The sequence below is a fragment of the Typopeltis vanoorti genome, chromosome 1 (genome assembly GCF_054136105.1).
Source record: "Typopeltis vanoorti isolate ZY-2024b chromosome 1, IOZ_Tvanoo_1.0, whole genome shotgun sequence".
Lineage (NCBI taxonomy): Eukaryota > Metazoa > Arthropoda > Arachnida > Uropygi > Thelyphonidae > Typopeltis > Typopeltis vanoorti.
Window position 1 is genome coordinate 10,015,489 of NC_143549.1, and position 57,892 is coordinate 10,073,380.

Genomic DNA, 57,892 nt, shown 5'->3' on the forward strand with positions numbered 1-57,892 from the left:
TGATGGCTTCATGGTAGCTTAGTGCAATCAATCCGATTGCTTCGCGTTAGCCTAGCCTATACGTTAATCAATGACTCGTTATATAAATTTGTATTTTTTGCTAATTAAGTTTAACTAATTAATTCATTAATAACTGTTAATTTTATGCAGTTATGATTTAATACTGCATCTTTAAGCTTGTTTACATTTCCCTTAACTGCCAATAGCCATGTACGGTCTGTAAATGTTTGTGTGCTTAAGATTTGATAAAAGTTTAACGTTTCATAAATAGACTTGTGTATATTTTATGGCAATAAATGATAAAATAGACTAGAATCTACATTTATTTTCTGCATTCATGACATACCTAACTTTGTATTAATTTTTCCGATATTTCTAAGCTATGAGAGTTTTTTCAAATCATCGAAATTTCTAAAAGTTTTTCCAATATATTTATTCGAAAAAACAAAATTCGCATATAAGTGAATCCGAGCAGTTCAAACCTGCATTCTTCAAAGGTCAACTGCATATCAGTGCAGGTCGAAATGGTCATGATATTTTATTTTTAATAGTGCAATATCGCTCTGTGTAATATGAAGTTACAGAGAGATCTCTCTCTTGTGAGTAGGCTGTAAATTTTTATCTAATATTATACTAAAGGGAATTCGTACCTTATGCTGCAGAATAGATGAATATATATATATATATATATATTCATCTATTCTTTATATAGATGAATATCAAGCATGATTCCAAAGAAATAGGTCTGCAGCTGACTAAGAGTTTTACATAAAGATATACTAGATAAAAATGAGAACATAATCAGCAGGTCCGTATTTTATTTATAGATTTTAGAAACGCCTTTGAAGAAGATTAAATGAATTGAGAATACCTTATAAGATAACACGTTTAATCAACTTGAACTGACATCGCACTGGCGAATGGACTCAGTTGTGAACCTTTGATATTAAGAGAAGATTGAAGTAAGAAGATAAACGACTGCAAGACATTGAGAGAACAATATATCTTAAAATGATTCCGACTTCGAGGGACACGTTTTCTTAAATATGACAAAAATACCACAAATTTCATATAATTTTAATTCTGGCTATTGTATCTTCTGAGGAAATAATATACTTGATAAATTTGAATATAGTCATTATATATTTCGTATTCATTCACATAATAACATTTATCGCAACCTCTAAGATGGATGGCTAGGATGATTGTAAAATGCAAAAGCGTCATCTTCATTGATTAGTTGCAAAATAATGCGAAATTCTGAGATATAAGAGCAGCATTTCGATTTTTGTTGTTGGTATATCCGTGAATATGCGCTTCATGTGAATGAGTGAACCCCGTTCATCATACGACAGTTGCAGTTATGTGCCTCAGCAGGTGTGAATGCCACTGTGAAATGCTTCTCTGCAATGGAGAGAGCCATAAAATAAAAAAGAAAAAAAAGGAAAAAAAAGAAGTTTCTTTTTATGCGTTTCCCTAACAGCTCAGACAGTGGTTTTAAGTCTGCGCGGTTAGCCTAGTGGCTGTGCGCTTCGCAACCATATGACTGGGGAAGGAGTGTCCCAGATTCGATTCCCGTCGAAGACGTGAGGAATTTGAGGATCTTCCTCAGCCATAGGCAAGTTAGCCTGTCTTGGGCGCGGGCCCCGCAAGTAGGCAAATAGGCCCTGTGAACACACACGGGTCTACAGCCATAAATACCTAATTCCCCCATGAGGGCGCTCAACTCGTCCCAATAGGGACGGAGAAGAAAAGGGAGGAAACTCCACACGAATAAATAAATAAATAAATAAGTGGTTGTAAAATTCAAAGGCAAAGACAACTAAAATTTTCATTACAACTATATTTGTGAACAAAATTACTGCTTGTATAAAAAGTATATTAAAACAATCAAACTATTTCTTATTGTTTGTATCGTCTCTACAAACATTAACATGGAACGAAGACCTATATTTGCTCTTAGAAAATTAGTGTTTTATAGAAGACTGGTGTAGAGTTTAATGTTTTTGGTGTTTTACAACATATTTTTATTAAGTTATTTCAACAATAAGAATAATTTAAAATGACGCTAAATGAAAGCCCCGGTAACGAGGTTATTAGAGATATGGAGGAGGTTACTGAAAGTGAATTAACCTCCAGAATAGCAAAATTGAAGCAGATCATCAGAGAGTTGACGCAGTAATTTGAAAAAGTCGAGAGGTGTTCAAATGGGCGAAGGGAGAAAATAAAAATGAAGCAGCAAAATAAGAAACAACAAAGCAAGGAAACAGGTATGGCAGGAAGTAACGGAAAACAGGTAAGTGACGTTGTTTGTAAAAAGAAAGAAGTTATTTGGTATGATGACTCTATCATAAAACATGCTATATTGATGAGCGAGTTATAACTTCTGGAGAGAAGATTAAGAATATAAAAGAAGCAGTTCAAAACTGAAAAGAAAAGTACCCCCCCCCCACTTTCGCACGGACGATCGGTCTCTGCAATGTGTGTCTTCTACAAATATTTACATGGAAAACATTCATCTGAAATAGTATCAATAATTCCCCCACTTAGTACTCATCTCGTTGGAACACGTGCAGCTGCTGCTCAACATCCCTACACAGTGCACACTGACCAAAGAGCAAGTTTCTTCAACTCCTCCTCCTCCTCCTTGATCTCTGCAATTGCTAATTATGGAACAGTCTTCCCTTTGATGTGTTCCCTAAGGAATAGAATATACGGTCATTCAAATCCAATGTGAACAAGTACCTTCTTTTCTAACCCATGCACGGTATTAATGTACTACAGGTTGATCTACCAACCTCTCGTGTATGGGCTCAACATTAAAAAGAAGATGAAGAAGGGCGGTGATAGCAAACGATTCGATGCGTAGGCTCGTAGAAGGAATAGATGCGAGTTTTTAAATGTGTGGAGTGTGTTTGAGGGAAGACTGGATTTGTATAAGAGGGACGGCCTACACCCGAATGTGTTTGGTATCAGGAGTCTTGAAAGACGAAAAACTGGTATGAGTCAGGAAAACTAAATTATAAAGGGAGGAATGGTGAGAATGTGAGTATAAGAGCGACAATGTTCTATGACTGTGTTAATGACGGGGATAATAATAAGAAATAAATGGAAAGCATCTGTCCAGAATGTCAAAGCCCTAAAAAAGGCCGATTTCGACTCTGACCATGATGTCCTCTCACCAAAGATTCAATTAAAATTCAAAACTAACATTTTAAAACGCAACTGTAATCTAACAGACGTAAGCAAAATAAACGAAGAACATGTGAATAAATTATATGAGAATACATAGAAACAGAACTGCAAAGTATACCCTTCACTAACGTAGAAACTACAGGAAACCAGGGAAGAACAATAGTCAAAAACACAGCTATCAAGATTCTAGGCACAACTAAATAACAATTTGATCACCCCTGAAATCTTAAAACTCGTATAAAAAAAAGAGAGGCTAAAACTCATTAAATCAGAATAATTCCGAAGAAATCAGACAACACTATAAAAGGCTAAAAAATAAAATCGATAGAAATGCAAAGCTGCAAAGGAATCATGATTAGAAGAAAAAGATAAAACAATGTGACGAAGCAAATAAAAAGCATGACACTAAAACTGTTTACAAAATAATAAAAGATCTAACTAAATAAAATAATATCATCACCTTAAATAATGAAGGATTATAATGATATAGAAACGGCGCGATTCAAGATATGCAAAAAATACAAAATACAAAAAAAAAAAAAACACAAAAAGTAAAAAAAAAAAAAATACTACGAAACACTGTTCCAAAGCAGCCAAACGTGGGATTCATCAGATAGCGGGGAAAAAAAAGAAAAAAAAAGAGTACTTGCTAGCCTAAAAGATGAGCTACATAAAAGCCAAATGAAAACATCCACCACTACTGGAATTGACCAAATTCCTACTGAACTGGAAACACGGAGGCCAGGGAACCACAAAATATCTATTGAAAACCTTTAAACCAAATTTTATTCTAAAGAGAATAAAATTTGGATTGGAAATACCTAAGGATTGGAAAACTTGGATCATAATACCCATCCATAAAAAAGGTGATAAAAAAAATATCAAAACTATCGCCCTTTTTAAATCACAGCTACAAGATATTCGTTCGAATTATACAATACCGTATGCACAAATTAATGGAAGAAATCGTCGAGGAGGAACAAACTGGTTTCAGACCCAAAGGATCTACAATTGTTGAAATCTTCACACGTCATTCTATAGCAAGAATGCGCTGGAAACACAATCTACAACTGTACTGCAACTTCACTGACTTTAAATAAGCCTTTAATTCCATAGACAGAGACAAATCGATCAACATCCTAAACTCTAAATCAATAGACTCCGAATTGTTGACCTTCCTCTCAAACTTTTACAAAGACACAAAAGCATTCATCAAATTTCATAATATGAAGAGAGAAGAATTTAAGATAATAAAAAGGCGTCATTCAAGTCTACCCACTTTCACAGCACTTATTCAACATATACCTAGAGGAAATATGCGATGAAATCACCAATGAACTAGCGATAAATATAAATGGAAGAAACATCAACCACATCAAATACGTAGATTATATATAGTAATCCTGTATATAGTAATCATGGCAGTATACAAGCTACATTTAGACAAATCTTTTAAGTGACGCATGTAAAAACTTAGGAATCAGGATCAAAAGCAGTAATATCGACATAGGAAATAGGAAGAGAAGTCGAAAACATCTGAATAAATCTGGAGAACCAAACCTTGGAACAAGTAAAATCCTTTGTTTATATAGCAAGTACCATTACACATAATTTAGACAGCACTGAAACAGTGAAACACAGAATTAACATTGGATGGTCAAACATGAATAAATTAAACCAAATATGGAACAATAAGAAACTCCCGAAACATCTTAAAATAAAACTATTCAAAGCCATGATCATCACTACAGCAACTGATGGAAGTGAGGCATGGCGACTCCTTAAGAAGGAACTAATCAAAATAAGTGCATTCCAGGGTACGTGCCATAGAAAAATAAACACAACACACTACACTGAACATAAAACCACAGAACAAGTAAAGTAGGATCTCAACTACCAGGAAAATCTCACAAACTTTACTCTTCAACAATAGCTTTGATTGTTTGCCATATCCAGAGAATGCCTCCTCACAGACTTTCAAACATTATGCTAAATGGAAAAACAGGAAAACAGCGTCCACCCAGAAGACCGAGGAAAAGTTGGCTCAGATGATTCTTAAAAGAAAGAGGCGAATTCCAACTTCATTACTATGTTCGAGAAATAGAACCATTTGGAGAGATTACTGCCCATCGATTAATGCCATAGAACTAAATGAACAAGGCGGATTCAGTGATTCTCGCAGCTGCTTCGATCAAGTACTTGCCCTTACTACACATATAGACGCTGATTTTCAAAAAGGCTTTAAAACTTCAGTAGCATTCATAGATCTGCCCATTGCAGTTTTAAAGCCTTGTTGAAAATCAGCTTCTATATGTGTAGGAAGGGCAAGTACTTGGATTCACCCAAACACAGTTTGGGTGAATCGACTAACATTGACATTTGCAACTGAAATATACACGAGCCAAAGATGATTAACAACCTAAAGCTCATGATCTCAAAGCGAAAATTCAAGGTACAACTAAATGGTAAAAATAGTCCCTTTAAAGTATTAAAAAATGCATTACTACCATAGGGTTCCGTGCTAGCTCCGCTCCTTCTTAATTTATACATTAGTGACATGCCACAAACTTCCTCCCGAAAGCTTGCGTACGCAGATGATCTGGAGTTGGCGACTCAGACTAAACATCTGAATGAGGTCGAGAATGTGCTGAGTTCTAACCTTGAAGTTCTGTATAACTATTACACCGAATTGCGTCTCTACCCAATTCAATCTAAAACTGAAGTTTGCATATTTCACTTGAACAATCATCAAGCTGATAAACGACTGAAGATCTCATTCAAAGGAGAAACTTTGAAGCACAACCCCAACCCAAAATACCTCGGAATCACCATAGATGGCTCTTTAATCTTCAGAAAACCACATGGAAAATATCTGACAAAAGCTAAAACTTAGGAATAATACCATCAGGAAGCTTGTGTGTTCGGGATAGAGGGACAGGAGCTAACACTTTAAAATCAGTTGTGTTATACAGAGTGCAGACAAGAATATAAGTATAAAAAAGAACATGCAGGTAGATTATTATATTTGAACACGAATGCTAGGAGTATAAGAAACAAAGAGGTAGAGTTTGTTGCCTCAGCGAATGTGTAGGCCATGTGGCCTGTTCCGGTCTCATGCCATCTCTTTCTTGGTCTTCCGATTCTTCTTTTTCCACTTATTTTGTATCTGTTATAATATTTTTGGTAGTCTGCTGTTGTCCATTCGATTTAAATGTTCTAGCCATTTTTGTTTATACTGTCTTATGTAGTAATTAATTGGTTTTAGTTTTAGGGATTGTAAGATTTCTTCATTTGTTTTGTGGTCCTACTTGTTATATCCAGCTGTTTTTCTGATGAACTTCATTTCTGCTGTTTGAAATACTAAAATAAAATTTAGTATTTTATCATCTATCATTATTTTACTTCTTATTGGGTTTTCTCCTTTGAATGCCATTATTTTTGTTTTTTCTTTGGATATTGTCATATTATATTGCTTTGAGATATCATTTAATGATTTTAATGATCTTTGTAAGTCATCTTCTGATGTAGCTAATACTATTTGATCATCTGCAAATAGTAGCGTATCTATCTTCATTTGCGGGGTCATTTACCAAATGGGTTATGCTGTTTCCAGATTGTTAATATTTCATTTATATATATATTGAAAAGCAGAGGTGAGAGGGTACATCCTTGTCGTACTCCTCTTGATATATCTTTCCATTCTGAGGTGTGGTCTAATTTAACTTCTATTTTATTTCCTGTATATATTTCTTGAATAGATTGTAAAAGTTGGTTTGGTATGTTTAAATCGGTTAATATTTTAAACAATTTTTGTCTACTAATTTTGTCAAACGCTTTTTCATAATCAATAAACACCACGTGTGTTTCTTTTTGAAATTCTCTTCTCTTTTCTATTAATAATTTTAACGTAAAAATTGGATCTATGCAGGATCGACCTTTTCGGAAGCCATTTTGTTCTTCTAGTAATTTGTTTTCTACAATGATGCTTAGTTTCTCTTTTAATATTCCTGCATATATTTTCTATCCTGTATTCAGCAGGCTAATTCCCCTGTAATTATTGCAATTGTCTTTATTTTCTTTTTTATAGATTGGGATGACCAGTGCTTTTTTCCAAGGGTTAGGGGTTTCATCCAAAGCATATTAAAAAATTTCAAAAGTCTTTCATTAAATTTTTCACCTGCATTTTTGTATAGTTCTATATTTATATTGTCTTCACCTGGCGTTTTCCTATTTTTCATCTTCTTTATTATATTTTTCAGTTCTAACATTGTGATATTTTCTATTAGGTCATTCTTTGTCTTATAAAATTTTAATTCATTGTTCTCATCTGTCCAGAGATTTTGGAAATAGGTCACCCATTTTTCTAAATCTATTGTTTGTGTTTTTATCTTTTCTTTTATTTCTTTATTCATGTATTTTATTATTTTATGGGTTTTGGGTTGTGGCTTAACTAAATCCGTTTCTAGTTCTGTTACGAAATTGTTCCATCTTTCTCTATGTTTTTTCCTTACTTCTAGTTTTGCAATTGCACTATTTCTTTTATACTCTATTTCTGCTTCTATTGTTTTGGAATTTAGCCATTTCTGGTAACTGTCCTTTTTGGTTTTTATTATATTTTCTATTTCTTTGTTCTTGTCTCGTATTCCTCATTTTCTAATCCATTTGTGCTTTATTCCTAAGGTTTCTGTTGCTGCTTTTGTGAGAATTTGTTTCACATTTTCCCATTCATCTTCTATGTCGCTTGATTCACGTGTGGTTTCTGATTTTAAGTGTGTGCATTTTTGATATCGTTGTCTAACTTGAGGATCCTGTAATGAAGAAATTTTGCAGCTTGGCTAGTAAGAATTTTCAATTCTATGTGTTTTTAGCTACTTTGGTTTAAAACGAATTTTTGCTGATACCATATAACGATCAGAGTTTAGTTCAAAGCCTCGATATGCTCTTACGTCTAAAATTAACTCCGCTAATTTAAAATCTGTGATAACGTAGTCAATTACTGATTTGTATCCTCTGGCTGACCAAGTATATTTATGTATTTCCTTGTGTTTAAACATTGAATTCATTATTCTCATATTATTATAAATGACAAAATCGCGCAATCTGCGACCATTTTGATTACATGTATCTTCGCCAAATTTACCTATGTTTGTTTTGTATTTTTTGTTTCCTATTCTGGCATTTAAATCTCCTGCTAGCCGTAAATAGTCAGTTTTGTTTGTTTTATCTATGGCATTCTGTAATTCTTTATAAAATATATTACTGTCTTCTTCTTTTCCCTCTTCTGGTGCATATGCACGAATTATTGTTATGTAGCCTCTTAATGTCTTGAGTCTAATTTCTATTAGTCTTTCATTCAAATAGTTGTAATATACAATATTGTTCTTTAGGGATTTATGTACCATAATCATTATAGCCTGCTTTTGCTCTTTCTTCTTTTTTTTTAACCCACTGTAGATTTGTAAATAGTTGTTTGTTTCTTTTGTACCTTTTTGTTTTTTCTTTGTTTCTGTTACCATACATATCTTTATGTTAGCTTGGTTTAGTTGTTTATCAAGTTCTTCTTCTTTGTGTGCAATGCTTCTCACATTGCATGTTGCAATCTTCATTATGTGTTCCTTTTTCCAATTTCGTTTACCATTTCCTGGGTTGTAGTCTTTTCCCTGACAATGTCCGTCAGGCTTTTCTTTGCATGAAACTTGAAAGTATTTTGAATTTCTCCAGGGCAGGTTACTAACCTGTCGCTGGGTAAGTCCAGTGGTAGGGCTGCTACCTAACGCCTCTGGACAGGCAGATCTAACAGCATTTACTCTGTTAGGGTGTTAAGGTTATACCGCCCATACTCGGTCGCCAGTGCCTCGTTTGTACTTTTAGAACAGGATGGACCATGGGAAGGTGAGGTTGACATTTGAATGGGAGAGGCTATGTATTGCGCTTCACCACCCCTTCCACCCCAAAAACGAACAAAAAAAAACCGAATTCATAATTTCAAATTATTTTTATAAACATAATCTACATTAAGAGGTTCTTAAGGGAGATTATATCCCTTTAATGGTTCTTATTAAGATCAGCAAAATACCCCTCTACAGCTGCAATCACCTCTTGAATCGAAGAAAAACGCTGACCAGAGAGGAAGAGTTTTTAGTTTGGGGAACAGATAGAAGTCAGAGGGAGCCAAATCTTCGGAATATTGTGGATGTTCCAACAATTCACAGTGCAGATCCCTTAATTTTCCAATTTGCATAGTGTAGATCCCTTTATGTTGCCAAATACCTTTGTGGGCAGGTGCATTGTCGTTATGAAAGATAATTTTTTCTTCTGCAAAGCGGGTCTTTTCTCACGAATTTGTTCGTCTAGTCAGGTTAAAAGATCGGAATAATTTTCCGATCTTTCTGTTATCTGGTTATTAAAGATGTAACTATTTTGGCTCCGGTTGTTTGAAAGTGATTATGCGGTATTCACTTGAGAAGTTACTCAGTTTATGAATGTTCCATTCAGAACAGGTTACTGATGGAACCCACTTCGTGTCTTCTTTGGCGCTGAAAAACCCGCGTCTGTCCACTGTTTTGACTGCTATTTGGATTCTGGTGTGTAATAGCGAATCCAAGTCTCATCCATAGTAATAAATCGACGCAGAAAATCAGTTTTATTCTTTACTTTTATTCTGTACTACCCAAGTGATGACTTAGGTTTGGACTCGCTGATAACTCTTCGGCATGAAACTCTTAGATTTCGATGGATTTCGATCTCCGCGCTTCGTACCCCGCTATAAAATAATACAGGATTTTCTATCCCCCCTTCACGTAATTTATGTCGCCGGAAAAATAGCCTCTTGGCTCTTTATCGTAGTAATAATAATATATGGGTACACCGGTCTGGCAATTAGTAGGGGTACATGTAAGTTCGGTTCACTTAAACCTTGATATTCCCGGTATACCTACTCTCTGATGAGACCTCAATAAGGGTCGAAACCGGTCTGGGTATTGACCTCTCCTCATAATGTAAAACAGTAATACATCTCCTAGGAGCTGCGTTTTACATTATGAGAAAATATTAAGGAGGGTGGCGGAGCTTGCTCCACCTTTGCTCCGAGTTGCCCTAGTGTTGTACTACCCAAGGGATGACTTACCCTTGGACTCGCCGATAGCTCTTCGGCATGAAACTCTTAGATTTCGATGGATTTCGATCTCCGAGTTTCGTACCCGGCTCTAAAATAATACGGGATTTACTAGTTTTATTCTTGTTAAAACACTCCAAGCACTGTTCAGAGGGTTTTATGCGAGTGCGTTTTTGATTGAATTCCGCTAAGAAGCGGAATTCATTCTCAGGTGAGGATGTGGTGAGGCTAGATTTTTCTCTCATAGTGGGGTGGTGCGTGATTGGAATAAATTGCCATTGGATGTTGTGAGTACAAACAGTGTGAATGAATTCAAGAATAAGTATGCTAGCTTGTGTGTGTATTATGTGGCCTCTCTCGATGGGTCCCTGACTCCCTGGAGGTCTCTCTTAATAATAATAATAATATTTAAAAGATTAGCGTGTCGGAAAGTTTGAAAACGAATGAAATTTGGGCAATTTTCTTGGGTCGGTGGGTGGGTGGGCTTATGAACTGTAGACTAAACAGGTACAAACATTATTTAAGAAAAAAGAAATAAATGGAAGATAAGAACTATACCTTGAAAATTCAGTGGCCGAGTTTTAAGAAAACATTAACAGATTGAGCAAAATGTATATGGTGAGGATATCTGCAAGAATCAAACAATGAAAATCCATGCGTAACTTAAGAAGTTAAAGATGCAGTGGTGAAACTAAGGAAAACGTATCGAAAATTCCGAAAAAGTCAATCGGGCAAATATGAGAGAATAAGAATACAGAAAATATTAAACCGCTATGCCTGCTTAATATTTTTAAGCAGGCATAGCGGTTGTATTCTTATTCTCTCATATTCGCCCGATGGACTTCTTCGGAATTTTCGATACGTTTTCTTTAACAATACATTTTCTTCGATAAGCATAAAGAAGTAATCAGGAAGGCGACATTGTGTAATTAATCTAATGAAGAAATTTTGAAATGGAAGAAGGCGTACTATAAAAGGAAACAGAGAGGACAAAAGTGAAACCGAAGATAAATATATTTTAGATGCCTGCTGTAATAACTTTGAAAGATTGTTTGTTAAAAGAAACTAGAAATGACGGAATAGTAGCAGAAAAATCCTAGAAGAATGCGATCAGGAATACACGTCTTCAGCTTTCGTTTCACCTTTGTCCTCTTTGATTCCTTTTACTGTACTCTTAAAAACAAATTTTAATGGAATAAGTGCAAATTAGTCAGAACAATGAACCAGCTGTAGACGAGACAATGTTCAAATAAATGAACTTATAGATCTGAGAGCTGGGCTACAAATAACACACTTCATCAAAGACCGGAGCCCTCAGATATAAGAGATGTGAGAAAGATTAGTGGAGTGAACAGATTGCATCAGTGGCAATACCATATTAAAAATGAAGATATTCGAAAGGAACGTGACATTGTGTCAGCATCCAAGAATGACTTAACAGAATTAATGTTAATTAGTTAATAGTCACTTAAACTGATTGCAAGCTGAAAGATTAGTAAAGCTGGCGTTTGTAGTGAAGATAGTTTAAAATGATCCAGGGAAAGACAAAGATCTCAGTGAATTGATATACTAAGAAGTGCTTTAGAAGTCATTATATAAAGACCTGATAAAATTGCAGTTTTAGCAAATAACAGACTAATTTGGAGGACAGTTGTTATATTAATAGGTTGCAATGCTATTTTATAAACCAAGTCCACAGTTGAAAACTCATGACGCCAGCATCCGAGAAAGGCTTGCGTTGGCATTTCTGACACGATGAAGGTGAACGAGGATTGGCCTTAGAATATCCTATGGACTGATGATTTTCATTTTCATACTTGTGGTCAGTAAAAACTCAAAACTACCACACCTGGGACTACAGAGAATCTCCGTGCCTTTCAACAAGTTCCCTTGCATTCGCTCAAAATTAGAGTATGAAGAGCATTTACATACAAGTTCTTTATCGGGTCGTTTCTCTCGAAGAAATTGAACTGGACCCGTGATCTGCACAGTCAAGGCTGCTCATTATCGGGACATGTTGAGCAGTTTCGATCATCCTGCAAGTGTAGCAAAGAGAGTGTCTGAACACAAGTGTTGATGCAAGATGGAGATGCACAGGACGTGAAGTCCAATAATAATACGTCAACATTACACGGAGGATAGAGTAATCAGTCGCTATTTTTTTTTTATGAAATGACTTCCGTGTTCATCAGTCCTTAGTCTCTGTAACGTTTGGGTCTGGAGTTACATAAAAGAATGGTGTACCGGGGCAAAGATTTTCACATGGCAGATTTGAAAGACATACTCGCGCATCACGTGCGAAACCTTTCGACAGTTCAGTTGCGTCCCGCTGTACACAATGCTGTAAGGCGATATCAGCTACAACTCGTAGTACTATATAACGCATTGAACGCCACCTCCACTGATCATAGGAATCCTCTTGGCGGTCTTTGCAGCATTCCAGCTGTGTGTGATGGGGTTTTCGTATCACATTATTTTATGAAATGAACATCATCGAATCACTTCGTTTGTCTTTGACTCTGAATCATTTCGGAATCACATATCATCAAGCTCTCATTAATGTAATATTTTTCCACTCACAGCGCCATTTCTGAAGATGTTTTTGTTAAAATCTCTTCCCACGATGAGGTTAGGGTATCCAAGAGGCTTCACTGTATTTCTACTACTGATTCTTCCCCTCCACTCTCTCTCTCTCTCTCTCTCTCTCTCTTACACACACACACACACACACACACACACACACACACACACACACACACACACACACACACACACACACACACACACACACACACACACACACACACACACACACACACACACACACACACACACACACACACACACACACACACACAAAAGTCTTAGTCAAGTCCAGCAGTATCACTGTAAATCCACTACCCTTATCCAGTTCAGCCGTCACTGTATTAGAAAACTTGAGCATCTGAGGCATGATCTACCTTTCACAAAACCATGTTGTCCCACATACAGACTACATACAGTAACCCATTTTCATCTATCGATTCCTGTATTTTGTTCTTGACTAATATCTCCAAAACTTAGACAACGATTCCTGATATGCTGATCGGTCGGTAATCTGTTATAGCAGACTTGGAACTTCCTTTAGGCAGTGGAACTATTTTCACCACTTTCCAACCCCTCGGGACTAACGCAGAGCTGAAACTTGAATTAAACAATATGGTCAATGGAACTGACAATTCCTTTGCCGCTTCACATAAGGATCGAGCTGGTATTCCATCCAATTCCACAGATGTATTTACATTAAGGTTATGTAATATACTGTTCACCTCCATTTCATTCACTTTAATTCGTGTATCAGCCATTCGTCCTCTCATTCCTGCAATATCACATCCTGGATGATATACTATTGCAAAGTGTTCGCTTAGTAATTCTACTATTTCAGCTGATTCAGTTACCTCCATGCCATCGGCATTCCTTAGAATCATTTTGCCGTATACATTTCTTCTTTTACTTGCAGCATATCGAAAGAACTGTTTGGGATTCTCTTTAGCTTGCATTGCTTATTTCCTTTCATAATCTGCTTTTGCTTTTCTTATCACACTGTTTATCCTTCTGGTCTGTGATTTGTACTGTTCATGTGCCTGCAGGTCATTTTCTCCTTAAATTTCATCCACATTTTTTTATTTTTTCCCAGCACAAGCTTGGTGGCGTTACTCATTCATTTAAATCCCAATGGTTTACTCTCCGGACTCTAGGTATGCAGTCAACTATTACCTCCGTCAAACGCTCCTTAACCACTTCCCATGCACCATCAACCTCCAGCCCTTGCAGTTTAACATGCCATGGCACTGATCCAAGCAATCTCCTAAGCTTGTCATACTTACCAGCCTGGTAATTCTCCATGTACCCTTTCTTAATTGAAAATTCCACACATTTAGCCACTTCCCAGGTCAAAACCTAATGATCACTCTCACTAATTGGTGGCATTATGGTCATATTCATAATAGTCAATTTCTCAGATCCAATTACTAGGTCAAGAGCTCTCGAACCCCTGGTATATACATGCTGCCTCAGGTAGTTATCCCTTAGTAACTGCATAAAATTAATTTCCTTCCTTCCATTTGTCCTCTCCTCCCTCCAATCAATGTTACCATAGTTGAAATTCCCCATAATAATTACCTGTCCTCCACTCATTGAGTCTGTTTGTCTACGTATACTGTCTCCATCATCTATTTCATCGCCTGGTCCATAGCAGCATCCAACTGTAAATGTTATTCATCTGACCTCAATCTCACACCAGATAGCCTCAAATGTGCTATTTTCACTACCCTGAAGTTCAACTTCTGTTTACTTTGGCTGTAGTTCATCACATTTGATTAATTGCACTCCTCCCACATTCTTTTCTCTCTGTTTTTCTTGAACACACTATATCTATCACATTCTATCCCAATAACTATATCATCTTCTGTTAGCCATGTCTCACTAATGCTAATAACCTGTGGCCAGGAAGAACTAACCAAAGCCAAATTTCCTCATTCTTATTCCAAATACTCCTGGCAGTAGTGTACATAAAGTGCAGAACCCTAGCCCCACCCCTATTTTGACACCTTATAACTATCCCATTTTGGTCTGTTATCCTTCGTTCTAACTTAGGCATAATATACACATCCTTATACTCAACTGCCTCACTGATGTCTGCATGTCCACTTAACAGCATACCCAACTGCAGAAACACTCGGTAAAGCATACATTCCAAAGACTTTACACTAGACGAAATCCCTTTGGTTAAATTCTTCAAACAAATACGGCGATTTGGACCCATTGCCTTTCTTTGTTTAGGTGCCATGTGCCACGCTACGTATTTAACGTGCCTTATCATACTAAATTAACTCTATTTAAAACAAACGTTGAAAGCTCAACTGATTAACTCCTCAATATATTCTAATTCTAACACAATTTTTAAACTAATAACGCTATTTCTTAATAAAATAAATAACTTATCTTTCAGAACTCTTCAAATGCAGTACTACCATCAACGCGCCCTCTTCCTATCTTTATCAAACGATATTTGTTTTTTTTGCTCAGAACATTATTCGAATGGAAATAATTTCATCTTTCTTGATGAAAATTTAGCACCTTTAGTATTTGCCATTCCGAGATAATTGTCTACCGATATCTCCATACTTGTTATTACGATAAGAATCAATGCATTACTAGAGAAAGAATGAATAAAATATAAACAGCACTATTTCTAAACGAGTTATAACGTCCAAAAAATCGGAGATGGGCTTAATTTCGTGTGCTGGCCAACAAATAGATTTAGAATACTGAAGTGATTTCCGTAGTGCATAAATATTACAATAAATTTCATGAATTTATAAACAGAATGAAGAATTCAATTCTGCTTTGTTAATTAGTGACATCGATTGGCGAACGTTCTTGAAAATCCTACTAGGTCAGAGAGTTCTTGAACGGACGAACAAAATATTTATTTGGTGATTAGAAATTGAACTAAACTTGCTAAGAAATTAAGAATACAAAATCTTATCATTTCATGGCAAGTTTAATTTAAAATATATTTGTTTAGTGAGAGTACAAAACGAATCCTTTTGGTTTGTGGTCAAATCTCTTCGCCTAAAGAAAAGAAAGAAATTAGAACCGTATTCGGTGAACATTAGTCACATGAAGAAAAAAAAGGAAAAAAAAAAGATAACAGTTGACGAAATTACGTTTTCCATGTAATTTCTGATCATCGTCATCATGAAGCATGCATATCAAGGATTTAGGCCTAGCATGGCCTGTTCCAGCCTTAGAAGTCATCGTTGAATCGTTTAAGAAGACGTCCTGGTTTTCTTTTTCCTGATGGCTTGTACTTTAAGGCTTGTTTTGGTAATCTTTCTGTTTTCATTCTTTGAACGTGTTCCATCCATTTATGTTTATAATTTTTAATTTTTTCTATGACTGGTTCTTGGTTTAATTCTTTCATAATTTCTTCGTTTCTTTTGTGATCAAATAGGGTATAGCAATTTTTCTCATAAACTTCATTTCTGCTATTCTTTGTTTGTCTTTTTGTTTTATTGTCCAGATTTCGCTTCAATACATTAAGAGTGGTAGGGCTAATGTATTGTACACTTTTAGTCTGGTTTATTTTTGAACTAGGTTTGGTTTAAATATAGAGTTAATTACCTCTGTTATTTTTAAATATTTTGCAATTTTTGCGTTTATATCTTTTTTCATTTTCATATGTGATCATGCATTCTAGGTAGTTAAATGAATTCACCTGTTCTACGATCTTGGTATCTATTACTATTTTAGTTCTTGCTGAATCTTGTCCTTTCAAGGCCGTTATGCTTGATTTTTCTGTTGATATTATCATACCATAATCTTTGGCTATGTCATTTAGATCTAAAATTTCTGATATGAAACAAAAACCTCTTTAAGACGTAATATTTATTAGATAATTGGAAACAAAGGAGAACACGTGCAGGCAATTAATACGAGATATTCGCTGAATGCGGGAGATGATGAGCACAATACCTGCAACAGACAGAATGAGTTTCATCATTTTTTTCAATGTGTTTAATGGTAGCGACGTCGTTGGCTAAGTGACACACTATCACGTTCATTAAAATATTTATTAGATGGTCGAATTTATGAGGAAATTTCATTATTACTAATTTCACAACATTTCTATCCTTGAACTACACCAACTACGCCTGATGATAAAGCTCGCAGACAGGTCATCACACCTGTACACATGAAATATACCCGTGGCAACTAATGCAGGAGGAAAGGAGATAAGAGTGGAATCAACTAACCACTAGAACTATCTTCTGGATAGAGATTCCAATAGGCACCGAAACGTTCCACTCCCATGCACACTAACTCCCTCACCTCCGCCTTTCTCTCAAAGTGGGCAACGAAGAGTCCACTTGACATAAAGAGTCGAGTTGGCAAACAACTCGATCCTCTTCCTAACCTAGTCATCCTTAAATGCTCAGTCCGAGGAAAGTTCGATGACCAATAAGGCTGTATAAAGTTCTTCTTCCGGATCCATTACAGAACGATGGTTGCCTTGCTCAAAGTTATTATTTCCTGATGGAACGATCCTAGTGGTCACTTACTGCATTCCTAATAGCCTGTGAAATTAAGACAGACGTGCTACGACAGATGCATTGATCCACTTTGATGGCTCTACCGCCACCAGCGTAGAACAAGAAGTCAAGATTCTTCTGATTTGGAAACTTCTGGACTCTGCAAAATCCTTCACTAGTGTTTGGCTAACAGCAGTAGACCTTTGCGAGGACCAATTTTGTTATCTCTCTGAATAATTTCCGCTACGGATTGTGACTTTTAATACAGAATGTCAGTTTCTTATTCCATTGGCATATGAAGAGCACATAAATGTGCTCTTCATATGCAAAACCCTCTTATTGGCAACGGTCAACGATTCAAGTTTATGATGTTAATTAAAAAAAATTACTTTGGAGATTTAGCAGTTCTAGTTCCGATAATCGCGGCCTCTCTGAAAGTCAGTAATGTTTCCTTTTGTTGTTTGTCACTCATTTAATTTTTTTTTCGGTTGCTAATGTTTTATTATTGATATATGATACAAAATTATCCAAGAAAATAGGCATTCGCTCATTCATTTTTTATAGGTGTAGGTGATATGACGGCCAAAATGGGCGATAATGGAGACCTTGAATTTCTTAAGCGTTTACTGTGTGCACAAGGAAATGAAACTTCCTGCAGTATCAGGAAGGAAAGAGATTTCAATCTCTACGCATTTGCAACAAATTAACATTCAGAAAAGCACTGTTAGAACTTTTTTCGATAGAACGCCCTCTAGAATTTAAAATATCGAAAGAAGTCACATAATCCTTCCGCACTTTTACAAACAGCTTGCGCTACATCACCAAGGCATTGGAAATGCCATCAATCAAAAACCTTTCGTTGTTCTTTCTGGTTTTAATGTGCCTCCTGCTGGGATCTGTTGAATCTCAACAAAGAAAGTAAGTTTCGTTCGATCTCTTTTTTAAGTTTTACGGAAGCTCACCTACAACCAACAAAAGAAAGAAAAGTGGAACTTAATAAGTTATTATATATTGTAATATGTAATTTATATATATGTGGCTTGAGAGCTTACCTCGAGTTGCGTATTTGGAATGATGGAGTAGAATGCAGAATAGAAGAATATTTGTTAATATTTTTGTGCAATTAACATTCATAGAATTGCATAGAATATTCTGTACTTACTTCAGTCAATTAATTGTGAAATATTCCATTTTCAAAAAGGTTCTCATTCCTGTCCAGTGGAATATCTCGGTTACGTAAACCAGATGCTTTCTTTTCTTTGTGAAAAAGTGTTTCTATTGAAAAAAGACATTCAAAAATGCAGCCTTAAACTTATCGAGAGTAATTTGTTTTTCAGTATCGCTTATAAAATAACACCGTTAAGACCTTTAAAAATTTCTGATTTTTTTTTTCTTTTATTGAAGCATCCTCGAGCCCCTCTGAAATTAGTATGTCAGAAGGTGCTGTCATCATAATGTGAAAATGGGATTTCAAAGAAAAAGAAAATGAATGCTAATTATGAACAGCTGTTTCTAAATGACTTCGTTTTAATTTCGTTTTGTTTTTCTTTTAGCTTTTCGAGAGGGAGGTCGAATGATGATCCTATTTCACACGGTGAGCCATTACAACCTTTTGATCAGTATTGTAATTAGCAGAATGCGAGTCTCTCTCTCTCTTTCTTTTTCTCTCTCTTTCTTTGTGAGAATTCCAAAGAGCAATTAAAGAACATTCTAAAAGCGATTTTCTTGCAGGATCACTTAGGTCAGGGATTCTTCTGATATTTGATTTCTCTTAGAAAAATTCGATTTAAGTTTTTGTCTGTCTTTTCAGGCTGTTTCTCCAAATGTCGAAATGGCGGAAATTGCACCGAGGCAGGCACGTGCGAATGTCGGTCAGGATTCAAAGGACCACAATGTGAGACACCCGGTAAGTTTCCTCCACCTATTTCAGGATGCAGTGGAAGTTTTCGTTTCACAATTATTTGAGGTAAATTCGATGTGAATGTCGTAGGAACTCTTTTAAGTGGGAAATGCTCGTGGATTAACAGACCTAAAATGGCAGAGTGGTATAATTCGTCTATGTCACTCTCTAAGAAATTTAATGAAACATTAAAATGGAAATATTTTGAATCACTTGAAAACCACTTGAATATTTACTGTTTTGTTCCTACAGTGTGTTTACCCGAATGCCAGAATGGAGGTATTTGCAACAGACGACACAAATGTCAATGTCCTGATGAATTTTCGGGTCCTCAATGTGAAAAACGTAAGTCTCCTTGACTGCATTATGAATTCAAGCGCGAGCTCAAAACGCCTTCATTTCTCTTCATTTTAATATTCTTATCGGCATCCTGATTATTCCTACAATAAATGGTCGTTTAAATCACCTCTTCATGAAAGCGATTAAATATTTATATTTCCATTGAATCAATTGTATGTAACATAATTCTGCTTTGCTTCAGCAATACGAAAATACATTGACTATTAACAGATCTTAATTTTTAAAGTAACAGCTGTCTAAATCAGCATGTTTAAGTAAGATTGCATGTAAGACTGAAATCAGTTTTCTCAATTAAGAATTATAGAGACGCTAACACAATAATATATTAAATATTTAAAAATATTCTTGTGTTAACGTGTCTATAATTCCTAATTATAATATCACAAGTGTCTCTCAAGAGTCAAGTTCTTTCAATATTTTCTGAGAAAAAAAATGAATATAATAGATCATTTATCATCCTTTTTAACATTTATACAATATGTAATATGATTGTCTATGATTGTCTTGTGATTGTCTGTGAAAATACTAGGGGTCTGCGGTAGATGGCATTAGTGTAGATGATGAAAGTACTCGTAGTTGCGGGTGGTGGAGACGGAGAGTTGTAGAGTAGGTGCCTTCCCTCGATGAGTCTTTGCACTCTCTGGAGATATTACCTAATAATAATAATTATTATTTTTTAATTCATTCACTTCAGTAAAGATAAATTCTTTATCATTCTGCACATTTGCACTCATAATGTCCTGAGTGCAATTTTATTGGAGAACAATAAATTTTATCAGTTCTTTTTCAAACTGAGTTTTGAAGAATCGTAGGATTAGTTATATTATTCCTGTCTTTTCTTGTTTAGTTTCTTATTGTGCTCGTAGTAAGCCAGGTTCAGTCAAACGGAACTAACTCCTTCTATCTATCATATTTTGACCGTAAATTAACTCACAAACTTCAGTTAAATGTTCTCTCTCTCTCTCTCTCTCTCTCTCGCTCGCTCGCTCGTTCGCTCTTTAGGTAAGTTAATCAAATTACAGATAACAAGCAGAAAGTTTCATGAGTGCTATGGTACAATCACTTCTATCACGTGGCAAATCATTTCTTCCACTGAACTCCTGAGAGCCATCGCAGTTGCTCATCCGATATTCAATTGGACATCGACTAATGTAACAGAATAATGTAACAGAATCATAACTTTCTTTCTCTTTTCAGAAGCGAAGATCCTTTCAATGAAATCTACAATCTTTTAAGTGGACATTTCAGTCACATGATCCCAAAATTAAATCCCTTTAACTCTACTTTTCGCAAAATTAAAACCCTCCAATTATTTGTACGGACAAGCTCTGGATTTCCGTTCAGTCATTTAATATCAAGTGAATGTTGTTGGATATCTGTTGTCGGGATGCTGAATACACTTTTATTTCTTCGCATTCATTTTTAAATACGCGCTCCTTTTGTCTGAGTTTCCAATCCTATATTTAATACAATGAGAAAATCATCTAGAAAGTCCGCAAGGAACAATATTATACCTTTTAATTGTATATGTCGGGGCAAACTGCCCGTTTTCCAACACGCCCGCGCCCGCGCAACGATAAAAGAATGAATTGTCTACCTGAAACCGCTTTTGTCATACCTTACGGGAAGTTGAAGTGCAATATAGTTTATTGAAGAAAAATCGTTTAGCTTTGATCAGTACTTGAAAAAGTGTACGCATGTTCATTGCATAAATATTCATTTCGTTTTTCAGAGCATTGTCACCCGCGATGTCAAAATGGAGGGAACTGCACTGATCAGTTTACTTGCCTGTGCGAATCCGGATTTACTGGAAGAGGATGCGAAACCTCTGGTAAGTTAATTTTTCTTTCAATAACGACGAATATTCTGAAGTGAACTCATTCATCATCATCACGAACTATGGAGTCACTGCCCGTTGGTGTCCGATACTTCCTTCACTATCTTCTTCCATCTTTCTTTGTCCAGCGCTGAGTCTCGCAGTTTCTGTACACCATTCAGCACCAGTCCTTTATGTCGTCTGTCCATACTCTATATGGTCTCTACCTCTTCTGTTTATACCATCCATACTACCAAACATGGATGTCTTTATCTTCTGGTCCTCACTCATTCTGCAGATGTGTCCAAATAATTGCAGCTTCCGCTGTACAATCTACTGCATTAAATTCCTCTTTGGTTGCATATTCTGATAGAGCACTTCATTTGTGATTTTCTGTACTCATCCTATTTTTAGAATCTTTCTGTAACAAGTGCTTCCAATGATAAAATTATTTTCTTGTTTATTTATTACGCAAGTTTCATTTCCGTATAGTACACTGCTAAAGATGCATGTTTCCAGTACTCGTGGTTTTGTTTGCAGGCCGATCATTACTTTTCGAGATGTTATCCGTGGCTTTCAGATTTGTTCTTCCTTTCGCAAGCCTGATCTTTATTTCTTTTTTTACAGTCCAAATCATATGTCATTTTACTTCCCAAATATCTGAATTATTCTACATTTTTTATATCACTTCCATGCAGTTGTGTCTTTTTTTTCATGTTCTTCTCACCAAATTCCATTGTCTTTGTTTTTTCCAAGTTCGTGACAAGTACAAATCACTTTCCTTCCTCATTTAACAGTTTTAATGTTTTTTGTAGTTCTCTTTCGTCTTGTTCCATAATAACAATGTCATCTACAAATCTCAGATTGTTAATTCTCATTCTGTGTACAGATATTCCTTTTGTATCTTCCTTCGTTTTATCCATTGCTCTTTCTAAATATGCGATGAAAATGCTTGGTGATATTGGGTCCTCCTGTACTTGTTCTACACCATTTCCTCACTTCATCACGCATTCTAACTGCTGCAACTGCATTCTTGTAAACATCGCTTAATATATTTATTAGTTTCTGTCAATTCCAGTCAATTTCAGAGGATTATAACACTGCAATGTCACTTTCTGTTCGATACTCTCAACTGCCTTCTGAAAATCAACAAATCAAGTATATGTTTTTGTTTTTTCTCCTAGCTTTCTCTGCTATTAACCGCATTATCAAAATATGTTGAACTGTAGTTCTATCTTTCCTAAATCCTGCTTGCTCGTCTGCAAGGTATGCATCCAATTGTGTTCTCAATCTTTCTGTCAATATCATCATCACCTTAATAAGGTAATTTGTCAAAGAAATTGTTCTTTAATATTTACATTCCAGCTTATTTCCTTTCTTGTATAATGTAACTACTATCGATTTCACCAACTCCTCTGGCATTTTCCCTTCTTTCCATACCATATTACACAGTTGATGCATTTCTGTAACCGTACTTTCGCCACCATATTTAATCATTTCTCCAGTGGTGTTATCATTACCAGGACTCTTGTTGCATTTTAGCATCCTATTGCTTTTTATACCTCTCCTCTTAAAATGTCTACATCAGACTCATTATCTGGTAGTGATATTAGCATCAATTCATCAATCAGTTTCCCAAAGCTATCTAAATCTAGTTTTTCTTCATATAACTCATTAGAGTATCTTGTCCGCCTCTGTACAATTTTATTTTTATTCATCAACACTTTGCCTGTTTCATCTTGAATTGTGGTCTGTTTAGGTTGCCACTTTCTATTAATGATGATAATCATTTTGTACGTGTCCCTAGTTTTATGATCTCCATAGTGTTGTTCTGTTTTATAGCACTGGAGTGATAACTATTTTTTCTTCTTATCCATCCTGACTGCTTTTTTCACCTCATTACACTTTCTTCTATTTTGGTCCTGTATTTAATTTTATGTATACCTTCTTATCTTCAATATTCTCTTCTCCTGCTTCAATGTTTCTTGTCTAATCCGCTTCTTCTTGATCTTATCTTCTTCTAGTACTGTTTCGTCAACTGCGTCTTCTATCGCCTTCATTACTCCTTTCATTCTTAGATTCGAATTTGTTTCTTTGTTCACAGTTTTCAGCTTCTCTTCTAACACTGTTCTGTACCTTCTTCCTATTTCTGCTTCACGTTTCTTGCTGTATCCCTTTGTTTCTGATGATGGGGTTTATATTTTCTTTTTACTTTCGACTTGATGTTTGCAATCACTCAACTATGATCCGAGTCTACATCCGCTCCTTGAAAAGTTAGACAATGCTATACTGATGTTATCCATCTTCTTTTTAATCGTAATCATATCGATCATGTTCTCGGTTTTCCTATAATTTGATCCACGTCCATTTTCTACACTCCTTCTTCTGGAATCTTGTGTTACAGATCATCATTTTGGTTCACAGCAAATTCATACAAATTTTCACCTCGTTCATCTCTTTCTTCAAAACCATATTTTTCCATGACACTTCCCCAACCATCATTATCTATTCCGACTTTGGCATTCCCATCTCCTTCAATAATTAGTAAATCTCGCTTTGGTATTGTTTCTATTGTCTATGTCAGATCTTTGTAGAATAAGTCAATATCTTCATCTGTGCTGTTAGATGTGGGTACATATATCTGGACTGTTGATATATTAAATGGGTTTGCTTGAAATCTTGCTACTATGATCCGAAAGCAAGTAGCAAGTATCATTCGTCCATTGATGGTTTGTATCCTAACAGTGCCTCTCTGGCTGTTTTGTTAAGAAGGAAGGGAACTCCTGCTTCGTGCTTCGTGTCATGCCCAGCCCATATGACTTTGCATCCATTTATCTCTCCTGATAATGTCCACCGCATATCCGTCAATCCTAGTATATCCCTCCGATGTCTCTTAATTTCCTCGCGTGGCGAAATAATTCTAGTTTTCCTCCATCCAAAGTGTCCATACATTCCACGTTCCTACTGATAACAGTTCTGTTAGTTTCAGTTTCGGTTTCTTTTCGGTATCCCACTTTTCGATCCAACCCTGATTACTCGATTGGTATCGCGGACTTTGTTATCCGGGCGACGTCCGAGCCGGCATGTTTTGACATCAGATAACAATCGCGTTTTTTTCTTTACGGTCAGAGTATCGACACTCATCTTACCGATCCTCCTCCTTTATCTCCAGGCTTGGGACTGGCATGAGATCCCTGTAAGGATCCCATGGCGGAGTTTTGAACTCATTCACGCTACTATAAACCGATAATGATTTCCCTTTTGGAAATAGCATGTATATTTTGATGTGTGGGTGTGCGCGCGTGTTGCAAGTTAGTGTTTTACACACACACACACACACACACACGGAGAGAGAGGAGAGAGAGAGAGAGAGAGACAGAGAGAGAGAAACTGAAAATAACGCAATCTTATCTTGTTTTATCTTGAATTCCTTGACTTCAAACAAGTGATTACAGTGGATTCTAGACGGCCCAGAAATAAATCATCACATTTTTGTTCAGCTAAGATGGTCCGGTGAAACCCTCTTTGGTGAAATTATTCCAATAAGCAAAGTCTGTCATCATCAAAGAAGAATTCAACTTCGATTGTGTTAATCAGTGAGAGCAGAAGAAAGGTCTATCTCAATGATCCGATATTATCCAAAAACGGCAAAAGTAATACTAGTAATAATAGGTTGCTATTGACCTTAGCATTGTTGTAAATCAAGACATTACGATGATGCCTCGAGAAAGAATACCATTTCACAGCAGAGGAGCGAAGAAAAGCCGCACATAATTGAAATCGTGGTTCCTGCTCTTGCTGACAGGAGGAAGGAAAATGATGTGTGGTGAAGACAACACAGAACCAAGGGCTGTGTCATGATTTCTCGAAACAATGCAAGGCGAAGTAAGCGGGCCATGTTTTCTTTGTGTCCGGAGCTCTATGAATCTTTTCCGAAAGAGAGACGAGAGACACCCATTCAAGTTGTTTCTTGCAGAAGCTTTTAAAAGATAATGGGCACTTCACAGTACCATTACCCGCTTATCCAGGAAGGGTTACAGGATCACAAGAGCAAGTCTAATGGATCAGGTCATTATTCAATAAATTAAAATCCATAATGAGTGGTTGTCAACGAGTTAACCTAGAAGGAACCCACTGGCAGTAATAAAAAAAAAAACGATGCATTATTCACCTTCGATAAGTTCGTTCTTTCTTCGGAAAAATCTTGAGGGACGAAGTTTCTACAATTTAAGTCTCTTCTAAAGGTTCGTGATGTCTTCCAAAGACTCGCGTGGATCTTCCTAATAATCTGATTACTTAGTGTAGGTAGAATGAAATATAATTTTAATCGAATTGCTCTTTGGTAGCTTTAAAATTGTTTTGTTTTATTATTATTATTATTTTTTTTGCAGTATGCATTCCAGAGTGCGAGAATGGAGGGATTTGTAGCAGGCGACACAAATGTCGGTGTGCTGACGGATTCAAGGGATCCTTTTGCCAAACGAAAAGTGAGTATATCTTTGTTCACCAGCGTTTTTGCACTTCACCTTCAGGGTTTGCAGAGAGATATGAAGAAACTTTTCTAATAGGTTTATAACCCCATACTTCAAAACACCAGTGGTATTTGTACTATATAATATATATATATATATATATATATATTGATATATTTATATATCAATAGCCGACATCAAAGTATTAAGTTTACTGCAGAGCTTGAAACGGATAATTCCTTGTCTTTTCATGATGTCAAACTGACTCGCTCTTCTGGTAAACTCAAAATATCGATATATAGAAAGCCCACACATACCAACAGATATCTGCACAGCTAGTCTCATCATTTTCCTCCTCATAAGCTTGGAATAATTTCTACCTTGGGAAATAGAGCCCGTTCTCTTCTGGATGAGCGAAATGAACTTCTTACAGAAATAAACCATCTGAAAACTTCTTTCAAAGTTAATGGATATTCCAAGAGATCATTGAAAGATTCCTTCTTAATCCTCTTAGACATCACTCAGAAGAAACAAATAGATTCAAAGGCAATATATCTATTCCTTACATAAGTACTGTTTCACACAAATTAGCAAAAGTTCTAAGAAAATACAATATCAGAACCTTGTTCACTCCACTTCCAAAGATCCGTTCCTTAATAAGCCACCCAAAACCTTGTCATCATCATCTCAAATATGGTGTATATAAAATATTGTGTGATTCTGATATTCCTTATATTGGACAGATAGACAAATTTGTTGAATATGTATGGAACATATGAGGGACATTACTTACAAGAGACAACGAGTCAGTGCATTATCAAGTCATATCCTTTTCTCGGCGAATCCTAATGATGAAAACCAAAGTTACAAAGTCTGCTGGGAAAAATCTACTAACGTCTTCCGTTGCAATGATGAACTAGAGAGAAAAATCGTGGAATCTAGAGAAATCATCTTCAATCCTGTTCATCTAAATAATAACTTGAGCTACAACCTCTCAGATTGTCATTCAGCTGTAATCATGTACTGGCGTTCACGAGATGCTACTAGCACGCACTTTCCTAACAACACAACTAACGAAAGAACAGCTTTAAATACAATCACAACGATTTAATGTCAATTATGTATAGAGACTCTCTATGACGTTCATAGTTTATTTATGCTTCAGGGTTTTAGTGTTTTTTTCTATATATATATATATGAAACGTACTATTAATTCGGGCTTGGGATATGTTCATTTTTCTAAATTAACTGACTTAAACCCGAGTGTTATAACACAATGAGATTTATTTGAAAAAAACGCAACATGTTTCGTCAAGAATGACTTCTTCAGGCGATAAGAACATAGAAAAGATAATAAAAGACACTTAAATTAACATTGACACACTCCAAAGCTATACAATTACAAAGCCATAATATTCGACTGTAAATTACAGTTATTATGAGCTTGAACTACAGTCCGAGTTAATGTTCTATTGTTGTGCACCTGTGCGTGTGTGGAATCACGCGATCTCCAGTATCTAATAATAGAGTTGAAAGAGTCAACCAAATTATAGCTAAGATTATTATTCAAATGCAAAGGGTCTAAGGAGATTTCCCTTGACTCGACAATGCGGCGCTCTATTTCATCATGGCAGATGTGTAGGTTTGAAGTCAATGTCCAATTTATTTCATGTTGGTGGCCTTCGTTGTTCGTGTTTATTGAAAGTAGGGCATGGCCCGACAGAGCAGTTGCTCTGGTTCTCTTATAAGCAATATCTCTCTGATGTTCTTCTAGACGTAGTAAGATAGATTTCTCTGTCTGCCCATAGTAAGGCTTTCCGCATTCACATATAATATAATATAATATTATATGGCCATATAATACATATAAGCCATATAATACACGGCTCTCCATCCGCTCTTTACACCCACTCATTCCAAGGTTATATGGCCTCCTGAAGGTACACAAAGAAAACTATCCACTGAGACCTATAGTAGACAGCATTGACTCACCCACATACAGGTTATCCAAATATTTGGCGTCATCATTAAAAGCTTATGCGGGAAAATCTTCTTCTTATATTAAAAACTCAACAGATTTTGTCTCTAAAATAAAGGACCTAAAACTAAAATCTTCTGATATCATGGTGAGCTTTGACGTGGTAGCACTCTTTACCAACGTTCCGACACAGGACGTTCTCCATATTTTAAAAAACAAGATTTCAAATAAAATGTTCTCTCTGTTATCTCACTGTGTAAACTCTGGCTATTTTGAATTCGAAGGAAAACTATACAAACAGGTCAAAGGATTAGCTATGGGAAGCCCTCTCTCTCCTGTGTTAGCCAACATTTTTTTCGAGGACTTTGAAGAAAAGGCGATCTCCTCTTTTACTTTAAAACCAAAAATTTGGCTTGGATATGTGGACGATATATTCCTCATATGGGAGCATGGTACTGAGAATCTTCACAAGTTTCTCGACCACTTAAACAACCGCCATCAAGATATAAAATTGACGATGGAAATTGAAGAAAATCGTTCCATCTGCTTCCTAGATGTTAAACTCACCAAGATGCCTGAATCAATTAAAGTCTCTATTTTTAGAAAGCCAACACACACGGACAGATATTTGCATGCGTCCTCCCATCACCATCCAGCGCAAAAGTTGGGTATTATATCAACTCTAGCGAATCGTGCAAGATCTGTACTGTTAGATGAAGAAGAACTGAAAAAGGAACTACAACATCTTAAATGGACCTTTAAAAACAATGGCTACTCTCTAAAAAGTATTAACAACCAATTATCCCGCCGTCAACGTAACAACGTAGAAACACAGGACGACTCCAAAGGTCATATCGTCTTGCCATATATCAGCACACTATCCAAAGAGCTGAGCAGAATTCTAAAGAAGTTTAACATAAAAACGTGCTTCTCGACTCTGCCAAAAATAATATCACGCTTCAACAACTATAAACAACCTCACAACCTTCTACAATTCCCAGGTGTATACAAGGTCACTTGTGAATGCGGAAAGCCTTACTATGGGCAGACAGAGAAATCTATTTTACTACGTCTAGAAGAACATCAGAGAGATATTGCTTATAAGAGAACCAGAGCAACTGCTCTGTCGGGCCATGTCCTACTTTCAATAAACACGAACAACGAAGGCCACCAACATGAAATAAATTGGACATTGACTTCAAACCTACACATCTGCCATGATGAAATAGAGCGCCGCATTGTCGAGTCAAGGGAAATCTCCTTAGACCCTTTGCATTTGAATAATAATCTTAGCTATAATTTGGTTGACTCTTTCAACTCTATTATTAGATACTGGAGATCGCGTGATTCCACACACGCACAGGTGCACAACAATAGAACATTAACTCGGACTGTAGTTCAAGCTCATAATAACTGTAATTTACAGTCGAATATTATGGCTTTGTAATTGTATAGCTTTGGAGTGTGTCAATGTTAATTTAAGTGTCTTTTATTATCTTTTCTATGTTCTTATCGCCTGAAGAAGTCATTCTTGACGAAACATGTTGCGTTTTTTTCAAATACAGGGTGTTCGGGATAAATTTGACATATTTATAATTAATTATATTTTTCCATAAGTTACATGTATTAACACACACTTCCCTTCATTTAAAAGTTTGGACCCTTCTTCATTCACATACAAGATGTCAGAAAGGATGGATAGCTGGAACCCACCTGAATCATGGAAGAGAATAACTTGTATCATGATGATTCGTGCCCGCCATCAAAATAAGGATATTACGACTGCTGCCCAATGCTCCCTGAATACAGTAAAAACAATCAGGCATGAACTAGAGACTTGCAATGGTGACTACGAGGATGTAGCAAGAAGAAAGATCCCTAGCAGACGATCTGATTGCGTTCGTACAGCAGAATTCCTCGCAAATCTGCAGGAACAGGTGTTGAAGAACCCTGGCATTGGAATTCGGGCTTTGTTCGTGGAGTTGCTAACTGTAGTCAAGCCCTGGATAACAAGGGTAGCCAATGGTAGGCCGTATGTATGGCAGCAGGATTCGGCCCCTTGCCACACCTCTGGGAAAAGTCAAAAATGGTTTTCTGAAAATTTCTACGACTTCACCAGTCCAAATGTTTGGCCTCCAAACTCCCCAGACCTTAACTCCATGGATTATTTTGTATGGGGCGCAGTTGAAAAAGACACCAATCGCACTTCCAGTAATACAAAAGCCCAGTTAATGGATAAAATTAAAACAGTTTTTGCGGCCCTTCCCAGGGAGACTGTAGCATCAGCTTGTTCGAGGTTCCGAAGCAGAATTGAAGCTGTGATCGATGCTAATGGTGGTTATTTTGAGTAAATCTTGTTGATAGTATTGTAATTAACTCTGCCTGTAATGTGTTTTTGTCAATTCATTAAATTTAATAGATACAAAGAAGATTTTCTTTTTCCTTACGAAACTGTCAAATTTATCCTGAACACCCTGTAAATGTCATTGTGTTATAACTCTCGGGTGTTCGGGATAAATTTGACAGTTTCGTAAGGAAAAAGTTATTTATATATATATATATATATATATATATATATATATATATATATATATATATATATATATATATATATAACTTAAAATAACTTAAAAAGTTAAAAAAAAAAAAAATATATATATATATATATATATATATGTATTTGAGATTTGAGCCTACAACCTGTCGGCAAGTCCAATTTCCGATGCTTATTTTTTAGCCTGCCATCCTAAGTGCCAAAATGGAGGAAAGTGCACCAAACAGCTGACCTGCGAATGCAAACCAGGATACGTAGGAATCACTTGCGAATCTCATTGTAAGTTCTTATCCAAGTTTCTAACACGTCGTTTTCCGTTATATTAAGGCTAGAAACATTTCATTATCTATGAAAGGAGAGTTTAATCTCTGATATAAAAAAAGTTAAGATAGGGTCCTGAAAATTATGTAGCTCAATGTGTTCGTAAATGGCTTCAATAAATAATAATATCTAAATTCATTAATATGTGCGAGTTAACGAGTTGGTTGGACATTTAATGTTTAAATGCATTTCAGAAACGTAATGTTTCCTAAATTCTAGTTATTCTAGTTTAATTATTTACGCTTCGTCCTATGATATTAAGGCAACTGATGCGTGAGGTAATTAACCAGTATTATACAATTGGCTTACACATGAAGATACTTAATGTGCAAACTTTGTTTGCATGAGCTTGGTAAAGGTTTAAACAAGAATATAATTCCTTGGTAAGTTTACTTTACTTAACAACCAAGTGGAAAAACAATTTTTTAAATACTTTCTTTCTTAACCACTTTCTCTATGTAAGGTTTGCCTAATTTATTATTATTATTATTATTATTATTATTATTATTATTATTATTATTATTATTATTATTATTATTATTATTATTATTATTATTACAGTATGTAGCCCTGAATGTCAGCGTGAGGGAGTGTGCACCCATGGAAATAAATGCAAATGCAAAGAAGGAACTTACGGAGATCGCTGTCAGTATTCTGGTGAGTTACTGTTGGACTGTGTCACGTCTTTCGTATTCTAGAGAAGTTCTGACGGTTCTATATGACGCTTAATTGTTGACTTTAAGCGACCTGAAACTTTCCGTTTACATAAACCGAAGTAAAGTGTTAAGAGTACTTTTTGTAAAATGAAACTTTCAAGAATCGTTTTCTTGGAACGTAAGTAACAGAAATATATGCGAAATGTTCGTATTTCGACTCTTTTCTTAGAAATAATTATAATGAAATGACTACTGTGATTTATTTAACAAACAGCAAAATTGTTGCTTATTACAATCCGCGTGCAGAATAAAAGCGAAAATAAACACGAATTTTACAGCTTGTGGTTACAACTGTCTCAATGGAGGAACCTGCACCAAGAACGGAGTATGCCGATGTCCTCCAGGATTCAAAGGATATGACTGTCAAGATCGTGGTAAGTTATTGTTTTGATTATCCAGTTGTCATATCACGAACTCTGTTATCCTTCTTCTTATACGAAATTATACGAAAAAGGAAACCTCTCACTTCATATTTCGAGTGTTCTCATTAGAGTAGAAAAATAAACAATAAACATGAAACAGTTAAACATAAACGGATTTTGAAACATAATTTTTAAATAAATTTTTTGAAGCTGCATCGCATCAGTGTTGTCGAAAGTGGCGTGGTGGAGTCACACCGAACGATGAAATTCATCTTTAATCTAAAGGCAGTCAGAAACTTCCATGCGCTCAGCCAACCTGGAGCCTGTTAATTGGGAGTGCCCACACTAGGACAACAAAGTCGGCATTAGAGAATTTCCGGAACAGGCAACATGAGTGGGCTAATAGGCTATATATTATGGTCAGATAGTAAAAGAATCAGGAATTTGGTTAGCCACATGCCACAATAGACGTTATAATGGATCAAAAGACTGTGTCGTGTAAGAACACGAACTGCAAAGAAACGTGTGTCCCGAATGGGATGTGACCGTCGAGAGTATCACACAAAAAACAAGCAGCTGCTGTAGACAAAACACCTGGAATAAGAAGAATAAGATGGCCTATCTGAACGTCGTTGCAATCCGATTAAAGGTGATAATTCTTCTTTTTACATGCTATGAATAATTTAATATAATATCATCTACCCAGGATGTCCATAGGCACGTGATAGTGAGTTCACTTTTATAGATTGGCCTGACTGATCAACGGATATTAATCCAGATGTGTGGTGGAAGACATGGGCATCTATCACGATGTGATGGAAGAGGGTGAGTCCACGGCCAGCAGATGTTTAGATATTCAACATGTCCTCCGGGAGACAAAATACTAGTCGGTGGATTATGTCCGAATCTTCACGTAGAAGAAACCCGAGCTTATTGAATCTGTTCTGAAGAATAGATGTGTATTATTAATAGGATTTATTTAGGGACATAATTAGCCTAGGTTTTCTGAGGTTCCACATTTCTTGGATAATTTTTTGCTTGAATATATTGCAACCTATTGAAGGGGAAGTTACTATAATGTCTCTTCATTAAAATAAATGAAAATAATAACACATCTGCAGTATTATTTCAGATTCAACGTATCCTAATCCGGAATTGAAAGAGATGAATTTAAACTGGAATAATTGAATATTTGTAAGAAATAACATCATGAAATATTCCGTCCCAAGTGCGTTGAAGAGAGAACTTTAATTAATGCTAAATAAATGAACAAACACTACCACATATCACTAGAATTAAAACTGTTCGCGTATTATCTACTTGTTCTTTCGTATATTATATTTGTGTTATTATAAATATGCAATTGTATCTTCGTTGACAGATTACTTATGCTTTATTTGATTTCATTTCTTCCTCATTCTACAATGAAAAGTTAGTAGAAAACTTATCGTATTATGCGATGCGTTTTTATTTTTTTATTTTTTTTCAGCTTGTTCCCCGCCATGTTTCAATCATGGAGTCTGCAACGAATTTGGAAAATGCGACTGCTATGCTATTTTCACAGGAAGTCAGTGCGAAACTCCTGGTGAGTTGGAAATTTGTTGATTTAGTGCATAATATACCGATTATTTTTATATTTGTCAATAATTTACTGATAATAAAAATCCTTAAATAATACTTGCGTGACTAAATAATGTGTATCTACTTTAAATTATCTGAAAATTTCATGATACTTCTAACATCCGACATCTACGAATAAAAATAAAAATAATAATAATAACGATCTCAGCTGGGGTGGTATATAATTGAGAGAAGAGTTTAAGAAACAATAACTGAGGGTAGGAAAAAGCGTCAGCAACACCAATAACGGTTAAAAACGAATTAAGTAAACCAGGTTTAAAAATCTATTTATCAGACTTGGCCTCTGCGTAACAGTTTTTTTGTTCCTTTTTAGATGATCCTCTTAAACCTTCAAATGGCTTAAAAACCACGTTTTCTTTCCTTTTTCCATGGAAAAAGGAAAGAAAACGTTCTTTGCTTTATACATGGATGTTCTGGTCCAGCAAACAGTTTTTCTCTTTGTAATCTGTTTACTTTTGTCTCGTCCTTATTTCAGACTAAGCTTTATTCAGAGTCTTTATTTCAGAATAAGCTCAAATAAAGACTTCGTTCTTGTTTCAAAAGCAGTTTATGTGGTTTTTTTTTTACTTCAAATGATGAAGCCCAGGACAACATGGTTCCAGAAAAAAATTATTATACTATAATTGCAAATGCAGTTTAATAAATGCGAACAACATAATTCGTCTAATACGTAACCAACAATATCAGTCAAATAAATTTGCTCTCGTTAACGTTGTTCATCATACAAATTATCATAACGAATACTCGTTCGTGTGTCATAGTCATGGGTTTTCTTTTTCAGTCTGTGATCCTGAGTGTCAAAATGGGGGAGAATGTTACCTCACGCTCTATACGGATTCGCGTCGATGCGGTTGCAAATCTGGTTTTCGCGGACCACAGTGTCAGTATTTAGGTAAGAGTGTTCGAAGAAACTTTTGTATCGCATATTTTGTCCTAGAGAATATTTTGATAGTACTTTAATTATTTGAAGCATTTATATATTAACAAAATTCCTAATGAATTTGGTTCAAGTTGGCAGCTCACTAATATATCGCAAGCTTCCTGTCCTGGTTTTTGAAATATATTATAATATTATAAAACATAACAGAACCTAATACCGTCTTCATGTTTTAGTTTTAAGGAACATACAGAGACGCAGTAATATAATTTCTTGACTTATTATAACACACACACATATATATATAACACACACAATTTTTTTAAATATATATATATATATATATATGTGTGTGTGTGTGTGTGTGTGTGTGTGTGTGTGTGTGTGTGTGTGTGTGTGTGTGTGTGTGTGTGTGTGTGTGTGTGTGTGTGTGTTTTCGCATGCGAATGCGAAAGAAAAAAAATACAGCAAAGAAATGCGATATGTTTTACTCACTACACGCAGTTGATTTGATTAAATCAAAGATTGATATGATTTTATTATAATAAATTATAACAGCTTCATCCGAAATAATAACTACAATATTTATATGGGGAATAGCTAGAATCATTCCGCATTTGTATTGGAGAAATGACTTTGACTCCATGTCTTCCAGACTGCATCCCTGAATGCAAAAATGGAGGATATTGCTCTAAACATGAACCGATTTGCATCTGCCCGCCGGAATGGACCGGACCAGATTGCGACACGCCAGGTAAGCACCACTTTCCAGATTTTTTTTTAAGAGGATCAGACTATTATAATCAGTACTGCTTATTTGGAATTGAAATGATGTATTGAAATTTTAAATTGAATAATTCATCTCAGAGTTAAAACGAATACGAATGTATTTATGTAATATTATTAATTATTCTGTCTAATGGGAAAAGCGAGAAACTATAACGTAAAATTAAAATAATTTAAAAAAAGAACGTGGGTGAGATATCAAATATCATTTCATAGTTTAATTGAAAATTGAGATTACAAAGTACGAAATATATTTATTTTTTTTTTTCAGTTTGCAATCCCACATGTCCTAAAGGAAGTTACTGCGATATGCCAAACAAATGTCGTTGTGATAGAAGTCTTCCGGCTTCTGAATGTGAAGCTGCACGTAAGTTCATTGCATCACGCTTTTTTTTTTAAATAAAAAAAAAAAAACATGATGGGTGTTCATGTTAAAAACAGGCACACTTTGAAATAATACTGAAATGAACTGCGTGCTTAAGGTTATGTTAATTTAAAAAAAATGCAATTTTGCTTCTGACATGCGAGAGTTGAAGAAATGAAATATCACTGCAAGCAAACATCAACCGGAAAGCAGCTATGCTGGGAGATGTAATTTCATTTTAGCCAATAAAGTTGCAGTTTATTTAAAACTAATGCAATTGATCGAATTAATTAGTTAATCCTAGGAGGACCGAAAAACGAAGGTTGACAATCTCCTAACATTTCAAATGAGCCTTTAAGACTTTCCTCGTATCTCAAATGTATCTCACCGTAGCATCTATCCCGTAAAGTAAATTTAATTAAGACTTCAATACGCTCTTGATCAATAATTGTTGAACATCTTTTGCGCCATTGAAGGCTATTCCGTGATTTCTCCAAACGTTACATCTGTTTGTGATGTGACCGATGGTGTCATCCACATTTCCGTGCAGTCACGCAGTGATGATTTGCAGTGTTGTTTCCTGAACTCTCGTATGGAAACTGACACCGAATTTGTCTAAATCTGAATCGTAACATAAGACACATCTTGGTACTATTACTTGGACTTTTGTATTAGTTTCCTCCTTTTACTAACGTATTTTGAAATACCAATCTACAACTTTATATGAGAAACAAACCGTGAATGTAATTTGTTCCCGTTTCTATTTCTTTTATAGTCGCAGCATATAAACAGAATAAAGAAAGGTGAGTCAACAATAAGTTTTATGATTACCGTTGCAATATTTTGTTACATTTTCTAAATACATGTAAGTGTGCTTTAAAGGGTCAAGATAAAAGCCCAAATAACTTTGAATGTAATATGAAAGCAAAAGTCATCAGGTTTTTAAGACCATATCGGAAATTTTTGCTCCAATAAGAATGGCCTCATGTAACAGTCGCTAAAATATCCCAACGATGATGTAATAAACAGACGAAATCACATAAACGTCGAGGAGATGATTCTTTCAAGAGATAGACGAAGGATTGGTAACAAAAGGCTGTTATGAAATTTGTTAAATAACAGCGCAGTGCAATATGGATGGAGCAGAATGTGCTGTAATTCCTAAAGTCCTTTGACATCAGTCGAGCTTCATACTGCGCATGCGTGAAAATTTTTCACAGAATTACTCACCATGTCAGTCAGAAAAATGGTTACAGGAAGATGTCGGAGACGGTTTCTCTATTCACTCTTCAGATATCAATCCCATTGCCGATATTATGAAATGAGATGCTGTCACAAGGACCCAACAAATCTGGTAGAGTTTGTTGGGATTCACTAAGTATGATATCTGTGGAGTGTTTCTGAAACCTCTTTGGGTTTTCATTATCCTGGAAAATAAATAATATTTTAAGCTCCGCTAACGGACACTCATAAAACAGTGGTGGAACACCACTTCTTCAAAAAAAATGAACAGTTTTACATTGAATTAATATGAACGTATGAAAATATATAAGAAACTGCATCAGAAAATCTGTCCACTCATCCTTATAATTTCCTTCTTTCTTGCAGCAAATTCGTGTATGCTCTTCCCGAAAGTGAAATTGATACCGAAAACGACATCGGTGACTTCTTGCATGTGGAGCACATCCGTAAGTGAGCTGCAGGTTTCCATTTTGTTACTACTCAGAGACATTTGGTTTGGACAATTTGTAGAAAAATAAGCCTGTGATTTTAATATCCTCCTAACCATCAGCTTTTAAATGAGATAATTTTAACTCGTCTTTTGCTTCATAAAAGTGATTCTAACACGGTAGATGATTTCAGAAGCTCCTGAAATCGTGTAGTCTGTTTCGCAAACTGTTCTTGCCTGTTTACCTGCTGTAGCATTAGTAATGTCGAAACGCAGGATTTTTTCAATAACGAATTTTATTAGATAATGTATCCATTGAATCCATAAAATAATCTAAACTGGATTACCAGTTTTTAACTCATTTTACCAATTATTTATTGAAAACCTTTTAACTCCATACTATTGATTTAGTTAGAATACCTATGAAGCTCAGCCTCATTAATTGTTATCACGGGAATATGATTGACATTTGATGATTCTTTCGTTCTTTTCTTTCATACAGCAATAACATATGTCTGCGATAGGAGCTTTCTTAATCAACTTTGGAAACGTTGTACAACAGAACTTTCTTATGTCTGGTGCCAGGTCAGCTGTCCAACTTGCAGTACGCTCGCAACAACGCAATATCTTTACCTCTGTTCCAAAGGCAAGTGGACTCCCAACATTGCACCGTCTTGTGTGCCTCTCAATGAAACCAGTCACCCCTTGAAGCCATTTGAGTTAACGGCCTGCAGAGAAAAGTGTCGCTGTGGAGACGCTGTTGAAGAAAGTCATCCAGTGTGTCCGTGGGCTTGCAACGAATCGTCCCAACCAGTAGAACTGTAACCGTATAGGATAAATGTGTCTATTTTGTAGCTTCTGAATAAATTAGCGAATTGAACATCAAATTTACCGGACTATGCATTTTACGATCCCATTCCAGTCACTTTTCAAAGAAGCGAACTAGGCCATTTTATCGGGATATATTAGTTATGTATACATTGTTTTGAATACGTTCATACCAACCTAGCGGCTGCTTCTAGACAGTTAAAACATTTTGTAAATAATACATCTTTGAGAAATCCAAAACAATTAGATGGATGACATTTGAATCTCATAAAGAAACCATATAAGTGGGAATATATTTTTAGAAACAGTTCAAACCAATGCTAGCTTCATTTGCTTAGTATTACTTTAAATAATATGCTAACTGGGGATCAGTATTTCAGAAAAAAGGAAAAGATTGCATCAAGCTAGAAACTCTGATTTGAATATGGTAGCCTATGCATGGCTTAAGTTCATGAGTGGTATTTGTCCTAATGATTTCGGAGATTTACAAATTAACTACATTTCATCAAAAAGAGATATCAATATGCAATCCTTTGATTACTTTCGTTTCTTATGATTTTCTTTTCTTATTTTCATGCTTGTTCGGATTAAATTCAGTACCGAAGAACTGAAGATCATAAAATTGCTCAACAGGCATCAGAATCGTGCACCTTATCAAACTACAAACCCTTATTTCAGATTCGAAGTTATATTCCAATGGCATCTGTTTGAATATCCGGAAGGCTTAGAAACCCTTGGTAAATTTCCTGAATATATGCGCAAGACATTCAGGTTGAAATATGAAAATTATCTTCTAAGGGGAATTTTATTACTCAGCAGGAAACAAGTTAAATGGGATGAAGATAGATCTTTACCCTTCGTTTTCTCGACAGTTCAGTGCACTCTAGCCAGCATAGATGAACGAAAGGATTCATAACATCATAACAATACAGAACCAAAGGCCTTAACCCTCCCCCCACAATTATTATAACTGCGTATTTTATGGTGGGTTTCTTTGAATTTAGTACTGTATTAAAAATTCTGGTTTCGTTAAGAAGAAAAATCCTCAAACAAAATAGGACATACATACTAAACAATATTATTACACAAATCAGGTAAAATCGGATCCTTTTTTTTATTCTTTCTAGACATTTAAGTGTCGTATAAAAACATCATTGTAACGTTCTCTGAATACTTTTTTGAAAAGTCTGAATGGCAATGTTGTGTTTTACTGTGAATGTTTTCGAAAACATTGATAAAAGAAAAAGAAAAATACAATAAAAACACGTACCTAGCATTAGCAGAAATTAAAAAGTTCGTTTTCTTGAGATTCATATTTTACAGAATTTCAGAAAATTTCGAGAAGAACTCAAAGGTAACAAGAACGATAAATACTTAGTAATTTAAATAAGAACGTACAAAAATTCCAATACAGATAATAATAATAATAATAATAATAATAATAATAATAATAATAATAATAATATATATATATTTGTTCTTACATATGATACATACTTGATTATATATTTTTCTTTTTAACAAATTCAATTCTTTTTTTAATTATTAAAATTATGATTACATATTGTGGTTACATATTTACAACACATAAGATTACCTATTTAAACAGCTTTAATTCCGTAATGAGCGTGTATTATCTCGATCACAGAACTAATGTAAATAACTATTGGGACCATTGATTAAGTAAACAGATAAGTATTTTAATACCGACTAGTTTCACCAAAATTAAGCTGTTGGCATCGTCAGGGTATAAGCACTGCGTTTACAACATATCACAAAATAGATCTTAACTGTAAATTCAGATTTAATTCTTTTTTTTTTTGTAACAATTAATTCGTACAGACGTTTTCCCTTTCTTTTCTTTTTCCCCCCTGTATAATTTATTATTATTATTAATAATAATAGTAATACAGCGTTTATTCATTTAACAATTAGTTATATATAAATTTACAATTTAGATTTTTTTTTTTTTGTATATTTAAGCACTGATTTTAAATATACAAAAAAATGTGATATATGAGTTTGGATTTTATTTATTTATTTATTTATTTATTTTAAATCTTGGATGAGATGTAATTTCTAAGCTTTCATCCTCGAAGCATATTTGTAAGCTTATTTGAGGATGACACCAGTTGGTTATTATTTATTGGTTTGCTTGCTGTGTTGGGAAGTTACGAAATCAAACCTATGTTTACTAGGTTTGATTTCCACTGCAGCCGTTGATTGAGAAATTCGCGCAAGCACGCACGCACACGCACACACACACACACACACACACACACACACACACACACACACACACACACACACACACACACACACACACACACACACACACACACACACACACACACACACACACACACACACACACACACGATGACTTGGAATATCTTCATACATCGCTGAACTGGAAGTGTGAACGAATATTTTCATTAATTTTGTATGGTATTTTGGTTGCGTGCTGCTTGTTCATAGTATGTCCTTAAAACTCTTTTCAGGCTACTTTAGTTTGTACGGTCTGGGATGGCCCCTATTTCTCCTGTTTAAAGGTGTCTGTCTGCAGTCTACAAATTCTCAGTCTATCGTAATAAATATTATTCCACAATCCTGATATAAATTTTAACACTCTCGTTTGTACTCTCTCCAATATATCAGAATCATAACAGAAAGCAGGAGACCAGACCTGCGAACAATAGCCCAAGTGAGGTCTTATCATAGCCTTGTAAAGAGGGAAAATGACATCCTTATCTTTACATGTGAACTTAAACTTCCTAGCTATTAACAATCCAAGATCCTTAGCCTCATCAGTTTCTTCTAGCATAATCTCACGAATATAATACGACATTGGATATCTAATCACGCCGAAGTGAATGACTTTAACCTTCTCCTATGTGACATCTCATCAATATCCCAACCACAAGAGAGCAGACGAATGCAAACCATCTTATCTGCGGAATGACTAGAAGGTAGGAATATCTTCGAAGAATATAAGCATTTACGGAATATTCGCTTTTATAAATGATATCAGTGATGGTAATCCATTTCATGTTTTCTTGATTGACGCCTAATGGATCTACAGTTTCTTTTGAGAACAAGTGACATTTGGCTCAGTATAGGTGAGTAATTGCTGAGCCGAATGTCACTTGATTTAACTTCTTGCGAAATAAATCTTATGGCTTTCTGGGAAATATAATGAAGTGGTCATTCATTTATTTATTTATTATAGCACGACCGAATGAAAATTAGCACACAAACTTGTACATCTAAGAAGGATTGAGGAAAGCCCTTCATGGAAGAAAGTGCTCAGTTCGTATATCCCAGATGTTACTCTCAACCGAAGAAACCGACTCCAGGGTCTTCAAAGTGTTATTTCAATACCAGAAATTGAACATTGTTACCGGTTTTAATTATATTTCTGGAAATCTTAAATGAAAGAATAAAATACGATCGGTCATCTTGACCTCAAACTTGCGGAAGTTCTTGTGTTTGCAAAGCTGGTGTGGGAAATATATTCAGAAGAAAAACAGCATCATGCAGCAAAAAGTGAGGGTCTCTTTTAAAAAGAACAGAAATGTCAGCGAGGGAAAGAGCACTTCGATTAACTGATGGCTTTTCTTTGTGGAAGATCGTTGAAAGCGTCGGTTTTTATGCCTTCTCGCATAAAAACTGACGCTGTCTTCCTTCCGCTTTGAAATGTCAAAGTGGAAAGAAGGGTGGATCGCTTGAAAAACAGGATTCCCAACTATACAGCACTGACATGAAAAGACATTGAGAGAGAGAGAGAGAGAGAGAGAGAGAGAGAAAGAGGTAGAGGGTGGACATTTGATTAGAGTTTTGTACACGTCGGGTGTTGAATACTCACAAATTCCTGTTACAGAAAGTCACTGCGGGGAACTCGAACTCGAGCGGCCTCTGGACGTGGATGTCGAGACTGACGGGGTACTCGAAGTAAAGCCTCAGGAAGAGCACCGTCTGGTACACGAACCCGCTCAGACAGGCGACGAACACAAAACACTTCGGAAATTTCTTTTGCATCGTTCCTGTGGGAAAGAAAACAGTTTTCTTGAAAACGCGCGCGCGCTCTCCCAGATCAATAAAGAAGGGTGCAAATGAGAAGCGCTCGCGGTAATCTTCCTACTCACTCTCGGTCCACATCGCAGAAGAGAAACACAGAAGAAGGAAAAGTTGAGGTTTGACGAAGCGAACGAACCCATAGTGGTGTCGTCACTGCGGCGACCCTGGTTAAGGTTGTCCGATCTTCCACATGATCGTTTTCTTTTCTTTTCTCTCTGAGATCGACGCAAGAGATTTCTTTCAGTGGACTTCGTTTCGTCAGGCGAATGCGTCATTGCAAACGTCGTCCAATGGAATTCCTCGGACGGCGCGTGGTGTGAACTTTTTCGAAGTCGCTTCATAATTCATGTTGCAGCGGTGCGTCCCACGTGCGTGCATGCTTGGGCAACGTCATTAGTGGCAGAATGCCTAAAGTAATCTTCCCCCCCCCCTCCCCTCATAGTGGGCTGGCGATTCAGAATGTCCATCACGATAAACAGAACGACGTGTTGCGACATCAAAACCGTTCGAACCGTGCAGTGGGTTTCTCCCAAAATTAAAGGAGAAATCCGTAAGGAAATGACGTCACCAGTAAAGTGAATCCAACGGTTTTACGTGTAAAGCAGATTTTCCGTCTCGTTGAAACTAATTTACGAACTAAGTCCGTGGCTCAATTGCGAAGGTCTCGTTTCTCAAAAACCTGTAATCACGTGGGAAAGAAAAAGAATTATGTTGAGATGTCACGCTAGGGTGCTGTCGTAACATCACATCGGTGAAACTTACTACGAGAATCACGAAATGCTCTTTCAGCTACCGAATTGTCGCTACAGTTGATTTTATTTGTTTATTTCTGTCTTGAATCCGATCCATTAATACAGCTGTGGAGAATTAGAAATATATAAATATGAATGTCCGCTTGGTTAGCCTAGTGGCTGTGGATTTGCAACCATATGCCGGGGAAAGGAGTGTCCTGGGTTCGATTCCCACCGCCGACGCTTAAGGATCTTCCTCAGACTCAGCCAAGTTAGCCGGTGATGGGCAGGGACAGTAGGGTTTTCCTCCCCAGTTTATCTTGGGTTTTTCATCCCGCAAACAGAGAAACCTGCCCCATGAACACACAGGCTACACCCACGGGATATACCGGGAGACATAGGGCTAGTCACCTTATCCTCGGAACAGGAACGAATTATAAGAGCTTAATTAGCTCTGTAACAGGCCAGTACGGCCTAAGGGAGAAGAGAAGATAAATATTAATTCCCCAGGAGAGTTTTATTGACTTCAGCTATCAAACACTTGTGAGATGAAAAATATTTCTTTCTCTCTTCATTTTGAATACATTTCGGCAGCACGCTCATCGACATCTGGTCAGTGATTAATTTTATACGCTCTTTTGATGACGCACGTCTGCGATGAGATACGTGTCAGCCGTGTCTTCTGAGTCCGCATTTCCTTACCACAAACCCACACACACAAAATGAACAGAATTTCAGTCAAAAAATGTCTGCCTTGTTGAAAAACTGCCTTGCTGAGAAAGAACGACGAGATTATTTTCCAGGGTAAACTTCATCGCAAGAATAAAGCCTTGACCGACATAGTTTATCCTGCTAATCGTAAAAAGTCTGAGATTTTTACTTTAAACCCAACCGAACCTTGTATGTTGTGCCATCATGAACGCAAAGGATGTCCGCTGTCGTTGACGGGGTTCACATCCGGGCACATAGACTGGGTAAGTAACTCCGAACCATTTAAAAACAAAGATTCCTAAGCCTCAACAATCCACCATTTAAACCTAATCAGAAACTGACTCGACACTTCCAGTAAACTCAACAGACTTCTTTTTGCTGTACTGTGTGACAATTCAACTTGGAGTCAGAAAATCCGTGATTGTGAGTAGCTGGAAAATTTGTAAGAAGAGTCCATATTCGGTGTTCGACGCGGCTAATCTTTAAATACCAGAAAGGGGATGCGGAATCCACTGGCTTTACTGTGGAATTTTCCTGGTTTCGACAAGCCAGAAGGGAAAAGTAATTGTGTTCGATCTACACTCTTTAAGACATGACGACGACGATTCAAACCAAATCTCGCGAGCAGCATTCGAACTCCTTATGGTTGCGCAGTGAGCATAAAACACAAGAAGGTCTCGCTGACTAGGCGGAAGTGAGTGATATCATTCCAAGAACCAGCTGCACCGAATATTTTTCACCCGAATTTGAGTCAGAAGAAGAGTAGCGATTGCTTCCATGGATTGGTCGTAAACAATCGATGAGGGATCAATAAATTGGAGTATGGCGAACTTGGTCTCAAAGCTCTTTCCTTCCCTTTTTCTGCTAATCTCTCTCTCTCTCTCTCTCTCCCGTAAATATTTTTGAATACTTTTCCAAGATGATTATCTTTGACATTTCAAGTGCCATTTATCGTGCGAAAAAAAAACCAAAAAAAAAAAACCAGAATTAATGAAATCAATCCGATGTTTTCTTTATCTTGATTTTTAGACTTTGATGTGAAGGTGGCTTAGCAAGGAATTTGCAATTATTTAATTTCACAGGAAACAGGAATTTCAGTAAACATTCAGTAAGTGTGGAATGTCAGGCAATTTCATGTTCTGACTCGCTGCTTTCTACGATAATCCCCAATTCGAAATTTTTTTCACTCGAGGCCTTTGACTGTTTATTGTACCGTTAATACTAACCAGGGGATCCAAATCAACATCATCCTGCAAACTGTTGTTATTATTGTGATTCTCTTTGGTTGATTAAGACCTGTTTGCAACTCGTCTAAGAATCTTTGAATCTTTATAAGGATTATTCGTAAACGTAAGAGTCTCCTTAAAAAGGTGTGTATGGGGGGGGAGTCATCCCTTAAAATCAGAAAATCATCAAACAGCTCACTGAGAAATATTGCGTGACGCTCCCTTTTCGGCACCCTCGCTCGGAAAGCTGTTTGGTCCATACAGGAAGGTAAATGCGATTCTTGTGTGAAGAGGAGGAAAACTCGTTTCTTATCGTAACGAAAGGCTGTAAAAATTCCATTTCCGTGAGAGCAAAATGGTCTCCGTTTCAACATCCAGTCACGTCAGTTTATTTTGAAATTGAATTGGTAAAAATCATCGAGAAGATGCAACAACAAAGAAAATTAGCTGTCTGCCACTTAAAAGAACTGCAGATGCTCCTTTTGTGTTTATTTCATTTCATTCGGTGCATTCGACTAACGAATGCACTGAATCCATCAAAACACAGTTCGAATTGAAGACCTGCAATTGAAGAAGGTTGTGAGCAAGAATGTAACAACCAAAAAAATGAAAACTGCGATAAAAGCAGAAGTGAACGATGATGTATTAAGTCCAAATTAGGCAGGAAGATTGCGTGTGACAGTCCCGCTGGTGGGAAATACGGAACGTGCATTGCAGTTAACGTTTCTCTGTCAAGGACGTCCCACCGCTTGATTGATGGAACGATTTCTTTTCAGAGAACAACCGAATGGATTCAGTCCAAGCAAAAATAACGACACGAATAACTTATCTTATTGGTCGAAATAATTAACGAAATCGGCTAACAATTTCAAGCAAGGAATGTGCGTGAAGCATTGTGGTTGGCTGCGGGGTAATTTCCTGCCTGTGAATACTCCACGTTTACTCTCCAAGCATTTTATTGATTAACATCCCCATAGACATCCATGGTGCGTGTAAGCTTCTCCTTCTTTTTTTTTACATTAATTCTGTGCACAATAAGTAGAAGAAACTATAGCACATTAGTACTGCGCGCATAATATAGAGGGTAGTTGAGAAGGAAGAAAAACACTGGGATTTTTCTTAAAAAAATTAAAAAAAAACTTGGTTATGATAAGCATTTAGGGAATACATCATAGGGAGGGATGTTCCAGAAAAGAGATTCAGAAGAAATAAAAGAGGGAACGGAATAACAGATTTGATGCATTGGTCGGACAGAAAACGGGTTGGAAAACTCCGGCTCTTGTTTCAAAGACCGAACAGGAAGTTGGAGAATGACAGCCTCGGTTCACTGGAGCGATGACCTAGCTTTTTCAGCTCTTTCTATTGTGTATATTCAGTAGAACGCACACACAGCTGAAACACTGCGTCTACGAGAAACGAATCTGTAAGGAGGATCATCGGAGAACAGAATTGCTCTCCTCTGGAGAGCAGAGGAGAATTTTTACTCGAGAATTTTCAGGGAGGTTGTCGGTGCACCACTCCAAATCTGTGAACAGAATTCTAAAGACTGGCGGATTTGGGATCTGTACAAAGCTTGTAGCTGGATGGATGTAAAATATCTTGATTTGCATTGTTTTTCAAATGCTGAGGAAGCAATTGATATGACGTGTTTATACCAGCAGAGACTGAAGATAAATGTTAGTCCAGTTGATCTTTTCTGGTGATTTGTATATTACTGATGGTAAGGATACGCAAGCTGAGATCCCAAGAAAAAAGGCAAGGCTGTGTTCATCCAGGTCGTCCTCGCCCTATTGAATAACACGTAGACCATTGTTTAGAGGCAGTTCTTGTAGATGATCTTCACACTTTGAAATATCTGTGCACTGTTTGATCTGTCAAATGTGTAAGATGAATGGAGAGTGCTATTGTCTGAAGAGCTGTCGATAGGATTACTGATGTGGGTAGTTTATCTGTGTATATGAGAAAGAGGGTGGGTAACAGAACAGAGCATGGTGGTACTCCTCTATTGGAGACAGAGAGAGAGAGAGAGAGAGAGAGAGAGAGAGAGAGAGAGAGATCGGGACTTCACCACCACGCGTATTGTTCCTGGTCCCACTGGAGAATATTTCTTTGTGTGAGTCCTGCAGATTTTGGACAGAGTTCACGAAGTGATGATTAATGTTGTTTGCGAACTGTTTGAGGGATTTGGGGGTCGTAAGAAAAGCTGTGTTTTATTGTTTCAGAGGCACTGGTTCTGTGTATATTGTCCAGCATTTTATTAATCAGATACCAGGTTTCCTTTATGTTTTTCTGAGCTGTTGTTAATTTGTTTCTGTAGTAGTTTCTTTTTGCCGTTCTAATCTGTGTTGTTAAGAGATTCCGTTTTCTTTTGTATTCAGCTTTTAAAGAGATATTGTTCGGCGACTTCTTAACTTGTTTCCATAGGGCATCTTTTCTTTGTATATCTGTTAATATGTTGTCTGTTATCCATGGATTCTGCTTAGCTTGGGAGAGTATTTTTATTTTTGTTAATGCTTTGTTATATATTTTATTAGATGTAAGTTTGAGGTTAGAATATACAGCATCAGCAGAGTCTGAAGATGCTCTCTGCATTCAGTCTATTTTTCTGACTTCTTCACTTAATATAGTTTCCTTTATGATGCTACTAGCTGAGTCCTCCCGATTCGCTGAGGTGAAATGATACCGTGAGTGGTAGACTTCAGGGTATTTACTCCAGTATTTGGTGCTGTGCTTTCGTCCTGGTGTAGAATTGTGAGCATTATAACACTTCCTTGTAAACAGCAACATTAGAAATTTCATCATCCTCGACAAAAATAATTAAATTCTCAGGACTGTTAACTCGAGAACATGCTACATATAACTTCCCGTGTCCGAAGCATTCACACCTCTTAAATCTTCCCTGTATATCTTCTTCTTCTTCCTAACATGGAAATTTAGGCCATGTGGCCTGTTCCGGTCTCATGCCATCTCTTTCTTGGTCTTCCGATTCTTCTTTTTCCACTTATTTTGTATCTGTATAATATTTTTCGTAGTCTGCTGTTTCCATTCGATTTAAATGTTCTAGCCATTTTTGTTTACACTGTCTTATGTAGTAATTAATTGGTTTTATTTTCAGGGATTGTAAGAATTCTTCATTTGTTTTGTGGTCCCACTTGGTATATCCAGCTGTTTTTCTGAGGAACTTCATTTCTGCTGTTTGAATTCGTTTTTCATCTTTCCTTTTCATGGTCCATGTCTCGCTTCTGTATAGTAGAGTTGGTTTTCACAAGGCATTATATAGTCTGATTCTAGTGTGTTTTTGTTCCAGGGATGGCTTAAATATATTATTTATTATGCCATTTACTTTGACAAAATTTGATATTTTAGTGTCTATGTCTTTTTCTTCTTCGTATGATAGATCACATCCCAAGTATCTGAAAGCGTTTACTTGGTCTAGTATTTTATTATCTATCACTATTTTACTTCTTATTGGGTTTTCTCCTTTGAATGCCATTATTTTTGTTTTTTCTTTGGATATTGTCATATTATATTGCTTTGAGATATCATTTAATGATTTTAATGATCTTTGTAAGTCATCTTCTGATGTAGCTAATACTATTTGATCATCTGCAAATAGTAGTGTATCTCTCTTCATTTGCGGGGTCATTTGTATACCAAATGGGTTATGCTGTTTCCAGATTGTTAATATTTCATTTATATATATATATATATTGAAAAGCAGAAGTGAGAGGGCACATCCTTGTCGTACTCCTCTTGATATATCTTTCCATTCTGAGGTGTGTTCTAATTTAACTGCTATTTTATTTCCTGTATATATTTCTTGAATAGATTGTAAAAGTTGGTTTGGTATGTTTAAATCGGTTAATATTTTAAACAATTTTTGTCTACTAATTTTGTCAAACGCTTTTTCATAATCAATAATTTCTTTTTGAAATTCTCTTCTCTTTTCTATTAATAATTTTAAAGTAAAAATTGGATCTATGCAGGATCAGCCGTTTCGAAAATCATTTTGTTCTTCTAGTAATGTGTTTTCTACAATGATGCTTAGTTTCTCTTTTAATATTCCTGCATATATTTTCTATCCTGTATTCAGCAGGCTAATTCCCCTATAATTATTGTAACTGTCTTTATTTCCTTTTTTATAGATTGGGATAACCAGTGCTTTTTTCCAAGAGTTAGGGGTTTTTCCGGACATCCAAACCATATTAAAAATTTTCATAATTCTTTCATTAAATTTTTCACCTGCATTTTTGTATAGTTCTATATTTATATTGTCTTCTCCTGGCGGTTTCCTATTTTTCATTTTTCTTTATTATATTTTTCATTGTGATATTTTCTATTAGGTCATTCTTTGTCTTATAAAATTTTAATTCATTGTTCTCATCTGTCCAGAGATTTTGGAAAGAGGTCACCCATTTTTCTAAATCTATTGTTTGTATTTTTATCTTTTCTTTTATTTCTTTATTCGTGTATTTTATTACTTTATAGGTTTTGGGTTGTGGCTTAAATAAATCCTTTTCTAGTTCTGTTACGAAATTGTTCCATCTTTCTCTATGTTTTTTCCTTACTTCTCGTTTTGCAATTGCACTATTTCTTTTATACTCTATTTCTGCTTCTATTGTTTTGGAATTTAGCCATTTCTGGTAACTGTCCTCTATTTCTTTGTTCTAGTCTCGTAGTCCTCATTTTCTAATCCATTTGTGTTTTATTCCTAAGGTTTCTGTTGCTGCTTTTGTGAGAATTTGTTTCACATTTTCCCATTCGTCTTCTATTTCGCTTGATTCATGTGTGGTTTTTGTTTTTAAGTTTGTGCATTTTTGATATTGTAGTGTAACTTGAGGATCCAGTAATGAAGAAATTTTGTAGCTTGGCTAGTAAGAATTTTCAATTCTATGTGTTTTTAGCCACTTTGGTTTAAAACGAATTTTTGCTAATACCATATAATGATCAGAGTTTAATTCAAAGCCACGATATGCTCTTACGTCTAAAATTAACTCCGCTAATTTAAAAGTTGTGATAACGTAGTCGATTATTGATTTGTATCCTCTGGCTGATGTATTTCCTTGTGTTTAAACATTGAATTCATTATTCTCATATTATTATAAATGGCAAAATCGCGCAATTCTGCGACCATTTTGATTACATGTATAATTTACCTATGTTTGTTTTGTATTTTTTGTTTCCTATTCTGGCATTTAAATCTCCTGCTAGCAATAAATAGTTTTGTTTGTTTTATCTATGGCATTCTGTAATTCTTTATAAAATATATTACTGTCTTCTTCTTTTCCCTCATCTGGTGCATATGCACGAATTATTGTTATGTAGCCTCTTAATGTCTTGAGTCTAATTTCTATTAGTCTTTCATTCAAATAGTTGTAATATACAATATTGTTCTTTAGGGATTTATGTACCATAATCATTATAGCCTGCTTTTGCTCTTTCTTCTTTTTTTTTAACCCACTGTAGATTTGTATATAGTTGTTTGTTTCTTTTGTACCTTTTTGTTTTTTCTTTGTTTCTGTTACCATACATATCTTTATGTTAGCTTGGTTTAGTTGTTTACCAAGTTCTTCTTTGTGTGCAATGCTTCTCACATTGCATGTTGCAATCTTCATTATGTGTTCCTTTTTCCAATTTCGTTTACCATTTCCTGGGTTCTAGTCTTTTCACTGACAGTCCGTCAGGCTTTTCTTTGCATGAAACTTGAAAGTATTTTGAATTTCCCGAGGGCAGGTTACTAACCTGTCGCTGGGTAAGTCCAGTGGTAGGGCTGCTACCTAACGCCTCTAGACAGGCAGATCTAAAAGCATTTACTCTGTTAGGGTGTTAAGGTTATACCGCCCATACTCGGTCGCCAGTGCGTCGTTTGTACTTTTAGAACAGGACCACGGGAAGGTGAGGTTGACATTTGAATGGGAGAGGCTATGTATTGCGCTTCACCACCCCTTCCACCCCATTAAAATGGTTATTTTTTATATTTATCTAATGGACCTGGACCTGTTCATTCTCCTCTTGAAATATCATGCATTATTAATGTATATTGCACTGCCTTCTTACTTGCAAAAGGTTGCAAACCTACGGTGCATCAGTATCTCATACGTTAAGAATGAATTTTTATTAAGGACACTACAATAAGGACCCTACTGCCATCCTGTATCAGGCATACCACACATTTTACCCACTTACCAGAGAGGACGATACAAACATCTACACATGCAGCCATCCTGAAATGATTGAACAAAAACGTTCGTTGAAGAAAATTACAACAGTCTCTTTACAGCCCTCCTTTATCTTTCTTTAAATTTCCACGTAATTCTTGATCAGAATGCCCACACTCAGCGTGTAATAAGACCTCCCTGGAGGTTGTTTAAACACACCGTCTCTAGTGTCATTGTCTTAGACTCGGTGAGTTTAAAGTAGTATAATTTTTAATAAAAAAATCAGCTAACGCCTTTTTATTCCCGTATACGGGGAGTAGGCGAGGCCATTTAGCCCTATCTAACTTTTGGAGACTGAGTGGGCAGTTTAATCTCCACTGGTACCCAATCAGAGACAGATGGCTCAAGGCTATCACCAATTAAGCGGTACATAGTGAAGAGAGACGGCTCAAATGTGCCGCCATCTCGTGGTCCCTAACCCTAACACAATATGTTTAATGTTTTTAATGTGTAGTATAATCATTCGACAACTCGAATGATTTGGCGTAGTATGTACAACAGATATTTCTTACGCGAAAGTCGTCTGTATATGTGCTGCCAGGATTGTCCAGAAATTTCAGTTGAAATCGATGAAACACTATCCCATTTCGCTTAACGAAAAAATTGCCTCGCAGTGTTTTCCTGATTATTAGCTTCCCCTCGTCGTACAACTCACAATTCTTCGGTGAAACAAGTGTCCGCGCTGTTAATTTGGTGACTTTGCGCTTCGCAATCATATGCCTGGGGAAAGAGTGTCCTAGGTTCGATTCTCGTCGACGACGTGAGGAATTTAAGGATCTTTCTCAGCCATAGTCAAGTTAGCCGGTCTTGGGTGTGGACAGCAGGGTTTTTCCCACAGTTTATCTGCGGTGTTTCATCCTGGAAGCAGACAGACCGGTCGTGGACACACACAGACTACAGTCAGGAATACTGACCCAGCCATAGGTCTGATTCGTCAGCTATGCCGGTTCCTGAGTCCGGATAAAATTTGGGGGGACTTAGATGGTGCCGTACATTCCCGTAAAAGGGAAACTTACGTTGTATCATCACACGGTAAGGAACGGTGATACAAGTCGAACTTGAACAGCAGGCACATCAAGGCAATATTCAGCTTTTAACAGAAAAAAAAACCAGTTTGTCTCGACATGATTGTCAGAGAGTCATTTGATCCATATTACATCGGCCGAATCTCAATCCCAGTGGTAGACTTTTTTCGTTCCAATAAAGAAAATAAATTATTGTTTTTTTACCCAATGAGAGAAGGTGGCGCTTATTTAGCACTAAGAATCTGTTATAAATCGGTTTTTTAAGCTAGTGAGGACTACATTATCTATGCCTTGGCAAACAAATCAATCTAAGTTTATCAGTGAAGGTATTTGTTCAAGAATGTGTGGCGCTGTCTCGTGATTTTAAATCCAAACACTGGTTTTGTTGTCTTGTCTAAATTATTGTGATTTCTATTGCTGAAGATATGAAACTGAAAAATCCGTCTTGAATCTATGTTCTTCTACTGACACTGAAAAAAGAGCTTGGAAATAGCTTCTATGGTCAGAGAGTAGAATCGAGCCGAAAATAATCTTACTTCTGGGAGTACATTACGCGTTACTGTGCCAGCATCGTTGTTACAAGACTACACATGTATCTTTGTAATCCCAATGTGGTGATTATGTTGATATTTGCAATTACAGCAAAATAAATAATTTAATGTTGGGAAGTATATCATTGTCTGTGAGTTTTCTAGTCCCCTGTTTCGTGGACGAAGAACCTCGAATATTGTGGAAGACAAACATTGCCATTTTGGTATTAGGTAGTACTCGAATTGTCGTGAGTTGTTATCACTTTGAAATGAAACAGATAATCCCCCCCCCCAAAAAAAAAGAATAAATAAATGTTTCATAGATCTGGTAACCTGTATAAGAAAATCCCAATATTTCAAATTCTGCAGAAATGAAACGTTTCGAAAGAAATGAATAGCATTCTGAACGTCACCTTCTGGATTCATTTCATTATATGCAAATTTTATAAATTTTAAATTTTATATAATGTTAAAAATTATATCTTTAAATCCCTCATACTCTCATAAACACACAGAGTGGCCATAAAATAACTTTCCCTCTTTGGACGCATTCTGTAGCTAAAACTAATAAACGGAATCAGGCCAAATTTTATTTTGAGACTTTTGAAGGCATGGGGAGATGATTTCCGCAAAATAAAGATTTAGTACCAAAAGTCGCCGATAGAGGAAATTTTGGCGCTGGCGGAACCGAAAACAAGCGGATAATTATATTAAAGGCAGATAAAATGGAATAATAACATTTTGACGGTGTAAGCGACAGCCACGTCACTCATTCCAGATGGATATGTGGCGCATTACAATGATAATAAGAATAGTGATAATTAAACTAAAACAACTTGCGAGAGACACAGAAATTAATGTAGTGATTGAACTCACAGGAAATAATGTTCTATTCATCAGAATAAGGGTCCCCTGGACCACATGCACGATTTTCAATGTGCTGACCTTTCTTGTGTACAACAAATTGCATCCGGTGTGCGACATGCTCTACAGCTGAGCGTAAGGAGTCGTATTGGATGTTCATAACAGCCCGTTTTATGTTCACAATGAGCACAGTTCGTCAGTTATTCGAATAACTGCCTGAACGTTCCCAATCCCTTTTTAAGTGGAATTTGTTGCGCTGCTGTCACGTACGCACAGTAAAATTTGCATAATCCTTTGTACCTGTTTACTGCAAATATATGACTGCTTTCGGCTCCGCCAGCGCCAAAATTCCCCCTATCGGCGACTTTTGATAATAAATCTTTTTTTTTTCGCGGAAATCATCTCCCCATGCCTTCAAAAGTCTCAATATAAAATTTGGTCTCATTCTCTTTATTGATGTCAGCTACAGATGCCTGCGAAGAGGGAAAGTTATTTTACGCCACCCTATATATTTAATAAATCAATCACAGTAGACGTTTTCGCAACGGATTCTGTTTATCATTTCAATTTTAAATAATGTTACTCAAAATTAAAATAGCAGTATTATATATTTCTGAAAAAATTCTAATAATATCAACTTTTTTAAAAAATTGTTTTACATTTAAACTACATTAAATAGTTGAAGTAATATTTAATAGGAAATTATGATTTTTATTATACAAAAATGTCATATAAAATATCATATAAAAATCTTAACTTAAATGCTGCATCTCCCAACACACTGTTCCTATGATGAATTTCTAATTAAATTTTTTTCCGACATCCTTTCTTACATTCTATTATAAAAGAATTTATAAAAGTAGCATTCTTGAATAAGAGTTTAGTAAAACTGTGAAACACGAATCTTTCGGGACACCAACTCACTAGCCATCATCACTGATATCCATCCACCCAATTGTCTTTCGTCCTTAGTCTGGTTGATTTTCTTGAATTAAGTAGTATGAATTTAGGGATTAGAACACTGGATCTCCCTACCCCGTATGAGACAGGCCAGTTGAGAAGACCTTTATCAATGATATAATCGGCAGAATTCATTACAAGCAATGCCAGTATTGTTTCTAATATATAATTCGATATACAATTTATTTCATATTTCAGTTAATCAATAACTGCAGATAATTAAGAAATTTCCTTTTATAAATACTCAAAAAGCAGAAGTAAAAGTTAATTTTCTAGACGAATGATTAAAGATAAAATCAACAGATGGAAGCACGCGGAAGTCCCCAATTCATTTCAACATTGGGATAAGAACAATGGCATTTCGAGAGAGAGAGAGAGAGAGAGAGAGAGAGAGATGGCGGGGTAAATTCTTTTAATCATGAACAGTGATGAAATTCTACACTTTTTTCATGATACTGAAATATTTTTCACTACTCCAGGTTTGATTTTATACGCCGCTGTCTCTTCATATTCAAATTCAGTAAACGTACAAAATATTTGTGCATAACTCTTGTGGGAATTCTCACAATAAAGAATCAAACAAACAGATATTTTTCGTCATGCGTTCGATAACTGGAAAAAATGACGACACGTAATTCCTTATGAGTATTCCTTATGCGTTTCATGTTTCCCATTATCTGCAGAAAAAAATGTATGGATAGGGTTTTATTGAGCTATAAGGTCTGTCATGGCGAGGTAACGGCAATAGCCGAGCCTCAGTTAAAGCTTCATTAGCTACAGCATTGCCATCTGTTACCCTTTACCCTCGGGAATTCTTCGTCAATCTCGTTCTTTCCCACCCAGCATCATATGCAATGCAAAATCTGTTGTAGAGAGAAGACGACTTTTCTTAACAGGTGTAGTAATATCGTTTAACTTATTTGGAAATTTACAGCTGACTGAGAATTGTTTCTACGGCAGAAATACAGGCGTTTGCAAAACATGAGTAAAAATATAAAAATGGTTATTATAAATGAAAAATTATTGGCCCTTTCATGTATTAATGTGCTATTGCTTTTAATATCTCATAGGTGGTAGACACTTGCGCCTCCTACCTAAAATGCGCATAAATTTTATAACATGATTACTAGAAATGCAATGAGTGCGTTAAAATGAAGAGATCAATTTATCTCAGTTTTTGTTGGAATGGATGAGCTTACAGCATCAGAGAATATCAGGAGGGATTGGGATTTTCATTATGATTATCCGTGTGTGTGTAGACGAAACAAACGACGACGCGAAACACGTTATTATTGTCCTGTTTGCCAGGAAAAACCACCATCGTGCGTGGAAAATTGTTTTTAAATGTACCATTCTTAATTTGAATAAATTGTGTTTTTTTATTTTATTGATTGGTTTTTATTTTTATTGACATTATTAGTTTTAAATTGATTTACAAATTACGTGTTATACTACGGGTTAACTCGCGCTTGGTAGGAGGGTGGTAATCGACATACGAGTATATTTGTAGTTGGTTTCTGAGGCACATATATAATATACTATATTTTAGTTGAAATTATTTCCCTTCTACCAAGCCCCCAGACGTGCTCTCCGCTTTATTCAGAATCCAACGGTCCAAATCAAGGTAATTATACTAACGATTCACTCGTGTTTGGCATAGGCGGTCAGTAAATCGACATACGCGCATACTCGTAGTTGGCAGCGAACGTGTAAATTTACTGATATTGAAATGACACCCATCCCTACAATTCCAGCTTGTTCAAATCATTCTGCAAGTACTGCATGTCAGCAGCAATCCTGATTACCCTACATATATTTGCATTATCAGCAATTGCTACATATCGCTTTTCAAATCCTTCCCAGTATCATTAATGTAGAAACTGAATTACATAGGACCATACAATGCTCCTTGAAGTACACGCCTGGTAACCTTAAATCTTGTATACTTACGGGCCGCGTATAATACATTTTTATATCTGTGATTCAGTCATCCTCTTGTCCATGCTAATAATAACTCAACCCATATTCTCCAATTTATGCAACAGTCTACTATGATGTATTCTCTGAAAATGTATTATGAATAAGATTAATTTCCTTGTCGTTGTTGATGAAGTGGAATCATCGTAAATATTTCAGATTTCATGGACGAGAAATCTAACGTTCGGATATTAATTGAGATACTGAGAAAATAATTTTTCTCCTATAGGTGGCTGGAATTGGTTCCATGAGCTGAATGAAGTCTGTTAGAGCAATTTTTTCCTTGACTATATTGCTACGTATGTGTTAACCCTCATTAACTCTTTCATAGGAACCGTTAAATTTTAATACTTTGACCTGAGTGTATCTTATGGTAAATCTTCTTCTTCTACTTCGCGTTATTTCCGCTTCCTATGCAGGGTCCGCGTGTTATTTTAGATGCGATTTCTTGTTAGTACTACTCCCAACCGACCCGTCGCCTGGTCTGCCGCTGGGGGGGGGGTATATTTTTCACTGTAGAGGCGTATGTTCTCGGGGCCAGTTTGCGGATGAAAAACGCCAGATAAACTGGCGGAAAAAATCCTACTGACCGCGCCCAAGACCGGCTAACTTGGCTATGCCTGAGGAAGATCCTCAAATTCCTCACGTCTACAACGGGAATCGAACCTGGGACACTCCTTCCCCAGGCATATGGTTGCGAAGTGCAAAGCCACTAGGCTAACCGCGCGGTTATATCTTATAGTAAATAAATAGCAATAAAATCTTTGAAAGACTTCCTATGTTTGTGTGAAATTTATTTCCTAAACTTATTTTATTGTAAGCAAATATCTATAGAGAATAGTTAATTTTGACAAACAAGGTTTTCAGTTATCTATTTATTCGGAGATAAATGAACAAAACAAGTTATTTCTTACTTTTTTCCATAACAGTTCTGTGCGGAGCTTACATATCTCACTTAGTATACGCACCTAAGACCCTGATTCGAATTCCCTGAATGACGTGGGAAAACAATATCAGATATTTTAACTCTTATAATGAATTTGCTGCTCTCATACGGAGCTAGAGGTTTGTTCTCCCGATAACTGGGATTTTCTTCCCTCCGGACAAGCAAACCAGTACTGTGAACGCATAGGTTTGAATACATGAAATACTTCTCCCTAGAGGGAAGAAGCAAAGAAATGGCAAGTCAGGAGCCCGAAATGACCTAAACTCAGTAATGTGAAAATTATCTCTCTAGGATGGAGGGAGAAATGGATTTATTCCATTTTAACCATTTCTACAAAATAACACAATACTGAAGGGAAAAATTGGAAGTTGACATTTTATTGAATTTTATTAAAAGATAGGTGACGTATGCATTGCGATGATCCTTGTAAACTAGTAATGATAATGAAATTTACTCTAGCTTTAATGGGGCAGTTTTAAATTCACTATAGTTGCATTTATTATAACGCCTGGTATCAAAAGCACCCAGGTTGAAATTCACTTCATTGAAAAATGGAGCATGCAGTTAAAATTGCAGTGACGTAATAATTTCGGGGCAG

General features: G+C 36.1%; 1 protein-coding gene across 1 annotated transcript; it reads left to right on the plus strand.

Moving 5' to 3' along the window:
• Positions 1-2,062: 2,062 nt before the first annotated feature.
• On the plus strand, positions 2,063-38,088 carry LOC150109778 (uncharacterized). The gene is made up of 16 exons (XM_090396218.1): positions 2,063-2,178; positions 18,939-18,979; positions 19,196-19,291; positions 19,538-19,630; positions 21,378-21,476; positions 25,853-25,948; positions 30,649-30,744; positions 31,348-31,443; positions 31,781-31,876; positions 33,354-33,449; positions 34,287-34,397; positions 35,038-35,136; positions 35,440-35,535; positions 36,308-36,335; positions 37,141-37,220; positions 37,704-38,088. Exons 1-16 carry the CDS (start codon positions 2,063-2,065, stop codon positions 38,024-38,026), a joined length of 1,662 nt encoding a protein of 553 aa, XP_090252344.1. The 3' UTR covers positions 38,027-38,088.
• Positions 38,089-57,892: the final 19,804 nt, after the last annotated feature.

Bases quoted from the DNA above. Each gene is read 5' to 3' on its own strand.
- LOC150109778 (XM_090396218.1), top strand. From the start codon at position 2,063: ATGACGCTAAATGAAAGCCCCGGTAACGAGGTTATTAGAGATATGGAG. The intron at 19,631-21,377 runs GTAAGTCTCCTT...TTCGTTTTTCAG, and splicing joins GGGTCCTCAATGTGAAAAAC to AGCATTGTCACCCGCGATGT. The intron at 30,745-31,347 runs GTAAGTTCTTAT...TTATTATTACAG, and splicing joins AATCACTTGCGAATCTCATT to TATGTAGCCCTGAATGTCAG.